The sequence below is a fragment of the Mangifera indica genome, chromosome 20, assembly GCF_011075055.1.
Source record: "Mangifera indica cultivar Alphonso chromosome 20, CATAS_Mindica_2.1, whole genome shotgun sequence".
NCBI lineage: Eukaryota > Viridiplantae > Streptophyta > Magnoliopsida > Sapindales > Anacardiaceae > Mangifera > Mangifera indica.
This window is the reverse complement of record NC_058156.1, coordinates 352523-422358: the sequence shown is the minus strand read 5'-3', so window position 1 is coordinate 422358 and position 69836 is coordinate 352523. Positions and strand designations below refer to the sequence as shown.

Below are 69836 nucleotides of genomic sequence, written 5' to 3'. Positions count from 1 at the left end.
AGTTCGATTTATTTGCTCTTCTTACTAAAGATGATAATGAGAAATGAAGGGACGGGGATGAGTATCCTTATCCTCATCCCCACATGCTGGAGCACATCCCAATAATACACTCGTTCTATTCTTGTTATATGAATTATCATAAATTCTCATCTCTTATCTATAAATATTAGTTTTCTTCTTTTCCCCACCCTTTTCTCGACTCTTTCTTATCCCCTCAACCTAAGTGTTATCATAGTAATAATATTATAGTAAATAATTAAAAGTGTAATACATATTTTTGTAATTTATAATTTAGATATACATACAGATGAATATAGTATGAGAATAAAAATTTATCTATCCTTGTAGATAAGCTATTATCACTTGTTAAAAATTGTTTTTGTCTCCATCTTTGTTTACATTAGAAAAGTTCTCTTCCTGTTTAGAATAATAACTAAATCAAGACCGTATTTTTAAGGTCAAGTTGTCATTCTAACCTTTTACAATACCTTTTGTCTTACGACAAAAGTATTTATCATATCAGACATTATTTATGCAACTAACAATTTTCTTATGATATTGCATACAAATTCTAATTCAACTTTATAAATTTAAATCAAATGCAAATTAACTTTTATTTACATTCAATTGAAATGTATCTTATATTGCTTAGTCCATGTCGCCACACCCAATTTGAAAAATTTACCCAACGTAAAACGACACACACGGGAGCACGTATAAAGTTTTATGACATGATAATTTGACAAAAAAAATTGATGACCTTATCGTATGTATCTTTCAGGACGGCAACGTTTCCACAAAATCCCAACAGACACCATTCCCAAGATCAGAGAAACGACAATGTTTCAAGATTTTGACTGAAGCATCTTCGTAAACCAACAACAACAGCTTGCCCGAATAGTAAGTAACCGTAAAATTGAGTCAGAAAAGTGAGAGGGAAAATCAAAAGATGAAGAAAATAAGACAAAGTTTTGCTTCATTTGAAAGTTTGGCTTTGGCTCCGTTTATTGCCATGTCCGTGTCAATGTCCTTCTTACTTTCTTGCTTTGTTAACCTTTAATGGCAAAGTTTTAGAGGAAAACACAAGATAAAAGAAGTAGGTTCATAGTGAATTTGTTATGTGGGGAACAGAAAGGACAAAGACTACTGTTTTTGTTCTGGGTTTTGTCTTCTGGAGATCATGAACTCAGCTCAAGTAAAAAGGTTTCTACTTTTTCTGTTTTCATTATTTCTCTCAATGCTTGACATGAGATAAGAGTAATGGTTTGCTGCAAAATTAGGTTTGATGTGTAGTTTTTTATTGTCCTTTCCAGGTTTGATGCCGTAAGCATGGAGAAGACGCTTTCGCCTAAGAGCCCTTTGATCTATGAGAAATACAAATCTGGCTGTGCATGGTGTTTGATTGGTTTGTGTGACTTTAGCCAAGGACATACCAACAAGGAACCTATTTCTAATCGAGGAAGATCCAATTCAACAAATGTTGTGGGTAAGTATTGTCAATACGATTTGAGAATAGTAAGAACTTTTATTTGTGTTGTTGACAGAGGAGTTATTGGGACTGGTTCCTCCTATTTGTGGATAATTGTAACTTTAGGAATTGGCCACCGTTTCGTTTATAAGGCATTCTGTTAACGCATAATCCTGTTGTCCAGTTAGTGGGCAGGGCGTGGTGCAGGGGTAGCACCAAGCCTGTAAGCAGTATTTAACTACCTACTACTCATTCCTTGTCATATAACGGGTAGGCTGCTATATACGGTTTGAGTTTATTGCAAATAAGTTTGATTTAGCAATCAGAGGCTTAGTTTCAGTTTAGAGATAGGAATAACAACGGGGAAAGGTGAGGAGGGGATTTCAATCTCTGTCCTATCTTCGTTCTCACATGAGATATTAATCTCTATCCCTGTTATGGGGATAATGAGGATTTTTTGTCCTTTTCCTGCAAAAAAATTCTTTTTTCATTCTTATCCTCATGAAAAAAAATCTTCTACCTGTACTCTCTAAACACAATAAAATACATTAAATAACAAAATTAACTAAAATTAACACCAACCCACTATTTTAAATATTATAAATATCATATATTGATCATAACAAAAATAATCTAAAACTATTAGGATATGTTAGTGTTTAAAGTAAATATATTAATATAAAGGGGCAGTGATAGAGATACGGACTGGGACAGGGGCAGGACAGAGGCGGAGATATTTTTTATTCTCTTTCCCGTTTCTATTAGGGAATCTCATTCCTATTAAGGTTGAGAAAGATCAAAGGTCCTAAATTCGGATCGAAATTGTCATTTTTATTTAGAGATGATAATCCTCGTGTGTGTGTGTGTGTGTGTGTGTATGTTACGAGAGTTGAAAAATTATTGAATAATATTGACTTTTTATAGGTAGCTCAATTTTCGGTGAATCAAGATAAATTATATGTATTCTTTCTTTTTCTTGCCTGACTACTTGCTTTATTGATGGATTTAATTCTGAAAACAATTCTGACAAAAGATTTTGGAAAGGCAGATTTAAGAAGGAAAGGAGAGATGGCTACCAGTGGAAAGAATGGCTTAGCAAAGAATCATAGAAGAAAGGCAAACAAGACTTTTCAGAAGCATGGTTGCAAGGACATCTCAACTGTGGTACATACACAACCTTCTTGTGAAAATTCAGTGGGCACATCTTCAGAAAGGTTTGATGGAGCAGAATTGACTGAAACATCCTGCAATCTTGTGCCTCCTAAAAGGGGAAAAGTTAGCAGTAGAAGAGGCAGTTCTCAGAAGAATAACCAGCTTAGTGAGATCAATTTGCAAGTTCAGATGAGTGAGGCAGCTCAAGCATTTATAAATCAGAAGATCATCAAAGGAAAGTCCCATGGCAGCGATTGGGCAAGCAACCAGTCTAGGCATTTCTTGGATGCATTGGAGATATTGAATTCCAATAAGGAATTGTTTATAAAGCTGCTACATGATCCCGATTCTCTGCTAGTGAAACATATCCAAGATTTGCGTGATTCTCAGGTGAAAGATCAGGAGACTAAATTGTCAGAAACTTGTGATAGATACCCTTCTAACGGAAGTGTTGATCCTCTACCTTCTAATAGAAGTTTACTTCTGAAGTCTGGCAGCTCTGGCTCAACAAACATGCAAAACAGTGCAGGTGAAATAAGAGATTTCTCTTCTCCAGGGTCGCTTTATAGCTTGGGACATAGAGCACAGAGTGGTAAACCTGCATATTTTACCTTTGAACATATGAAAAAGAAGTTGAGACATGCAATTGGGTTAAGCAGGAAAGAGAAACCCTTGTTGTCAACTGTTACATCACATAAATCATCTAGGGACAATCAGAGTTCGGGAGATGGCAATAAAGAAAATAATTTGGGGATTATAAGAAGCAACTCACCCCATAAAATCTATCTTGGTTCTGTTGACAGCAAAGAGAGTGACAAAGTGGGACCTAGCCATGAAAGCTCAAATTTGTTTATTGTCAGGCATCCTAAACAAACCGAATTGAATATACGTATGGAGTCTAGGAAACATGTCCCTGAGGTTTTAAGGAACAGAAATGAGGTTCTTTTAAGAAAACAGTTGCCAAGAACCCTGGAGAGGATTATTTCTTTGCCTGAGTACTTCTCTGCACTGAGTCCTGCAAGACATTTGGAACCTGGCTCTATTGCTGCACAAATGAGATATCCTCCTTTTAGCAATTACCAAATGGTCACTGAGAAGAGAAAGATGCTTCAGGGAGAAAATAAAAACAGCCACTTAAGTTCACTCAAGCAGATCGCGAGGGTTGAATCAAAGGCTGATAACAAGAGGCTCACCAACCAATCACAAGCCTGTGATACAAAGTCTAATCACTCTCAAAATCATTTAGCTGATATCAAATTTCATGAAAATGTATCTTCTGTAGGATACACTTTGAGTACTATAGGTAAATTTTCATCAATATTATAATATTTATTGTGCTCATGTATGCTATCTTGCCTAAGAAGTTCATCAAAATTTGCAGGTTCTATGAAGGTTGTAGAAACATATAATACTATAAGAGCAAGAGAAATTAGTTCTTTGGGAGCCTTAGAACCAAATGAGCCAAATCATACTAGTGCAAATCAGAATGCCGTTATAGCTGACACAGTTGAAGCAAGCAGTCTGCGGTGCTCAAAATTGGTACATTTTGTTTGTCTGTTCTTTAATAATTATCTATCAAGTTATTTAGGAGTGCATCAATACATCAACTCTTGTTAATGCCTTTTGTTTTACTTCCTTTATTTTGAACCAATTTGGACAATTTTCAGCCTGCAGACAGTTGTATGTCAACATCTCCGGAAGATGTTTTTAGTTCAAGTCCCTTGAGCACTAAGAGTTCAGAAAATTCTGCTGCTACGAAAGATGAAGCAGAGCTTCGAAGTCCAGTATCTGTTATTGAGAAATTTGTTGAAGATATCACTAGCCCTCCAAGCATCATATCTCAAACAGGTAGGTTTTCAGGTCAGAACTCTTTAATTAGTACTTTTTTCATTCAAATATTCAGCTGAGTTTGCTCAATTGAACAGCTGCTGAGCTAGCAGTTGAGCCAAGACATATTAATTACAAAGATCAATGTTCTGCTGCCGCCGTGATGTCTCCTGTGGATCTGAATAAACACTCAAGCAATGTGATGAATGACCATGAACCCTTGTGCAAGTATATGAGGGCAGTGTTGGAAGCTTCTCATTTAAATTGGGATAAACTTTTACTAATGTGCCATTCATCAGATCAACTTCTTGAATCTTCATTGTTTGATCAAGTGGAGGTATTGCCCAACCAATCATGTGGTCATCGTATGCTTCTCTTTGACTACATTAATGAAGTCCTTGAAGAGTTATGCCACAGTTATTTCTGTTGCTCCCCCCGGCTATCATTTGCTGAAAAAATCCAACCAGCAAAAGATATGGTTTATGAGATGATGAAACGTGTCGACTGGAACCTCCTCAGGCAGCAGTCTTCTCCAACATTGGATCAACTTTTTGAAAAGGACTTGGCAAGACCTGCAATATGGATGAATATTCAAATTGAGGCTGAAGATACGGTTAATGAAATGGTAGAAAGTCTGTTAGAAGAACTGACAATGGAAACTGCAATCCAGCTGAGCATTTGAAGCCTTACATTTTGCTCTATGAGCTTTTCATCTAACTTGCACAGAGTTCTGTGATTTAAAAAGAGCCAACTTGTATGGGGTAACACAGGTTTCCTTATACTTGAAATGCAGCAGCCTATCTCTGTCTATGAGTTAAAGGAGGCTGCTCATGGTTCATCAAAAAGTATTTGCAGCTAGAGGTTCGTGTAGTTAAAATAAATTACACCACCCATCAATTGTAGATGTTATATGGTTCTTCCAAATATTATCTTCGAAATGGAACAGCTGGCAAATCTCCAGCTGATTCTACCAGATAGAAGTGGAAGAACATGTTAGCGAGCTCTGGAAGAACATTGAAGGATAGTTGTGCAAGCTTTGCTTCCACATTACTTCTGATATTACAAGCCATCACTTTACCTCTACATGTATAACAAAAGACTGCACTTTTTGCAAGTAAAATCCATATTCTTGCCACTGATACCACTTCTGTCAATTGATGTCCATGATTTATCACCTGGTTTACAATGCGCCAGTTCTCTATTTCTGTAAAGAATCATCACAATGTAATCCGATGTGAACAAAGGGTTGATCGATAAAACAAATTTTAACATGAAGTAATTATCATAATGATCATAATCTTAGAAACCTTTGAAAGTATTCACATATTCACATATTGGTGGAGTTTATATGAGTTTTCAGGCACCTTGATGCTGGATAAGTTTTCCTAGCTTAGGATTTTATTTTATAGTCTGCAACTATTTGCGGCTTCACTTAAATATAGTTTTGTTCACATTGCATGGATGATAAATTTTGTATATAGTTGTATTCTACTTTCATTTTGGACTTGTAGAGTTATTAGGACTATATTTGTTATAAACCAAACCCGAATAAGATCTTGTTTGAGATTGATTTGAATAAAAAAGAGTTAACTTAATATTAGTTTAAGATTCATGAGTTGAGTTTGAACTCAACTCCAAAAATAATATAATTCTAGGTTCAATTTGAAGTTGAATGTTTGGATAAGTTCAAACTCGACTTATTTTAAAAATAAACTCATTTATTGGTTTGAATTCAACTAATTTGATTCAAACTCAAATTTAAGTTTGAATAACTATAATTTAATCAATCTAGTTGTATCATTGCATTCAAATTCTGAGCCAATTTGAGTTTCAGCATAAGTTTATTTGAAACCCTAAACCTTGCTGAGCTTAAACAAAGACTATTTTAAAATTAACTCAAATCCAAAAAAAACTATTTTGATACCAACTTGATATCGATGAGTAGAGACTTGAACTTAGTTAATAAATAATTTAACTTTAAAAATGATTTAAATCAGTTTGAATTTGACTTAATTTATGAAAATAAAATCAATACTTAACTCAAACTTTAACTTGTTTGATATGATCTCGAATTTACATTGAAGCACCCTAGTTGTAGCATTGCATTCCAATCCTGAGCCAATTTGGGCTTCAACATGAGCTGATCTGAAATTGACCTGGGCTTTGCGGTTCGCACATTGTCTTCTTCTATTGAGCCCTACTTGGTAGTTGGCTTATCCCACGCGTTCCCGCCAAGCAATTATAATAATTATAAAACCCTAATCCACCCAAAGCCCTCCATAGCCACAACCCACAAACAATTAAGAAAAACCCTGTCACTACACCTACATAGTACGTACAACCCACCAAAGAAAATGGAGAAAACGGAGCTGGTTTTGATTCTCGACTTCGGTTCTCAATACACCCACCTTATAACGAGGCGAATTCGTTCTCTCTCCGTCTTTTCTCTATGCATCTCCGGCACTTCTTCTCTCGAAACCATTGCTTCGCACAATCCACGTGTTGTTATTTTATCCGGGGGGCCCCACTCAGTCCACGCCCCCGAATCGCCCTCTTTTCCCGCAGGCTTCCTCGAGTGGGCGCAGTCCAATGGTATCTACGTGCTCGGTGTCTGTTACGGGCTCCAGTTGATGGTACAGAAACTTGGGGGTGTTGTCAGGGTTGGGGAGAAACAGGAGTATGGGAGGATGGATATTGTGGTGGAGGGTCGTTTGGGAATATTTGGGAATAAGAAGGTGGGTGAACAGCAGGTCGTTTGGATGAGTCACGGAGATGAGGCGGCTTCGTTGCCTGATGGGTTTGAGGTTGTGGCTAGGAGCCAGCAGGGTGCTATTGCTGCTGTTGAGAATAGAGAGAAGAGGCTTTTTGGGCTTCAATATCATCCGGAGGTATTTGGCTTTGCTTCCCTGTTTTGATTATTGAATTTGGTTTTGCTTTATTTAATTGTTTCGATTGATGGGATATTTCTTTATTCTTTTTGTGTTAATGGAGGTGAATTTTTTTTCAATGTCTGCTTGAATGCTGTTCTGAAGCAGAATTTTTTTTTGAAACGGAACTCTAGCTATATTGCTGGTAGTTTTATTGGTATTAAACTCAGTATTGTGTTAGTGTAGTTTAAGTTTTGCATAACCAACTGTGAAAAAATTGATGTATGTTATTGCTTATGTAAGATTATAGTGTGTATAGTTGGAACCATATGTTGGAGTAGAATTATTTTGCCTCTGAACCATGGATGTGTAGTATCAGTTAAGCTCATTGTGAAATGAGTCTAGGAAGGATCTTTTGCTCTTATTGAAGCATGTAACTTGTGAATGCAGTGCGATCATGGAATTATTAGAAAGAAGTTTGTATGGGCATGTAAAGGTCTATGTTGAATAATTTGATTTTTAAATTTTATGTAGGTGACACACTCACCTGAAGGGATGGAAACACTACGTTATTTTCTATTTGATGTCTGTGGAGTTAGTGCTGGCTGGAAGATGGAAAATGTATTGGATGAGGAAATTAGAATAATTAACGAAAAGGTGGGGCCTGAAGAACATGTAATTTGTGCTCTATCTGGGGGTGTAGATTCTACTGTTGCTGCTACTCTTGTTCATAAGGCAATTGGGGATAGGCTTCACTGTGTTTTTGTTGACAATGGTTTGTTAAGGTGAGTGAATGAGTTGATATTTCTTGGGCTGAGGTTGATAAAAACCAGCCAAAAATTTAACTTTCAGTTTCTCCCTCGTAAGATTTGCCAACTATTTTTATTTTTCTGTAGGTACAAAGAGAGAGAACGTGTTATGGAAACCTTTGAAAAGGATCTACATCTACTGGTAACTTGTGTCGATGCGACAGATCAGTTTCTTAGTAAGCTAAAAGGTGTGGTAGATCCTGAGATGAAAAGGAAGATAATTGGAAAGGAATTTATCTGCATCTTTGATGCTTTTGCCCTTGAGTTGGAACAGAAACTAGGAAAGAAACCTGCTTATTTGGTCCAGGGAACCTTGTATCCAGATGTAATTGAATCATGCCCGCCACCTGGTACTGGAAGAACTCATTCTCACACAATCAAAAGTCATCATAATGTTGGGGGCCTACCTAAGGACATGAAGTTGAAGCTCATTGAACCACTTAAGCTTTTATTTAAAGATGAGGTTTTGCTCTTAATTTTCCTACTTTTCCACAACATACTTGCGGAGAATATATTCTTTTTTTTTTGTTCTCGTAGTTTTCTGATACAATTTTCTCACTCATGTATTAAGGTTCGCCAACTTGGGAAAATCTTAAATGTTCCTGAACCTTTTTTAAAGCGTCACCCATTCCCTGGGCCTGGCCTTGCAGTACGAGTTCTAGGTGATGTTACTGATGGCAATGCATTAGATATCCTCCGCCTGGTATATGTTGTTTATGCATTGATATGGAATCATATTGTATCTTTCATCACTCTTTCAACAACAGTTTACATGATGTCTTTTCCTTTTTTTGTTTTAGGTGGATGAAATATTCATTCAATCAATCAAGGATGCTGGGCTTTATGATTCAATTTGGCAAGCTTTTGCAGTGTTTTTGCCCGTTAGATCAGTTGGAGTTCAAGGTGATCAAAGAACACATTCGCATGTTGTTGCCCTTAGAGCTGTTACAAGCCAAGATGGAATGACAGCAGATTGGTATGCCTTCATTTGTTTTCCGTGTTTAGTGAAATTTGGGCATGTGAAATGTTTAAAATAGTTTTTTCTACTGTTGAAAGATGAACATAGTGGCAGAACTCTTGGAATTTAGTCAGGAGCTTTAGACGATTTAAAAATTAATGACAACTGTATTTATGCCAATATTGATGATTTATTTTCAATGTGCTTATTAGGTAGCACACCATTCATATAAGCATGTCTGCATGCACTTAGTCAGGCTTCTAAAAAAATTTATATGCTCCATTGGAATGGTTTGTTTGGACGAATTTATTACCTAGTTGAATGAGTGTAAGCAATTTGCTTTTAGGCTAAATGAAACTTAGTATCCCTCATATGTCTTATTTTCTCATTCCAGGTATTATTTTGAACACAAATTTCTAGATGATGTAGCAAGAAAAATTTGTAACAATGTTCGGGGTGTAAACCGAGTTGTTCAAGACATCACATCAAAGCCTCCGTCTACAATTGAGTGGGAATGATTATATGTTGGTGGCCTTATTGATTAATGGGAAGTAGCAGACTTTATGGTCTATAGAAGTAAGGTGATGCATTTACCTTCTTTCTGCAGATATAACAGTAAGTTGGCAAGAAGGAATTGGAATCAAGCAGGATTTCATGATGCTCGATGTCTGTGCCTGTCTTGATATTGCCTCCTTATCAAAAGGTAATACAAATTGATGAGCCATTAGCTTAAATGTACGGATGGAAATTTAATGTTAGCTCATATATACTATACTTCAATCACATTGGATTTTAATTTATGGTATTTCTTTAAGTTTTTTGCTATATTATGTGAAAAATGTGTTTCTATTTTTTCAAGCCTAGTGAGAATTGTTTAGCTGATTTGAATGTGACCTGACCATCAAATTTTGTTTTAGCTAGAACTGAGTAATGTTTCATTCTTGCTTAAGCAATCTTGTGTCTCTTGATTCTGCTTGAGATTGTGGGTTCAACGGCTTCTGTGTTGTGATACTATCGTAGTTGTTGTTACTACTTAAGCGGTTCTAATTTGTTTACTTAGTAAGTTCTTCTGGTGCTTTGAAGATGAAAGGGTGATCTTCGCACCAGAAGAAAGCTTGGGGAAGGATCTTCCAGAATATAGAAGGACTTTGTTTGCTTAGATTATCTCAAGTTTAGAGAGAATAAGGAGGAAGGTAAAATCGAGAGAATTGTATGTACACTAAAAAATTTTGCAGGAATAAAATAGCAAATGTCAACAACTGTACTTATGAATCTAAGTGTTTTCATTTCCAATGGAATATTAAATGAGAATAGGAGAGAAAAAATAGATTAAGGGTGGATTCGAACTGTGCCACAGGTGCTTGAATCCATATTTAGTTTGAATGGGTTGAACTTGAACTTAAGCTCTAACTCGACTTGAGTTTTTGGGTTTGCAGATGACTTTTCATCGGAGATCTTCTTCTCAACAATTCTTCATTGGAGCTCTTCTTCTCGAATTTTTCATCCGAGCTCTTATTTTCAGACAATTCTTTTTTTCTTTCTCTAGTGACTCATTGACCTCTTTAATGTCACTGTTTACCATTCAAGTTGGACAGTTAACTCAAGCTTACCATTTTGGATTTGATTTTGCCAATCTAAATTCCATTCAAGTTCAAATTAATCTTTATTTAGGTTCCCCTCCGCCTCTTAAAGAAGCCTTGAAAGTAGTTAGTCCCTTAAGAAAGTTTTCCCTGACATCATATAGAGAGCCTGCTCTGGGGTAAGACCTGCAGTATCAATAAGTCCCCGGGCACGAAGGCCATAATAATAAAAGAATGAGTTGGGATCTTTCCTTGTGAAAAGACTTCCATTAGCTGGAGTATTGAAAGGAGGACACTAGTGGGATTGTTAATTTAAGTACCCATTTTCTAAGGTCAAGATGTGATTGATGAGCAAACAAAATTTGTCCCTTGTTAATAATAGAGTAAACACATTAAAATAAATGAGAAGTAATGAATACGAAAGCATAAACACATATTTTGTTTGTAAGTGATGGTGACAAATATACAGTAGAGTTGAAGTTCAACCTTTTTGCTTATTGTCTGAGTTGTATAAATCTTATTTAGTGGATGAATCCATCTGCCTTTTTGTTATCTTTTCATTTGTTTTCTTGTCTCTATCTACTTCATTGCTTTGACAAATGGTGTCTTATCACTTCATATTTTACTCCATTAATTCCACACCCATTTCATATCCATTTCCTGTGGTGTTTTCTAAGATAATGGGCAAAAAATGTCAAGCAATTGAATTGCTGTACTTATGAGAAACCAAAGGTACGACAAAAAGTGTATGCAGAATTTCAATTCTTAATGATTCATTAAGATTGTGAATAGGCTTTAACTTGTAAAATCAGATTCTCCGAATGAAAGGTGACCAACTGCCAAATCTTCATTATTTACTTACAAGACTACAAAAAGATCCTTCATTTGGATGACAAAAATGAAACCCACTTTCAAAGCAAACAGTTGGATGGATAGATAGAATATTTTACTCAATGATTATTTAATGAATTCTTACTGTTTATATTATATAATTAAATATTATTTTATATTTTATTTAAAATTATTTAATCATATGAAAATATATCACTATGTTTATATTTATTATTTATATGTAAAATATCACCCTATTTTAAATAGAATTTGAGTGGGATGCCTAACATTACACGGTGACCGAGAGTATAGTTTAATCCATATTATTTATATTATCAACAAGTAGTTTTGGCACATGCTGCAAATCCTCACCGTGTCACATAAAATTTAGGGTTCACATGATATCACCTCTCAAATCTCAATGGTAGTGTCTGGTACGCAGTATACTTTTTCCTGATTTTGTTGTCAGCAAAACAACCTAGCACATTTCAATGCAGATTTCTTTCTGGGAATTTGTTATTAACTTGTATAAATTAAACCATTTTCAATTTCTTTCTTATTATATTGAGAGTTGCCATGTTCAAGACACCATGGCTGCCACCAACTTGTGGCATGGCCTCTAGGTTTGTTATTTCACCTTTGACTTGCATGATGGATAACATTGGAGTTGTTGAATGAGTATACACTTTGATTTTTTTTATTTTTAAAGAAAATTAGGTGATTTTAAGTTTAGGGTATTCTCGATTGACACTATACAAAATGTGTTATGGCCAGAGGCATATGAATTATATTTATGTGATTTAAGTTTTCGAGACATATTTTGTGCCACTCGTTCATTCTCTAACTTACTTTCTTAATCCATTTTTGTTCAATGAATTGTCTTCAAGCTCATGGTGTTATTGCATGTTTTGAATGTATTTTGTGTGGATCGACTATGAAGATTTATAAGCATTTCCTCTTTGACTACATTTTCACTTCTTTTGTTGAGGGAAGGTCAAAATTAAGACTCTTACGGCCATTTGGATGAGATTTTATAAAAATTACTTTAGTAATTTATTTTTTTATTATTTATATTATTTTGTTTGATTTATAAATAATAAAATATTCTCGTAATATTTTATTTTCAGTGATAATGTGGTAGATAATATAATAGGTAATCTAATTACCACTTTTACCTTAAGTATTAAAAGATTACCCATTAATCTTAATTTTATTATAATTATATGCTTATTTATTAATTTTTTTAGGGCAAAAATAATTTTGTTTTCAATTTATATAATAAATAATATAAAAAATATTAGAATAATTATACTTAAAGACATTTAAATAAAATAATATATTAATATTTTTTTATTACTTCTAACTACATACGATAATTATTTATATCTATCTATTTTTATTAAATTTTATCAAACATAATTTAATTTATACTAAACAATTATCGAAATAATCTATCTTTAAAATAATCTTTTAATTTTGATAATAAAACATTCTTCAAACCAAACATCCCTTATAGTTTAACCAAGTTCACTAGGCATCTTTGCATATTTAGTGTAAGAGAAACTTCATGCACATTCTTTCATGTTCATTTCTAGCTATAATATATTACAATTTACTTTCTATGAATGAGCAGAATAATTGCGTATTCTATCAATAATGCAATTCCTGACATGATATTGTTACATATATTTGTAATTTAGTTCAGTCTAAAGTTTGGATTTAGAGTCAAAGTTTACAGATCTCACTTTAGCTTCATGCTGTTTGGCATTTGCCTATTTTTTTTTTTTTTTTTTTGGAGTCTATGTGCTTCTTTTACCTTTGGTTTTGAGTTTTTTTGCTTTTTTTTTTTTATTTTGACATTTACTTGAGGTATATCCCTCGTATCTTGTACTATATTTTTTTCCATTTTATTTAACCCGTAATTACTCAAATATGCCCAAGGAAAATCCCCAGGAATGTGTTTGTAAACCTCTATGATCCACATAACCTTTCCTTGTTACACTATAGAATAAAATGATGAAAGCTGCATTGCAGGATTAGACAAATTCTACAGCAGTGAGCAGAAGACAAGATTCAGCATTTCCATGCCACTCTTTGAAGTGATCTTTTTATCATCCCCATTGATGCCACTGTTGATCCCTTGTACTGCAATGCACACACAAATATAAATTTACATGAATCAGAGGTTGGTCTTTTGTAGCTAATCATCTTCTGTGAAAACAGCTTTAAAAGATGTAATCCATACCTTAGATTGAATTGTGAGTGACAGAGTTCCTTCAATGGTGGATGATTTAACAGAATGTGAATCTAAATGAAGACTGCTTAAAGCATCCAAGATCTCAAGCAAGACTCCCTCCCTCCAAGGACACTTGATTTCAATTAGAACATTCTTGTCATTGATACTGACTGTTATATCATCTGTTGAACTATCTTTTATGGCAGAATATTCCATCTCTGGCTCCATTTCATCAATGTCGCAAGCCTTTCGCTTGTTTACCTGCAGCTTCTTTCTGTTACTGATATTGTTGTTGCCATAATTATCAGATGTCCTCTCAGCTGAATGCTGGGACTTTACATTTGTTCTTGCCTCTAACTCTGGTGCTTCTCTGCGGGATTCGAGTTCTTCGACCTTTCTTTCAAGCTCTTGCAGGTATTCTATTGTGTCATCTAGTATAGATATTTTGTCAGACTGCACAGACAAGCACAAATTCAATGAAATCATGAATGTCTGATGACTAATGACTGTAATTTATCAGGTTTTAACTACCTTTTGGAAAGAAGGGACAATGGATTTGAGAATAATGAATCTTTCATTTAGCTTATCTCTTCGCGACTTCTCTGACAATGCATGGCTTGAAGCGATTTCATCGGCTTCTGGTCTCCAAAGACTGTCTTTGGTGCCGGTATCTTCTGGGGATTCAACTGATCTATTGTGATTCATTCGAGGAACTTCAAACAAAATCTTCTTCAATAATTTTTGGGGGACTGAATCTCTTTGAATCAAACCATTCATCAGTCCACCCTTCTTCCAACTAACAAAGCTGGATTCATGATTGCAGTTGTGAAATTGTGGCCCCAAAATTAACTGATGGGAGGTCTTTAGAAGGGCTGAAAGAACAGTTTGGTAATGTAGATCTTTGCTTCCAGGATCCAATGAAGTAAGTTTAGCGTGAGGGCATTCTTTAACTTCTTGCATAGCCTGGTCGATTGCGTTGCCATTTATGGAAGTGGAGACAACTTTTCCTGGATCCACAAATGTTTGAGATACACAGTCACTAGAGTTCACCGAATGGTGGACGCAGTTACTGAACTCGTCATCTAAGAACTGCCAGCTTTGTACTTGCGAAGCCACCCAATTTACGCCTTCAGCCATTAACGAATCTTCTGCTGGTTGGTTGGGTGGCTCACAACCATTTGAACCGCTGGGAGAAGCCATTTCTAACACTTCACATCCTACAACCGGAACCATTTTGCTTTGAAGTCTCTGCGGATTGACTGCTGCACAAGCAAAATTGTTATCATTTCTCACATTCCCACCAGCACCGCTAGACTTACAGGAAACTATGGGATATGGAATCTCCAAGAATGAAGTTTGAATGTGCTGAATGAAACCAGGGTCCTCCAAAACCTGGAGAAAACATAAAAGAGCAAGATGACAAAATTGCAGCAAAATTTTACTAAGAGAAAAATTCAGAATGATTACAGAGAAACAGAATTCTGATAGAAAAGTTACCAAGTCAGTTACACCCAGCTCAACCACACCTTGCAAATATGGAAAGCATACAACTGTCTGAAAGTCAAAAACAGGAGACAATGTAACTTCACATGGCTCCTCATTGCACAATAACATATATGATATGAAGTTTACCATGTTTTCATTTCTTATTCAAATGTCTTTAGATTTGGCTATAACAAGAGTATGAGCAGAAAATATATCAATTTGGATCGGATGAACATCTGAACCCCCTTTAATCTCTATGGTATGTTGCCAAGGTGCAGTTACGAGTATAGATTTGCAATAAAACTCAGGTGACTGCTTATTGTAACACCTTAGACAAATCTCACATCGATAAAGCACGAGAGAAATGTTAAGTACATATAAACATCTCATATCACTTGGGAATGATAAGAGAAAATTGATTAAATAGCTTATAAGTTTTTAAATTGTCAAGACGCGTGACAAATTAAATATTTAAAATGGACAATATAAGAAAGTGAATCAAACTATTAGACCAGGTGATGAATGACTACAATATTGAAAAGAGTAGTTTTACGTACACAAATAATATGTACAACTTTATGTACGAACAATAATATGTTACCATATGATTAGGTAATTTTAAATTAGAGATAAAACAACACTTAATCACATAGTGACATGTCATTATTTATGTGCAAAATTATGCACGTTATTTGTATACATAGTTTTATTGTATTGAAAAAAATGCAGGGGCAATCAATAATTGTACCTGAATAGATGCACTCTGAGGGAGCAGCCAGTTGGAACAAAGTCCAAACATGAAACAAAAACATACAGAGATAAGCTGTTTAGTTTCTTCCACAATTAAGAGCATATCATCAACTGATACATTAGGTGGAAATATCAAATTTGAACCAGAAAACAGCATCTTGCCTTTGCTAGAAGAGAACGACTGAACACTTTGCTATCTGCATAATGAGCATTGCATAGCCAGATAGGTTGACCATTAACCAATGCCCTTCCTGGCAACCTAATAACAATGCAAGGGGGAAGTTTAAGGACAGATAAAGATAATCTGTAAGCAATTTGATGGTTAATTATGGAGATGTAAAGGCAATTACCCTTCACCAATGTTGAATACAAATGACATGCAGACCAAAAAGTACCACTCAGTATCAGTGAGATCTTCTGGGGATAATGCTGCTGATGGTCTTCTAGCATGTGGACTGCTCTCACCAGCAGAGAGGGATTCATATAATTCTCTCAATTGCTCAGTCCTTTGCAAACCCAATTGGTCAGCATTGAGTTCAACTGCTTGAATTGTTTTTCTGGTCTTAATATCACCATTGTAGTAACCATTACGCCATTCCAAGACCCTAAAACATTCACATTGCAATCCATTAGAAGACAAAAAATTTGAACAGCAAAAGATTGGGATACAAAGTCCATGAAGCTTTAACTGTAATCAATAAAGCAAATTCAGCTGTTCAACCATTAAAATCAGTTCCTACTGAAAAATTTTCTAAACTATGACAAACTATGTAGAGCTAGAGGAGATTAATTTGACTCTGAAGCTAACATGAAGATCAATAAAGAGAAGAAGAGAGAGAGAAAATATATGACTAAAAGGTCCTCTTTTCTGCTCTCCATGCAAAATATACCTAAATTCAGAAGTACACATTGCCCATTCTACATCAAAGAACCAAAATCTTAAGCAGACCCAGTAGAGAAATTTGTAAGCCAGCCAGGACCAGAAGTAAAAAATAAATGAATAAAAATCTGTGGACTTCATAACAGAGTGATTTTTTATTTTGTCCTTTTAGAAATCAAGGAAAAAGATAACGCAAGAATTGGAATTTTCACTACCCAGGCTGTGAAGCTGAAATGGACCAGAAGATTGCATAGCTCCACTGAATACTTCTCACCGCAAGAGCAAGCTGTTTCTTCAGATTCTCAGGAACCCCCGCAGAATCCATTTTCAATCCAAAAAAAAAAAGCTCAAAAGTGATATAAAAAACCCACCAATGGATCAGCTTCAAATGAATTCTTGCTCAAGTAGCAACATATTTACTGTTACTAGAAAACATGAAGTGGAACCCCACTAAGTACTTTTGAAGCTTGAAAGATATAGATAAGAAACTGATCATTATAGATGCATACAGAACTTGATATAGTAATTAACTGTGGGTGGACTTGTAGTAATTAATATTTTTCCAGTTGAGTACAGACTTGGAATCACTCACTTTGATGAAGAAAAAGAAGAAATAATATTTTAGTTTCAATCTCAAGAATGGGCGAAAAAGCTTGAAACTTTGGCACAAAGTGCTTATTGTATTGGCAAACACAAAAAAGGAAGAAAAAAAACACTAAGAAAACAAATTCGGGGACCCTGATAAAAATCTGAGCTTTCTCTGACCATAAAAACAGAAACAATTGGTCCTCCAAAGCTGAACTCAGTACTGAAACACCACTATCTGTGAAGTGGGTACAATAATTTTTTTCACCCGTAAAAATTAAAACTATCAAAATCAGTTGAATTCAAAGAAAACACACCTCAAAGCAAAGCTACTTTAAAAGAGAAATAGAGCTTAAAACTTAATCAAGAATGATATACATTCATGTATGTACGAATGAAAGTTTTTCACTTTCTTCATGTTACTATTATATTTTTTTTCAGCTACCAAAGAAAGGACAGAGACATGGGGAGAAAGATTCGCTTGTTTTGATCCGAAGCTACAAGAGAGACAGAGAGAGAGAGACACAGGGAGCAGAGATGTGGTAAAAGAACAGCGGGTCACAAGATTATTTAAGCAGTGAGAAGCAGAGAAGGTCGTCCTGTATGGTTGATAATGGTGGGATTTGGTGAGAAATAACATACAAAAAACAAAAATAATAATTATTATGTCTTCAACAGTGAAAAAAAGAAAGGCCTAGGGACATGTTCCTCTTTCCCCAAAGTTTAGTTTTCTCTCAGTTTCTATCCAGTAATTTTTAAAAAGCTAAACACTTACCCGCCTATTAAATTTTATAGATAATATCACAGGTAAAATAATTATTTTAAAATTTTATTTAAAGAAAAAATAATTAATCCTCATTTCTTATCTTCCTTTTGAAAACCAATAATTTTTTTTCTAATTTAATTTTAAAAAGTTCATTTTTCACTCTTACCATCTAGGGTTTCAAGAGTTTTTATATTTTAAAATCAATATTATCCCTCTAAAAATTCAAAATATTACACTTATACTTCTAAAAATTTATTCTCTCTTTTTAATGATCATTTTTCTCAATGATTTACTTTGATACATCGTCAATCTTATAAACGACATGTCATCTCTCTCTAGTGGTTTCTTGATGCGAAAACCATCAAAAATCCAATTAAAATTATCAGATTTGCAATGTGATGATTTATGCAATTGCATGACAAATTTGACCATTTCAACCTGATTTTTATTGGTTTTCATATCGAAAAATCAGCGAAGAAGGAGAAGAGATGTCACTAAAGTCAATGGCCGAGAAGAATGGTTGTTAGAAAGAGAGAATAAATTTTTGGGGTGTAAATAAATATTTTGAACCTTAAAGAGGTAGTTGTTAGTTTTAAAATATGAAAACCTCAAGAATCTTACATTGTAGGGGTGAAAAAGTAACTTTTTAAAATTAAATTAGAGAAGAAATGGTTAATTTTAAAAAAAAGTGAAAAATAAAAATAAATTATTTTTTCTTTAAATAAAATATTAAAATAACGATTTTATCTTTGATAATAACAATATAATTTAATAAAATAATAAGTATTTAACTTTTTTTTAAATTAATGAGTAAAAAAAAAAAAAAAAAGAGTACACTTTTAGTGGGAATAAATCGTTTGGCCAAAAAGAAATTAACAATGGGCAGTCTGCAATGCCTTTGCTTCACCTGCATCATCATTTTACAAGGAATATACCACTGTCCTGCTGTAACACTCCTTGGGGTAAATTCAGCACCCACAAATTTCAAGATAAATTATATATTAAAAGAAGATAATATTTTAATAATAAATTAGACTATTGTTAAATAAGTAGTATTATATGTATAAATAATGATATAATATTATATGATTAAACAGTTAAAAATTAACAAATAAAATAATATCTAATCACATAATGACACATCATTATTTATGTATAAAACTATACACATAATATTATTATTGTTATATTAGAGTTACTTCAGTCTGTGATTTTGAATGATAGTTGGTCGAACCCTAAAAAGAACATTAAATCCTGGAAAAAAGTGAATGTAATACTCTTAGACAAATTACACATCCTTAAAACATAAGATAAATATTAAATATGTATGGACACTATACATAGTTTGTGAACTTTTAAGTTATCAATGTGTTCAGTGTTGCAAAACCTAAAAGTAAAATTATGACAGAGTGTATATTTGAAATGGATAACATTATTACAACAAATCAAGCTATTCGACCAGTATTTTACAATTGTTTTACAAGATTTTTTTAGATGCAATTTTACTTTATGCTAGGTTTTGAGGAGGGATCCAGTTCAGTGAACCCAAAGTTGACAATGTTACGATCAATTTAGGTCATACAATGTTACCATCAGTTCAGTGAACCTAAATTAAAACACAATGAACAAGGACCCTTTTAAAGGAGGTAGAGAAAGTTCAAGCTGATTGGAAAGGCCCTTTTCAAATTGAAACACATGTGACGGCTAAAATCTCAGTCAACATCAATGTGTGAATAGAATTGGGTTTAACGGCTTGGCTGAAAGGTAAAACTAAAGGCCATGCTAAATCACACAGTGCAGAAGAACTGCTGCTGCAGAATAAAAAGCAGTGATGATATTGCATTAAGGAATTGCAGATTCTCCAGAAACATTAATTTCGAGAGAAAATGGGAGATGGGAGTGGTCCGGGAGAAGGGTTTGTTGTGTTGTGATGAATTTGATCTAAACTCAAACCGATCATCATTCAAGCTTGTTTCAAGTTAAATCCACCACTAGCAGCTAAGCTATATATATATATATATATATAATATTTAAAGTCTGACAAAGCTAAGAATCCACATGGAGAGAATATGTGAATCTGCTTCATCATCATCATCATCTCCATCTGTTATCTAGATTCCTTTCCTATTTACACTACAGTTCAAAGATGAAGATAGGGAAAAAGAAGGAAAAAGACACTCTGAATTTAGCGATACAATCATGAAGATGAAAGACAATTATATCTCATATTGCAGCTTACTATGATTGATAATTTGTCGGCAAATAAACTAAACATTCTAATGTTGAATGATTGATTTCCAAAAGTAAGAAACACAATTACATAGCTAAATGTGGTGTTGGACAGTAAAACTTTTCTTTAGTCAAATCCACAAATTGAACACGTAAACGGCGATTAGCTATATGGTTAGTGACTTGAAGTTTTCCCTACATGTTGATCAACTTGACATGTAGGTAAAAACCCCTAATGCAAAAACAATAAGAAAAGAGAACTTGGTAGATAACTTATCATGTTCTCCTCAATTTGATAGACTCGATTTACTCTATTAACATAATATTTTGTTTATTTAATAAAATTATATATAACTATTTTGAGTATATAAATAAGTATATATTTAATATATGTTATCAAATAATCGGATGATTTTGAATTAATGATCAAGTAACGTCTCTGATAATATATCTTGTTTCTATTTATTTATGTACTCGAAAGTGGGTATGCATAATATTACTCTTTATCTATTTTATCTCGTATTTATATAAGAAATTAATGACCTCCTTCTAAATCAGTACCATGTAATTACACTATTCCATACAAAGCGAAATAGGAATGAAAGTCTAGATTTACTATACTAAAACTTAATAAGATGTAACCCTAGTTTTGATCCTATATATATATATATATATATATATATATATATATATATATATATATATATATATATATATATATATATATATATATATATAGAGGATAGGAAAGGGATATTTTTTGGGTCTTTCTTTCTCAACAAAATTGCACCCTCAATACAACTTAATTTCACTCTTTCTATGAGATCATAGCTCTGGTTTCACATACTTTTGGTTGGTGCGATTTTCAGCATTAATATTTGGTGTGGTTGATCAATCATTTTCGATGAGGGTGAAAATCCTGAAGAAAACTTGATGATAACATTTTCTTCATGAAAGTTAGGTCTAGAATTGACCTTGATTTTATAGAACAACCTTGAAAAAGGGTTACTTTTGATTGGAGTCACCAAGAAAAATTACGAAATATTTTACAGCAACTTTGAAAATAACTAAATTATAGCTAGTCACCTTGTGCTTCTTTCATAATCACGTAGCAAACCTGCCAACTTGAATTGATTGTGTGTCTTGGTGAACTACTTTCCAAATGAGAGGATATCGAATTACTGACTAGTAAACGAATCATTTAATATGGAATGACTCATCAATTGATACCCGATAAAGTGATAAACTAGAGTAATAGTGAAAAGGGACTTCATCGGTATAGTTTAGCTTACGGATAACAACCCTTTACTTGGAGGCAATGATGCTATGAATTATGTTTATCATTATCACTTGTCTATAGAGAAAAACAATTATTTATCGTAACTTCATATGAAACGGAAGAAATTAATTTTGAATTAAAAATTTGATTGTGTTAGATAGAATTGTAACATTAACTCTTCAAATTACAAATAAAACAAATTATAAATAGGTAAGGTGAGGAGAGAAATCCCTGGAGGGACATACAACTCCGTTGAAGATCTCTCGATAATTAAAACTTTTTAAAGATATTTCTGTGGTAAACACTTTTAATAGTTTATTGAAATGTTTTTCAAAGATAAATAATATAACTATAGTTATCGATATTCTACGATAAATGATATATATTCTATGATATGATATGTATCATAAGGTGTATCAAATTAATATGATACAGTGGACGTATTTGACGATACGATACATATTATCAATACGGATTGATATATTTTTCTAGAGAAAATATGATGGACAGTGGTGTATATGTAAAATTTTAAATTTTCAGCAGTGTTTGTAATAATTTTCGAAATGATAACATGTCAATTTGAATTTTTTAATCTTTTATTATTATTTTATCCTTTTAAAAATATATCTTACAATAAAATATACAGTATAGAAAATTAGGTTTTTAATACACAATTCAACTATTATGAATATGACTATGGATGTAGACTTTCAAAAAACGAATCAAACCATGTTAAAAACTTTTTCGTGTCTCATTTGTCTCATTCTTATATGTTTATGAGTTTTAATTGTTATTATCTTAATTTATTTTGTATAAAGGTTCAATATTGCATCTTTTAATTCGAGAACGATTTTAACACAGGGAAAGAAAATCTCTTAATCTTTATTCTTCGGATTCCAGTGTAAATACTTGAATATATATACGTATGTGTTTGCACCGGGAGGTGTCGTTGAATTTTGTGGCTACCATGAATGAACACATGAATCACATCAACTGGTGGCCTCCAGAAACTGTCAATGAAAAACCAAAAATAATGAAGGGAATTTGACATCCATTGCGTTCAAACATTTTGCCAGTTTAATTTGGTCTGGATATATAAATACTATCATTGATAAGATGAATAATATTACTAATAAACTAAAAAATCACCATTTAAAGGAGGATATAAGTTGAACTGCTAAATTGAAACTTTTATTTGAATTTGGTTTAAACTAAATTGAATAACAAAATGAATCAATCTAATTTGAATTTAACTTTAAATTTGAAAAGAAAGTAAATAAAAGATCAAAAGACTATTTTCCATCCAAGGTTTGATGCAAACCCAATTTTTCACTGTTATTGTCAAAGGTAAAATTGTTATTTAAAAATTTTATTTAAATACATATTTTTTATTTTGGCCCTCTAATATCATATTTTCCAAGTTTAAAAATTCACATCTCCCCCCGTCTAGGTTTTAAACTCTCATTTTTTTCTCATTATGTCACCCCCTAAAACATTTTAGTTTCACCCCTTCTCTCTCCCTCAATTTATAGATTTGATCTCTAACGACTAGGGTTGGATTCGAACCGAGCTCAGCTTGGCTCGCAGCCAGTTCGGGCTAGGCTCGGTTCATACATGGGCGGCTCGAGTTCGGCTCGTTTTTGGTTTGGCTCATTTTTCATTAGCAAAACGACATCGTTTTTAATATATATTAATCAAAACGACGTTGTTTTGTATAAAAAAATTTATACCAAGCCAACTCAAGCTCGGCTCAAGCTCGAGTTAGCCGAGTCGAGTCCAACTTGTTTCGGGCTCGATCGAGCTGAGCTCGAGCTGGCTCGGCTCGAGTCCAGCCCTACTGACGACTATCAGTTGTCTCTCTTTCTCTTGCCATTGTCCTTCCCCTCTTTAGTTGTTTTCATCTCAGATGAAAACCCTTCGTCTTTGTCGAAGACGAAGATGAAATTGTCTTCCTCTTTGACAAAGATAGCGAGAGTGGGAAGAGAGAGCAACTAGCAAGACTGGAGGGAAAAACTAACGATTGGTGGTGACAAATTATCACTAGAGAGAAAGACAAAGAAGACCAAGGTGCAACCGAAATTTTCTAAAAATTGGGGGGATGACTGTTATGGGAAAAAAGACAAGAGTTTAAAATCTTAGACTTGGGAGGTAAAAAATAAGTTTTTAAACATAAAAAATATGAGTATAGAGGGCGAAAATAAATATTTTAAAACTTTAAGATAATCTTAAAATATGAGAACAAACAAAATTTTTAAATAAAAATTTTATTTCTAATAAAAACACAGTAAAAATTAATAAATAAATAAGTATTTAGATTTTTAATAGTTAATAGGTGAAAAATTGGGTTTGTATTAAACCTTGGGTGGGATCTAGTTATTTGGCCTAAATAAAATAAATAAAATGTGGGTCACAAGTATTAATTGGTGGCACATGCTTGTACCACGTGGTCCATTAATGATGTTGCTCACGTTTTCACATTAATTATTCATTCGCAAATAACCAAATGGGGAAAGATTCCATTGCCCAAAGTAGGTGGAGGAAGTTTCAAATTTTTAAAATAATTTAAATATAACAATTATTATAAATACTTCGAATTCACGCAATTTATGGAATTTATCTTCGTTTTATGTCGGTGTTCACCAAAATTAATTAGAGAAATTATATTTTAAATTTTTAAAACTTATTAATATTTTATTTAAATTAATCCGATCCATATTAATACCAAAATACAAGCTTTTTTGGTTTTGATATATAAATAATAATATATTATTATATAATTTAATAATTTTAAATTAAAAATAAAATAATATTTAGTTATATAATAATATATTATTATTTATATATAACTTTATTATTGCATAAAATCAATGGCCGGCCTAAAAGGGATACGTATATAAAATAAAGGCCAAACGACTATTTCCCACCCAAGGTTTAGCGTTTTCTCAAAAGTCCCCCCTTTAACTATGGAAACACCAAACACCCACCCATGGCCGGTTAGATTTAACCAAACCCTAACGGCTGAAAATTTTATCTCCTTTTGCCCCCCTAAACTTTAAAAACTGAAATTTTCCCCCCGCCTAAGTTTTAAAAAATGACAGTTTCACCCTAGGGTTTGGTTTTGAAATCTCCGGCGACCTCTCCGGCTCCGTTGCCGACGGCCGCTCCCTCCGGAAGCAACTTCTCCTTCCGGCGATCTCTTTCCTCCCATTTGGAGGTCCGATCGGCGCCTAGAGACGCCGTGGGAGACGAAGACTTCGTCGGGAAGACGAAGTTCTTCGTCTTCCCAGACGAAGCCGATGCCGTCGTCCTCGTCTGGGAAGACGATCGTGGGTGTTTGGTTTTACCCCTACCACCGTTAGGGTTTGGTTAAATCTAACTGGCCATGGGTGGGTGTTTGGTGTTTCCATAGTTAAAGGGGGGACTTTTGAGAAAACGCTAAACCTTGGGTGGGAAATAGTCGTTTGGCCTAAAATAAAATAGGAAAGAGAGGATTCATTTAGTCTAGTGTGGCATGACAAGGCAATCGTTACCCCTATTTTAGTTTATTTTTAATATTATAGCTAAAATGACGATTTTACCCCTACCACCGTTAGGGTTTGGTTAAATCTAACTGGTCATGGGTGGGTGTTTGGTGTTTCCATAGTTAAAGGGGGGACTTTTGAGAAAACGCTAAACCTTGGGTGGGAAATAGTCGTTTGGCCTAAAATAAAATAGGAAAGAGAGGATTCATTTAGTCTAGTGTGGCATGACAAGGCAATCGTTACCCACCTACTAGTCAAGCTGGTTTTTCATGGCGGCTTCAATTTCAATGTCCTCCCGTGTTCATACACTTGGAGATGCAAAGTGGGGCTACAAAAACGTGTAATTTTGATGGTCCTTCGTTTAGGGCTGATTAGTTTGAATGAGTGGAGCTCAAATATTTGAGGTTATCCAATTCTGAGTTAAATCAATTTTTGAATAAATATATGTATCATTCATTGTTAATGCCAAAAATCCCATATAGAAGGGGAGTCGAAGCTCTTAGATCAATATAAATTCATTCTTCCAAGTGGATTTGAGTCAAGTATAGCTCAAACAAATGTTGACTTGAGCTCAATTTGAATCTTTAATATCTAACTCAAACTTAAGCTCATTCAAGCTAGAGTATTGTTATGTTAGAAGATTGCCAACGAGATGAACAATACTATTGGTAAAATAAATAGTGTTACCAAAGATGAACAATGTTGTTGGGAAGACAAACGAACTAAATTCAGACTAAGTTATAAATAAGAAATTCTACCAAAAATTTGAAAATGTGGATTCAAACCTGAGTCAATTTGACTCAAATCCACCCTACCCATTGTCTCTTTCTCCATTGCAAAATGCCTTTTAAGACTAATGGTGAGTTGAGTCGAACTTGAACAGGATTTGATTACAACTTAGCTCAAATCCTTAATGCTCAAATTGAGTTCGTTTGACCTAATACATAGTTTCGTTGAAAAGACTATTAACAAGATGAGTAATGTTATTTGTGAAATGAAGAATGTCATTGTAAGATAAACAATTTTAATGAAGAGATAAACATGTCAAATTTAAGTTGAGTTATCAAACTAAAACTCCAACTTAAAATTGAGACCAAATCAGCTCAACTCAAATCCATCCTACCTATTATCTCCCTCTCCATTGCAAAAGAAAAAAAAAAATTTTAAAAGAGAAAACATAAGGCCAACTAAAATCATAACAAACAATACCTCTTAAACTTTGAGTGCCTTGTATGTAAGGGCAGATGCAACATAAATGCTCATAATTCTCAATTCCCCATGAGGTGGAAACTCAATGATGTGAACTTCTCAAGAAACTGTCACCCTATTTGCAAACAGTATTTATTTCTATATTTATAAGATAAATCCAAAAGAAGGGCAGGGCAGGGGGCAAATATATTATAATGAATGCCCACATGATCGTGATAGCATATCTACAGAGTTTTGACAAAAATTTATTAAATTATGTGGTGATTTGGGTTGCCACATTGGTATTGTTATTATTTGGCATTTAAAAAATATGTATAAATGTGTAGACCATAGTGTTGGGTCCTTCACTTTCACCGGTTGAAGGAAAAGAAATAGAAATTGCATCTGCCCCTTCATCATGAAAAATGGATGCCCATATATCCACTTATCTTTCACATCACTCCTACAATACCAATAATTATAATAATAATAATATTATTATTATGACATGATGAAAACCCATTTGGTAGAAATAAGATAACTTTTGATTAAACCGTGAACAATTTTTATTCAAGTAAGATATTTATGATTAGACGTGTGTTTGATTATTATTAGTGTTGCTTCTAAACTTTAAAAGGGGTGTATTTTAATCAGTTAAGTCGAAATGAGAATTCGCTTAAACTCTGTTTGGATATAAAATAATAAACTCAACTAATTTGAATAATGACTCATAATACTAAAGAAGATGGCAAATCATAAAAAAAAAAAAAAATCATTGAAAAAAAAATGATAAATCATTAAAGAAAAAATTGAAGAATAAGAAAAATTGTTAAAGAAAAAGTCATAAAAAAAAATGAATCCTTAAAAAAGCTTAAGTGAAGAATCATTAGCAAGCCTTTGAACTTGAGTCAAGTCTGAGTTTGATTTATTCAAACCGAATATAAATTCAAACCTCTAGACATGAACATATACATAAGAAATGAGGAAGTCGTGCTTACATAGAGATTGGGAATCAATAATAATATTTGTATTTGTGTCATTAATTTGTATGTTATGGTTGTAGTACATGACATTTATATAAAATATGAGACCTTTACTTGCGAGATTCGGCTATTATCCACTAATCAGGATACATTGATTTTAATATTGGTGGTTAGGTTACCCAATTTATTTGAGTTACGATAAAAAGAAGAGAAAAAGATTAATTTTCATTCAAATTTTAACGTAATTTCAAACTCACATCTATAAGAGATGAAAAATTCAAACTCGCACTATAGTCAAATCATAGTCCAAATTTTCAGTTAAAGACAGAGGTAAAATCATTATTTTACCTATAAACTTTAAAATTTTAAAATTTTTATCATTTTCCCCCCCAAGTTTTAAAAATTAACACTTCAACCCATTCTCAAAGTTTGAAAAATTTAGATTTTACCTCTAAAGTTTACTTCCTTCTCCAACCACCACTAACAACTGACACTTTCTATGGATCTTCTATCTCCAACTACAAAGGATGACAAAAGACAACCCTTCGTCGTCTAGATTTGGACGATGAAGTGTCATCTAAATCTCGAAGAACAAATGAAAGATGACGTTTTGTCGTCTTTCATTGTCATGTCTGGACGATGTGACAAGCGATGTCTGAGTGATGCAACGAAGAGATCTTCATCTCTTCGTCACACCACCGTCGTTTACACCAGGAGAAAAAGAAGGCCAAAGACGAGGCCAGAATATGAAATTGAAGAGTGGAGGTGAAACTGTTGTTTTTTAAAGTTATGGAGGACAACTGAATTTGAAAAAAATATAGAAATCTTAGGCTTGGGGGTGAAATGTTAGTTTCTAAAACCTGGAGGGTGAACAGTAATAAATTTTATAACTTTTTAATATAAATAGTAAAATGATTATTTTACCCCTCTTTAACAGAAAAAATTAACTAAAATTTGACTATACATAGAAGTTTAGAATTTTTATCTCTCATGGGTGTGAATTTAAGATTGAACTAAAATTTGAATGAAAAATAATCCTTTTTTCCAAAAAGAATAATGATTGACGACTACCCTGAATATGGATCATCCTTATTCTAAATAAGCCAATTCTATTTGATATGATTTTAGCTAAATTAAAATTAAAATTTCAATTCAATAATTTAATTTAAAACCCTTTCAAGTGATACTTTTTATTTTGTCAATAATATAATATAATATAATAATAATATTTATTATTATAATAATATTATTTATTTTACGCATTGATGTTACTTTAACAATATTTTAATTAGAAAGAATTCAATTTTAAATTTATTATTATAATTTAAACGGGGTTCAAATCAGAACACATGCAGGCTCGTCAAATTATGCTGCTGATTTTGATCCTCGGGTTGACGCCAATCGACAAAATCCACACGTAATGCTGTACAACATTGACCTAGCGAGCAGCCCAAATAACGTTGTGATTGGATTATTCAAGTCAGGCTTCAAATACAGTAATGAATGACCATCTCAGCTTTAAAAAGTCATCCTGGGCTGGTGGGCTTGATGTGGACTTTCAAGTGTAAACCATGGTAACTTCAAGAACTGGTTTCAGCTAAGGGTGAATCCTAATTAAATCTGAACAAAAACTAATTTGAATTTAATTCAAATTCAAAATAATTAGTTCAAGCTTGAATTTGGCTCATTTGAGCTGGTAAATAATAATGTTAGAGAAGAAAGAGTCATACAAAAAAAAAAGTAACTATAATTGAAGGAAAAAAATCACCGAGACAAACTCCAATGTCGGTATTGAGCTCAAGCTCGAAGAGCTGATCCTTATTCAACTTGAGCTCTCTGGGTTGATGCCAGATAATGTATAAAATTGACCTAGCAAATTGGTTAACAATGTAACGGGATTAGTCTAGTTAGGCTTCAAATAAAATACTATCAATGAATGACCATCTCAGCTTTACCTTGTCAATGGGCTGGTGGGCTTCTTCTGGATTTTCAAGTGTGAACCATGGTAGTCACTTTAATTGCCGGTTCCAGTATTGCCCATTGTTGAAGCATCTTCACACCCATGTTCACTGGCTTTAATTTAACTGTGGATTCAAATCAACTCAAACTCAACATATTTATAAAGACAAACTCAATCTTTAACTCGAACTCAACTCATTCAACTCAATTTACGATTCAAACTCAAACAACTTAAATCGAATCTAACCTTAGTTATCATTATAATGGAAAAACTCAAGTTTGGCTTCTTAAAATGGCAATTGTCGATGCCAATGCATTTGCTTACGGACGAGCCTATTGTGGACTTTCAAACGTAACCTAAATCCATGGCAAACTTCAATAATGGGTTTCAGCATTTTCCACCGTTGAAGCATCTTCACATCCAAGTTCAGTGGCTTCTGCTTTAATTTGTACAACATTTCTGTAGATTAAAAGGGCATTTATATGACAACTGGGGTGGGAACAATGGTTTGGCAAAAACAGAAGAAAAAGGAGCATGCACGTGTATCAAGTCTGTACTAGGATTCAGCAGTCCTCAAATGCTTTCTGGACTCAGCGAGAACATTTAACCATTGGACATAAATCACAATGTTTCTAAGCATTTTCAAAGTGGCAATGGCATCTACAAACATTTACAACTTTTAACATAAAACCAATTCTAGATAGATACCAAAGAAATAAAATACAATACCTCTTGTTGATGCAACCAATTACACGAGCAGATCAACATCATGGAAAACGGATGAGCCTGTTCACAGCTGTGTCTAAAGCATCTACATTTCTCCTCAGCAATTTTCTTCACTATAATTAAGGAACCAAAATTTTGAAGTGACAAGACAAGATAAAATATAGTATGGCCAAGGTTTCTAGGTGGTGTTTATGAACTATCAATACAGGCCACTTTGGCATATTCATTCTCAGGGGAAAGTAGAATGAGCCCATGGGTCCTTAATTAGCAGCTAAAACTAGTAAGGGAAGAGCTAACCAATGTAAAACAACACAAAAACCAATGACGAAGGATACAGTTGTACAGCTAGACTGTCAATGCCTTTCATTTCCTTATTTAATCTGCAAATGAACATCGGTCAGGCCATATTCAACAAGCAAAACATATCCTTATATATAAGCATGAGTTTGGATATTGTAATTCTCCCTCCAAGATTGCAATAGAATGTGTCAAAGGTCTCTAAGACCCTTCATAGTTGTTACTAACTACTAAGCATTTCAATTTGCATCTGAATGTCAACTGTCAGCAGCTCTTCTTTGCCATAACAGTTGGCATTTGCATTTTTTACAGCAACTTCACAAGATAATTTCCTATTCAGATAGTAATACGTGGCTTAAGATATTGCAGATGTCTAAACCTGCAAAATTGCAAATTTACATTGACAAGAGAAGAAGTTAAAATAACAAACAGCATATTGTGAATTTGAGGGCCAGTAGATGGAAGTCATCTCTAAATAACCAGGTCCCAATCCAGACAGAAAAAAGTGAAAATGAAGCCATAAACAGATACACGAAGTTGCCTCTACTCAGAGCGAAAGTTAAATCCATGTTTGATATGGGAGAAATAACCAAAATTACGAAATTCAAAACTTATGACTCAACGTCTTGGTTTGAACATTTTGGATCAAAATTTCAGTACATTTCCAACTTTCAATTATAAGAACTAATTTTAATACTCACTTATTAATCAAAAGCCTTAAAGTAGAGAATGAAAGATACCTAAGACATGAATTTTGTTATGTTTTTGCTGGGTTGAATGTGTAACAAGTATTGAAGAGTCTGGGTTTAAAATATTCTGCTCACACAAAGCTCTCAATTCTTTGCTTCCCTTGGTTTTATCTCTTTTATCTATCTTGACAATAGATGAAAAGAGAATAAATAGATAAATGTTTACTTCGAGGCTAAACAAACCTCCCAAAGCCAAAGCTTAATTTCATAAATTTCATACCCCAATTACATGGACACAATACAAATAAATAACCTGCTGGTTAACTAATTTCCCTTGAGATTCTCCACAAGCCAGTAGCACGTTTTTATTATTGGACTCCAACTAACTCTTGCTTCTAAGCACTACCTGTTATCACAACTCCAACTCCATCTCCATGCACGTGGGTTACAACACATACATGAAATGGTTTAATTTAATAACTAAGGAAATAATAAAGAAAATGATATAATGGAAATGATTAATGCATATCATTCCTTCCCCCTAAATTTCACCCTTGTCCTTAAGGGTGATTGTTGGGTATCAACTTTTAAGGTCCTCCAAGTTTTCCCATGTGGCATCAGCTGGAGATAATCCCTTCCAGTGCACCAGAACCTCTTTTCTTTGTTGTATCAGTCGATGATCTTGCACTGCTTGTGGTATTGATAAGAGCGCATCCTCTTCTTCTAAAATTATTGGTAGCGTGTCCTGCACATCAACCTTCGTTCCTACCTTTTTCTTGAGGTATGACACATGAAAAACAGGATGAATTCTCGATTTCGTGGGAAGTTTGAGCTTGTAAGCCACATTGCCAATCCTCTCCACTATTTGGAATGGACCGTAAAATCGTGGAGCTAACTTGAGATTTCTTCGAAGTGATACTGAAATTTGTCGATATGGCTGGAGGCGCACATAAACATAATCTCCCACCTTAAAAATTCTTTCAATTTGGTGGGCATCATGGTATTTTTTCATCCTTACTTGGGCAACTTGCAAATGTTTAGTTAATTTCTTCAAAATATGATCCCTACTTTTCAATTCCTGCTCTACGGATTCAACTTGGGTAGTTCTTGACACATATGATAAGAGAGTTGGTGGAGCATGGCCATAGACAGCTTCGAACGGCGACATTTTAATGGCACTATAAACACTAGTATTATAACAGTAGGCTGCCCAAGTAATCCAACGAGCCCACTCCTTTGGCTTGTCACCCATGAAACAATAAAGATACATTTCGATAGTTCGGTTCACCACCTCTGATTGCCCATCTGTTTGGGGGTAATAAGCAGATGAGAAATTGAATTTGGCTCCCTGTAGACGGAATAATTCATTCCAAAAAGAACTGATAAAAACTAGATCTCGATCACAAACAATGGATTTAGGCATTCCATATCATTTGAATATATTATCAAAGAATATTTGTGCCACCGAGGTTGCCGTATATGGATGCGAGATAGGAATGAAATGGGCAAATTTAGACAAACGATCCACCACCACAAAAATTACAGTCTTACCTTTAGAGTTAGACAATCCATCAATGAAGTCCATGGAGATATCCGTCCAAGTTTGAGATGGAATTGGCAATGGTTATAGCAGTCCTGATGGCGAAGTGTTCTCCCATTTTTGTAGCTAACATGTCTCACATTAACGAATTTGTACTTTAAAATCTTCACTCATTTTGCTCCAATTAAAAACTGACTTGATTTGATGGAGAGTTTTATGATAGCCTTCATGTGTGCTAGAGTGAAACTCTTCCAGAATAATAGGAATCAAGGGAGAGTCTTTTAATAAGAAAATTTTATTCTTCCTTATAATCCTAAGGTCCCACAACCTTACCATGTTGAATATTTTGCATCATCTTTTGAAATTTACTATTGGCAGCAACTTCTTCTTGGATGGTAACTAACCATCGTGGAAGTAACTCTCCTGGTTCTTCTTTTTTACACAAAGCATCTGCTACCACATTCTCTTTCCCAGTTTTGCACTCAATCACAAAGTCATAACCCATTAGCTGAACTAACCATTTTTGTTGAGCTGAAGTGGTAATTTTTTGCTCCTATAAATACTTTAGACTTTGCTTATCTTACTTGACAACAAATTTTTGGCCCAGCAAATAATGTCTCCAACGTTGTACTCCAAGTACAAAAGCCAACATTTCTTTTTCATAAGTTGATAAAAATAAATTTTTTCCATGTAATGCTTGACTAAAGAAAGTAATCGGCCTTTTTCCTTGCATTAACACTGCTCCAATCCTTGACCCTGAGGCATCACATTCCACTATAAATTGCCTTGAAAAATCTGGTAAGGCTAAAACTGGTGTTTCAATCATGACCTTTTTGAGTTTCTCAAATGTCTCCTCTGATTTAGGTTCCTACCTAAAGTTTTCCTTTTTTAACATGCTCGTTAGTGGTGCTACAATCTTCCCATAATATTGTATGAACTTGCGGTAATAACCGGCCAATCCCAAAAAACCTCTTAAAGCTTTGATTGTCTTGGGTTTCGGCCACTCGAGCATGGTTGATATTTTTTCAGAGTCCACTACTACACCTTTGCTATTGATGACATGCCCCAAATACTTTACCTCCTCTTGGCAAAAACCGCACTTTTCTTTTTTGACATATAATTTGTGTGTTATTAGAATAGAAAATATAATATCAATACGTTTTAAATGTTCCTCTAGATTTTTACTATACACTAGAATATCATCGAAGAACAAGAAAATGAACTTATGTAGGTAATTTCTAAAAATTGAATTCATTAAGGATTGAAAAGTGGAAAGAGCATTTGTCGAACCAAAAGGCATTACCAAAAATTTATAGTGTCCTTGGTGAGTGCGAAAGACCGTTTTCTCAATATCATCAGGATTCATTCGAATCTGGTGATATCCAGATCTCAAATCAAGTTTGGTGAAGAGGGTTGCACCGTGTGGTTCATCCAACAACTCATCGATCATGGGTATTAGGAATTTGTCTTTCACGGTTAACTGGTTCAGAGCCTTATAATCAACACACATGTGCCATGATTGATCATGCTTTTTAACTAGCAGAATTGGTGATGAATAAGGGTTGTGGCTTGGCCGAATGGCTCTTGACTTTAGAAGCTCAGCAACCATTTTTTCAATCTCTGTTTTTTGATAGTGTGAATAATGGTAGAGTCGGGTTGAAACTGGTCCGTTGCCTTCTTTAAGAGGAATGCGGTGATCATGAGATCACTGAGGAGGTAGTCCTTGGGGAGCTTGAAAAAAGTCTGTGTAGGCCTGCATCAATTGATTAAATTCTTCAGTATCATCTTTAGGAATTTCAGGAGACATTGTGCCATGTTGGTTACACATGTCTAGTGAATAAATCTGCACCAAATGACCCATTTTGCTTTTTTTAGCTCCCTGTTAAATTGCACTTCATTAATAATCTTGTGTTCAGGTGCTTTCAAATCTGGCAATTCCACTTTCTTGTTATCCACTGTGAATGTCATGTTTAGCTTTGAGAAGTCCCATAAAATTGGGCCCAATGTGCTTAACCATTGAGCTCTTAAAACTGCATCATATCTTTCTAGTGGCAATAGGTAGAAATCAACTTTTGATGGGAACTTTTTGGATCACCATACATACTCCTTTGCAAAGACCCCCACTTGTTAACTTCAAACCTTCCCATACCATTAGGAGCTATTTCCATTTTCTTGGCAATTTCATTATTTAAAAAATTGTGAGTACTACCCGAGTCTATCAAGACCAAGGATGTTACCCGTTTTTCACCCATCAAGCTTTGTACTTGCATGGTTTGTGGGCTTCGTGCTCCCGAGATTGCATGATTGGATATTTCAGGTACTTTGACCTCTGTTGCCATCACCTCTTCATTACAATCTCACTCGTCTTCATCATCCGAGCAATTTGCTTCAAGGAAGAATAACTTCTTGCACTCGTGTCTTGGTCCAAATTTTTCATTACAATTGAAGCATAGACCCTTTGCTTTTCGTTCGTTAAATTCAGTTGGAGATAATCGCTTGATAGGTCTTTCAAGATTGCTAGTTGTTGTAGTTAAGGTCTCCTTTGGGTCTGCACTTGTTGCGGCTGTCTTCTTAGAATGAACAACTTTATACAAATGAGCAAGACCTATAGTAGATGATAATGTTTGGGGTTTTGCGGCTTGCACGTTCACCTTGATCCCTTCCTTGAGTCCACTAATGAAACAACCAATTTGTTGCTCCGGAAACAAGCGCCTAACATGAATTAACAATCTTTCAAATTGCGTTTGATACTCCCGAATCGAACAAGTTTGCTGTAGCTTATTTAAATCACCAAAAAAATCTTGGTATTGAGTTGGACCATACTTTGCATGAAGTTGATCTTTAAAGGCTTGCCAAGTGATCAGACCTTCATTATCCTTCATCAATTGGTACCATAATTAGGCATCACCTTCTAGATTGAAGGAAGCAAGTGGCACCCTTTCTTCTTCTGGCATTAGATGAAATTCAAAAAATCGGTCGGCTCTACAAATCCAACTAGTAGGGTCTTCATTACCGTTAAATTTCGGAAAATCCAACTTCACCATTTTAGGAAGATAAGCTCCTTTCGATTCTGCTACAATAGTTGAATTTTGCCCGCCATTCGACCTACCGCCAGATCGTCGTAACTGACTATTGGATGCTTCAGCCTGGTCATGATTAACATTGATGGCAACAAAAAGTGCCACCATGGATTCTTGAAGCTCTTTAAACTGTCTCTCTTGTTCCTCCTTTAAGCTTGCAATTTCAGACTCGAGATGTTCAAATCGCTGGTCTACCATGCCCGGCTTTGATACCAAATTGTTATGTTTTCGCTGGGCTAAACGTGTAACAAGTATTGAAGAGCCTGAGTTTAGAATATTCTGCTCACACAAAGCTCTCAATTCTCTGCTTCCCTTGGTTTTACCTCTTCTACCTATCTTGACAATAGATGAAAAGAGAATAAATAGACAAATGTTTACTTCGAGGGTAAACAAACCTCCCAAAGCCAAAGCTCATGGACACAATACAAATAAATAACCTACTGGTTAACTAATTTCCCTTGAGATTCTCCACAATCTAGTAGTATGTTTTTATTATTGGACTCCAACTAACTCCTACTTCTAAGCACTACCTGTTATCACGACTCCATCTCCATGCATATGGGTTACAACACATACATGAAATGGTTTAATTTAATAACTAAGGAAATAATAAAGAAAATGATATAATGGAAATGATAAATGCATATCAAATTTATATATCGGTTGCCCTTTGTTGTCGCATCATGTATTGAAAAGTAAGGGGATAAAAGAAAATGTGAAACTGATATCAGAAGATCATGTAACATAAAAAGTGGTTCGCTTCTATAACCAATAAAATGTGATACTTCAATACAAATAACATAAACTGGGGAAGCCTGAATCTGAAGCATTGTGCAGCATACATACAGATACAAAGTAGTTTTCCCTATTCTCAAATGTTGTGGAAATTGAAGCCAGTGACAATAAGTGAAAGCCTTGTGGCACTAAAATAGAAGAAAATGCAGGATTTTGGGACACCTTAGGGTCTTGTGAGTAAAGTAGAAGTACTTTTACCAGATTCTTGAAGATGGCCAGCAGCATCATTGAAGCATTGCATATGATCAACAGAGGTATCAGTAACCTACAATAATCACATTCCTCTCAGAGAAAGCAATCATACCAGTCTTATATTTGACAAAGAGAAAAAAATCTCACTCTTCATAATATTTATTCAATGAAAGTAATAAACTTTTATGATGTAAACTTTTTGTTTAGCTTGTGTGAAGTCCTTTAATAGTTCAAACATTACATACAAGTCAAAATTCCATACTTTACATTATCCACAGTATTCTTATAAAAAGAAATAATTTACAATGGATTTGATTTTCTTCCAATTCCTATACAATTTTCATAGCAAACAAACAAAATCTAAGACAAAAATGGTCACCCAGCGATTTATATAAAATTCAATTACAATAGTTCTTTGAAGATATTAAAAATAAACTAACCGTACTAATAAAAGTATAAAACTAAGTGTACCAGTAACAGTTAAGTTACAAATGATGTTGTGTCCGTATGTGATTGACTGATTTTGAATTCTAAATAAAATATCACCTAATCACATGCTAAAATATAATTAGTACCCAAATTGACGGATAGTCTTATCCATTGTTTGTTTTATCTCAAATTCAAAAACATTCACACATCTTCTATTAGTAATCTCCTAATCTTCCCGTTGGTGGCCATATGGTATTACATGAAGTATAACTCACAATAAACATAACCATGTCTAAGAATTCAGCTAGAAAGAATAAAAACACAATATAAGTTAAGAAATATAATTCATTTTCTTACTAAAAATTGAATTGTGAAACAAAAAGAAAGTAAAAATAAAGGGCTGACTAACCTCGGAAAGTGCCAAGCGGAAAGAAGCGAAGAGAGAAAAGAAGCTCTCGGCAATGGCCGCAGAGTCTCTCTCCACCACCTCCAGAGCTTTCACGATGTCCTTCCGGTTTAACGAAGGTTTATATTCGCTGTCTCCAGGGGAATCTTGTAGTTGGGACACGTGGACGGTGGATCTATGTCTGGTTCCAAGTTTGCGGCTTCCGGATTCTGCGCTTCGAGTGGAAGCTGTGGATCCATTTCGCGCGAATTGGTCTCGTCCTCAGTTTTGAATTAATAATAAAAAAATATTTATCTATTATGGTATAATTGAATATTTTCAATTAATAATAAAAAATATTTATGTGTTATGTCATAATTGGTTGAAGCTTTTAACTCGATTAAATATTATTTTTTTAAAAATTAAAATAATATTATTTTAATATATATAAAAATTAAAATAATATTATTTTAATATAATTGATTTGAATGTTTCAGGACTCACGCATTTTATTGACTAAATATCCAAGATCGAATTTAAGCTTGATCATATAAAATTTTTGTGCTCGTCTAAATCGAGTTTATTTTGGATCGGTTCAAATCGAATTCACAATCAAATTCAAGTGATCTCAATTTGAATCCACCCCTTCCAAGATGGAAGCTTGGGGGCGACTCTTCCAGCTTTATTAATCCACCTGTGTGTGTTCAAATGACTTTGATTTTCTTCTTCTATGGCTTTAATTTTGACTTCAGAGTCTAGTCACAGCGACTGTCTTCTTTATACTTGCAACCCTTCTGTTCTTGTACATGATCTGATGATTCCAACTCCATCTCCAAAGTCTTAGGATTCGTGATTACGAAATACAACAGCTTCAGCTCTTCCATTCGCCAGGGAAGAGCTAAAGATTCCACCCTAAAATGGCGAGCCGGTAGTTTTGTTTGTTAGTTGTTGGCAAGTTCAGATCTCTAACCAGGTTAAAAAGAAGAAAACAAAAAACCCACCTCCAAAATTAGTGGGATGGGGCCAAAAAACTACAAATACAATGAAAACTGAAATCGCTTTCTGTTATTTTCAAGTAACAGAATCCAAAACCCTCATGCACGTCCATTTCACTCTCCCCATTCCCGACCTTGACATCAATTTCGGGCTTTTATTTTGCACTAACTAAAATACTTCATTTTAATTTTGAACTGAAACCTATTTGTCATCCTTATTTGGGAAGAAATCGACTTCAAGTCTGGACGGTTTCTGGGTTTGTAAGATCTGGAACGGAGCGCATCTCTTGTTGGTATGATCTTTCGAGCTCGGACGACTAAGTACATTTTGTTCCTTCTTCTTCTATTATGTGCAAAATTAGGCGGATCTGGTGGTTAATTTAGCGTTTTTTCTCTTTCATTTCTTGAATGTTGTGTTAGAATTTGTAATTTAGCTTGTATTTGTGTGGATTCCGAGATGAGGTTCGAGTTTTTTTTATGGTTTTGTTTTGTGTTTTCTGAATTATGCTTTATTTGATAGTTGAGAATATGTAAATTATTTTTACTCAGAATTTGAAAATTTAGCTAGTCTAGTTTATTAACAATTTTCACATTTTTACTTTTTTTGATTTAATTTTTTTTCTCTCTTTTAGTTTGTGGATGAAGGGTGAGAAAAGAAAATATTATGCATACTCTAAGAGAATACATTTTTTTGCCTTAAATTCCAGTTTGAAGTTGAATTCACTAGTTGGGGGGTTGGAAATATTGTACTTATCTCTGTTCTTGGTTTTAAGCTTGTGGTTACTGGATTTGTTCTTTATTCTGTAAATTCTCTGTTGTTATTGAACTTGTAGTTGTTGCAGCAGTGTGTACATAGTCAATTCTGAGACAAAAATTTGGAAACTCTATTTATGAACATTCAGTTAGAATGGCACTCAGGCAGAATGGGAATTTTGAAAATTCAAATGGAACTCATGGCGTAAATGATGAGCAAAAAGAATATCCTAAGAGTATGGCTGAGGGTAAGGAAGTTATACTTTCTCTCTTTCATACATATAAACTTGTGTGTCCACATGTGCATGCCATAATTATAGAATTCTTCTTCACTTTGCTGTTTGTCTTATTTGCTCAACTGTATCTTAATCTAGGTAACCAGCTATCAATTTTAATGGAGTGGTTAAATGATATGACTCCTAGTTTAAGATTGCCACTGGAGCCTTCAGAGGAGGAATTTAGAGCATGCTTGACTGATGGAATTGTTTTGTGTCGCATCTTGAACAAGCTATGCCCTGGTTTAATTGATATGGTTGGTTTTGATTCTATGTTAACATGTTTTATGATCAAATATTATAATTTGATTCTCTTTAAGGTTTCTTCACCACAATATGAAGCTGGAGTTTCATTTTCCATGTTTTGTTTTTCCATTTAAAAATACACTGTCTTTTTATATTAGGGGGCCAGTTTTGAGCCGGGTCCTGCTAAAGTCAACCAGTTTCTGGCAGCTATGGATGAGTTGGGATTACCAAGTTTTGAAGCATCAGAGCTAGAGCAGGTACCAGAAGATCTTTTATGCCCATTGTAATTATTGTTTCAATGTGGTCAATTTAGTTGCGTAAATTGGACTGTTGAATTTGAATACCATGATGAACCAATTTGATCTCGGTGTGTTTGGTTGATTGTAAAGTAAGGTGCAAGTAGTTCTGATTCATTCATTGGGCATATTTATTTAGTTTATTAATGGTTTTTAAGGCTTTGATTTATTACACATGATATTGAAGATATCCCTATATGCATTATAGCTCCATATGAGACTTATATGGTGACTTGGCATGTCAGACCCTTGAAGAAAGAATTCAAATAGATAAAGAGGAGAATACATCTTCTTTTGCAAAAATTATTATGAAAGTTGCACATGCTAGCAAGTTTAACAATCATTTTAGCTTTATATTGTTCTAGAAAATTAGATGCATACAGTCATAATGTACTATATCTATTTACTCTATGTGTTAGTGGATAAAGATACCATGTGTCTGTGTGAAGATGACACTTAGTTTTGTGTCAGCATATCATAGTTTTTGGTGAAAAACTGCAACCCGGTTAGCCTCAATCCAACTCTTAATAATGGAAAAGTGATTTTTTTGGGTTTGTTTGTTTGTTGGATGATGGAAGTGGCCCTCAGGTGTGTACTGAATTACCCCCCAAGTAAATTAACTTTAGGTCTTACAATACTTTTTTCTTGGATTGTACCTCTGTTTTTTCTAGTAAATCACGATATAATTAGGTGTTACTTCATCTCTAATTCAAATCACCTAATCATATAGTAATACTTCATTATTAATACACAAATTAGTACTCATTGTTAGTATACATCGTTTTAGTTTATTTTTATGCTTATTTCATGCCATTGATGGGGATGCTGTGCAGGGATATATGAAGCCAGTTTTGCAGTGCCTTAGAACACTTAGAGCAAGTTTTAATTCCTATGACGCTGAAGACAACATCCACAATCATTCTAGAAAGAGGTGGAGTGTGGCAAGAGTAGATCTTATCAAGGAAACTGGTCACCTAAGAGGGAGTGTAAGAACATATGGTAAAAGCTCTGCCATCAAGGAAGATAGCCAATTGAATTCTCTGGATGGAAAATTCCAGATTGGTTTGCATGGTCCAATTACAGAAGGTATATTTACTGCTTTTTAAATGAGAGGGAAGTCAACCTAAATGAACCATATATGTGATTTTCTTCTTGGACCCATAGCGAAAGTATTTTCTTTATAATGAATCACATATGATTGAGAATGGAAGGTCTATATTATTTGGTTTGCCAAATTTACTATATTATGTTTTTGAGCAAGCAACAGTTATGATATTGCGTCTTTAATAATTATTTATTTATTTATTACTAGAGTCATCTGTTTCGATGCATTATGTTACTTATGAAGGATCTTTTTACAGATATTTCTGATATGAAGATTTCAGAACTCATAAATTCAAGGAGTTTAGATGTAAGATCCTAAAGTTCTTTCTGAGTTTGTGTTTGTGCTTGTTTGTGAATATCTATCATGGGATTGTAGTCTCTTATAAAAGTTCAGTTTTCCCATATAAGCATAAAGTCTAATAGTGTTTACTTTTTTGTGATTCCTCAATGCAGAATGCCTCGACTAAATCACTGTTTGGTTTTGTGAATCAAATTCTGGATGAACGCATTGAAAAAAGGAATGGGGATGTACCTCAAGTATGTCAATGATTACTAAAGCGTTTATGGATTGTACATAGTTATGTTTTCTTTTCCTTTTTTTTTTCCTGGGGCAATAGCTGCTCTGCATCTTTAATTAGTAGAATTCTTTTCTATCTGTTCCTATTTTCAGAATTTGGCATGTCTGCTGAGAGAAGTAGTGCTACTCATTGAAAGGAGAATGGCAACTCAAGCACATCATTTAAAAAATGTAAAATGCTTCAGGAAATTATTTCTTTTTTTTTTTTTTTCCTAACTGCTCATAAATACTATATATTTGTATTTGTGCTTGGCTTCAGCAAAACAATCTTTATAGGGCTTGTGAGGAGAAGTACCAATCAAGAATCAGAGTGCTTGAGACCCTAGCAAGGGGGTCTACTGAAGAGAATAAGGTATGAGCAATAGTTTGCCTTTGCTTTTATCCTTTACTTTGTTTATACACTAAATTGACTCTGCACTGTTTTTGTAACTTTTGTGTAGGTTCTTGTAAGTCAATTTGAGCGACTAAAGGTGTGATCATGTTTTATTCTCCTATTTAGTTCAGAGTTCATAATGTAGTTCTTTGTACAATTATAGCACCATGCCTAATTTTTCGCTAAAAAGTCATATTGTTTGCTTCTGCAATAAATTTTAATGATGCCTTGTATTTTATATTAATGTTGATTCAAGCTTCTTCCTTGGGGTGAATAACATCAGAGCCAGTATCAATTCTTGCAGTTCTTGACCTTATGCATATTCAATGTGTTCCCTTCATATTTTCCATATTGAAATATGAAAAAAATTACTCCATGATTATTCTTTTGAAGCATCCTTGTGAAGTGATTAATTTGTATCCTTGTATTTCTTAACATGCAATGTATATGTTTTTTTTCTTTTGTGTGTGTGTGCATATTGCAATTATATATATCTTCCATTTACGTTTGTCATGCCATTGTATTTTATGTCTGATATAGCTGTAAACTTGAATGGTTGCTCAACAACCATAAGTTTTTACTATAAAACTTTTGTTTCTCAAAGATGTATGATTTTAAATTATTTGTGGATGTGACGAAGTGCTTTTCCATTATCTCCCATTTGCTAATTTGTAAGGAGCCACATAATTGATAAAATTATGTAGATTGTTGATAAGGGATAAAATCAATCGAAACATCATATGTTATACCTGTGTTTGTAAGTGATATTCATGGATGCTTTATTGTGATTATGCTATTTCATAGCTTGGTTAAATCATTAGATTGTTCTTCGTGTTTTGCAGGCTGAGAAAACCAAACTGGAGGAGAAGGAAAAGCTCGAAGAGCAGAATGTGCTTAGATTGAAAAAAGAAAAAGATCATAGTAGTATTGAGATTTCTACATTGAAACAAGAATTAGAAATGGCCAAAAGGACACATATGATGCATTGCTTGAAACTGGAAGCACAGTTTGAGGAAACTAAAGTTGAGTCAGAAAAGAAGTTGAAGGAACTTGGTTGTCTTTTAATAGATTCAAAGAAGAAGGTGAAAGAACTAGAATCGTTTTCTGAATCTAAATCTCAAAGATGGAAAAAGAAGGAGTCTACTTATCAGAACTTTATGGATTATCAGTTTGCAGCTATACAGGTTTATCTTTACTTTTAGCTATTGATATTATAGTGTGTTAAGGATTATTCTCACAACTGCAATTGTCACATTGATTAGGATTTAAGGGTAGCTTTTCAGTTCATAAAACATGAAGTCCTGAAGACGAAAAGGAGTTATGCAGAGGAATTTAATCACTTGGGTTAGATTGATAGTTCATTGTTGTTTTGATTTTCTTTACTATCAATTTGGAATTTTACAGTGGGTTGGCCATTTTCTCATGGTGAGTACTTTTTCAATAGGGCTAAACCTAAAAGGGCTTGCAGATGCTGCTGAGAATTACCATTCAGTTCTGGCAGAAAATAGGAAATTGTACAATGAAGTTCAGGATTTGAAAGGTAGAGTGCCTTACAATAATTCCGCTTGATATACCTGTAGATTTACAACTGTTTGTTCCTCTTTCTGAAACAGGAAATATTAGAGTATATTGCCGGATAAGACCATTTCTTCCAGGTCAAAGCAAAAAGCAAACAATATTTGAATATATTGGTGAGAATGGTGAGTTGGTAGTTTCAAATCCCATAAAACAAGGGAAAGACAGTCATCGACTCTTCAAGTTTAACAAGGTTTTTGGTCCAGAAGCCACTCAAGGTAATGTTTTCTTGATCTTAAATTATTGATAGATGGTTTTATTTATCTCTGTTGTCTGGAAATATTCTGACTTTTAACTTTTAAAATTTTATGTTGGCAGAGGAGGTATTCTTAGATGCACAACCATTAATACGATCTGTACTTGATGGATATAATGTTTGTGTATTTGCTTATGGACAAACTGGATCTGGGAAGACCTATACAATGGTGTGTAACTTGTGTACATTTTCAATGTAGGAAACTGTTGTTTATAATATACTTGTCCCTTATAAATTTTTTTTTCAACCTAGAGTGGGCCTTGTATATCATCAGGAGAAGATTGGGGTGTCAATTATCGAGCACTGAATGATCTTTTCCAAATTACTCAAAGTCGGAAGAATTGCATTATATACGATGTTGGTGTTCAGATGGTTGAGATTTATAATGAACAAGTTCGTGATCTACTGTCAAGTGATGGTCCACAAAAGAGATATCCTTTAATTTCATGATTTTGTTTATTTTCATTCTCAGAGATATCACCTCCTATAGGTTTCACTCCATTCCTTCATGGTTGGTTATTATGATTATTTGTAGCATATTCATTTACCCTGTCATATAATAGTGGACTAACTTTGATGGCACCTCTTTTTTAAACAAATAGTGATACTATTATTGTAAAAAAAAGGATCAATGCACTTTCAATTTGCACATTTAAATATTCTCGTACCCAAAATTTGGGTATTGATTCTAATGCTTTAGAATTTGTGTTGCAATTTGAATCTAAAATGAGTTTCTTCATCTTTTGTGTGTGCATGTATACACACACACAAGAACGCATCTTCATGTATTAATTTATGAATTTTATTCTTGCATCTTTATTATTCCTTCTTGGTCCAGTTTGATGTTGGCATCCTTTTTATTACTTTGATCTCAGTATAAAAGATTTTTATGTTTCCTTTGACTTGCACACACTTGGGATTTGGAGTACCACCCAACCAAATGGGTTGGCCATCCCTGAGGCAAGTATGCACTCTGTTAAATCAACCACAAATGTTTTGGAATTAATGAATATTGGGTTGATGAATAGAGCTGTAGGTGCTACCGCACTTAATGAAAGAAGTAGTAGATCCCATAGGTATTATTTCTCTATTTATTTTCCATATCAAATGTTTTCTTTTTCTTACCAAAAAAAAAAAAAAATTCTTTTCTCTATAGTTGAGGTACTCAGTTGATTCTCTTCTACAGTGTTCTCACAGTTCATGTTCATGGCACTGATGTGAAATCTGGTGCCACTTTGCGTGGCAATCTACATTTGATAGACCTTGCTGGCAGTGAAAGGGTGGATCGCTCTGAAGCTACTGGTGATAGACTCAAGGAGGCACAGCATATAAACAGATCACTATCAGCTCTTGGAGATGTAATCTTTGCTCTGGCACAAAAGAGTGCTCATGTCCCATACAGAAATAGCAAATTAACTCAAGTCCTCCAGAGTTCTTTGGGTAATAATTTTACTTGGTATTTATTCTGATAGCAGGTCTTATCTGCCGGATGAAATATATTTCTGCTATTTATACCTGTATTCATGAATGGCTTGCTCTCTGCATTTATGGATTTTTACATTGCAGGTGGTCAAGCGAAGACCCTAATGTTTGTGCAGCTTAATCCTGATTCAGACTCCTATTCTGAAACCATAAGTACCTTGAAGTTTGCTGAGAGAGTTTCTGGTGTTGAATTAGGTGCTGCAAGGAGCAGCAGAGTGGGGAGGGATGTTAGAGAACTTATGGAGCAGGTTGTTGGAGAATTTTTATCTGAAAATTTAGCATGTTCACTACTTTTTTAGTATCTTACTCTCTTATCACTTTCTGCCATAACTTCCCTTCCTAAGCAAAATTATAACCCGTGATTTTTGGATTAAAGTCAAGCCCATTTGATTTCCCAATATGTAACATTAAATTTCTTAGCCAGTGTTGCCACACATTTATATTAAGCTTTATCTTATTTGTCTGGTTTGGATAATTAATTGCAATGCACTTTTGGGGGAAAGATTGGTCCTAAACTGATGAACCTTGTGTGCAGATGTTGAATCTTTTCAATGCCATTTTATTCACAATGCTCTAATTTTCTTTCGATCTTGCAGATTTCATCTCTTAAGGAGACAATTGCAAAGAAAGATGAAGATATTGAGCACATGAGGGTTAAGGCTAATATTGCCAACAGTGCAAACCAAGGTATGAGCCCACTGAGGTATTCATCGTCCTCTCCATCGCTGAGTAGAAAATCTGTAGGAATTCCTCACATAAGTCAAAGATTGTCAGTCAGGAAAGTCCTCGGAGAAACTGATAAAGCAGCTTCTGATATGGACAATTGCTCAGACTTCAGTGATAAGCATTCTGATGCTGGTTCTCATCATTCAGTGGAAGACTTTAAAAACCAGAAGATATCTCCTTCACAATCAAAGTCTGCCGTTGGGGACTCAAGTCAGAATGTTACTGAAGACTTTGAGCTCCTGGGCTTTGGGGAGGCAGATTCTGAGGAAAGATTAAGTGACATTTCTGATGGTGGCCTTTCAATGGGAACTGAAACTGATGGTTCAAGCAGTGTTGTAGAGTTCACTCTTTTCCCTGAAACTGCAAAACCGGCCGAGAGATCAGAGAACACAGAGAAGTGAGTATAACTGACAAAGCCTTTGGGTATTTATATATTGTTCTAGATTTCTGTTAATGTTGCTTGCTCACACTTAATCCAGAAGATTGATTTATTATCATTTCACCTCACCGGTTGCTACATCATCTCAGATAAATAATCTGACTGTAGTTTTCTCCTTTTTTTTTCCTTGTCTTCTTGTTTGTTGAATGCAGAGCCGGTTACCCATCCAAACTTCCAAAGCCCCTCCCAAAGGTGGTGAAAAGTAGATCTTCTCATCTGTCATTGCCGAAGGCCACAAAGGCCCCCTCCTCTAAAATCTTATCAAGTATGTTGGAACACTTTCTACTATTAAGATTCATTCAGTTCCTCACTATTGCAACAGTTACCTTAAATTATTTTCAGTGATTTAATTCTATCTTATTCAACTCCACCCCTTCTCCATTTGCATCTCATTCTTCTTTCAAATCTTTGACAGGTGCTAGGAAACCAACTCCTACCAGTTCGACCAGATTTCCGAAACGAAGGCAGTAATTTTTTGTTGTACTTAATGGTAAATGGACACCTTGTCCCACGTGGTATGTCTCTTACTAATGTATCTCATTTGTATACTTTGTACTGGAAGAGGTAATTGAAAGCCTCTCATTTGTATTATCAATCAAACGAAAAAAAAAAATATTGGTTCATATTGTAAAATTATATGTATGTTTTTACTATCTTTACCTTTGTAATCTGTTTAAATTTGTTTTTAATCCCTTTAAGCTTCTCCAACCAAAGTAGGAAGAAGAATGGAAACCTGCATTCCAGCTCCTCAGTCTTCACTGCCTCCTGTTTAAGATCAAACTGCTGATATTAAGGTACATGAATTGTTTGATAGGTCTAGTACATCATCAAACAAGTCAAGCTCATTTACTATAACTATTACTTAGTATCTAGTTTCTTTTAAGGAAATAATTTTAGTCAGTGGATTGAAGGGCATACAAGTTATCCGATAATGTGTATAATTTTGTAATTATTGAGACTTGAATTAGAATAAATCTGAATCAGCTCCTTGATTGGGCAATGCCTGGTTCTGGTTTGAAAGTACTACTGCTGCAAAGACATCACTTAGGTGGGTTCCCAAAATACACTGAAAACAAGAAGCTTGCTACTATTGAGGATTATGTATATATTTAAGTCAAATTGCATGTACTGGTTCTAATCCTCTTCTCTTTTAAGATTGAAAAACAACAAATAGGGAGAAAGTAACTTGAAGCTTCTTAGATCATACACATGATGAATTGAAAATGGAGGAGGTATTGGTAATCAATGAAGAAACAAACAGTCTCAACTTAATTCCATGGATAACAATATTATATATACTTATTTTGAGTATACAAATATGTATAAATTTATACTTGTCATTATGTAATTAAGCGTTATCTTATTTTTAAGTCAAAATCATTAAAATATATAATTATACATATCAAATATATATTGATTAATAGTTTTATTATCTATGAAGTGAATAGATGGCAAGTAAACACCTCTTGAGTTCAATTGGAACTTGGAAGTAGTGGCAAACTTAATTTCATGGGTCTAGATGAAGATATCTTAATCAAAATCTTGTGGGAACAATTTTTAGGATTCTATTAATCATAGGTCAGTAATAGGAATATGGTTTGATACGTAGATAGAAGTCCCTCGACTCTGTGTGACAACTTTTCATACCATTTTCCCTCTTTATCATGTGTTCATATAAGAAAGGAAGTAACTTATCAAATAAATATTGTAACCTTTCTTCGTCCCACAGACGTAAAGTCATGTCGAAGAGGGTGACATCAAGGACCCATATCTAAATAACAACATAAACAAGAATTTTTATCTGAGACTTCCAAAGCAAGTTGTCGTTGTAGTATAGTGGTGAGTATTCCTCCCTGTCACGCAGGTGACCCGGGTTCGATCCCCGGCAACGGCGAAATTCTTTTGCTGTTCTTTTTTGTCTTTGGTTTTCCGATAATTTTTATTTTTCTAATAATTTTTACTTCTATTTTTTTATTTCATTAAAAATGGAAGTGCAATCATTATTTTACAATTTCATTTTAACCATTATTTTTCCAGCAACATCTGAAAAGTATCATGGAATCTTCTGATGTAAAATTATTGAATAAGATCCAGTTGTTTTTGTTAAAATAGTTGAGTTTAAATTAATTTGAATCCAATCTAAAAATAAATTGTTGAATTAGAATTGGATTCAATCCAAATCCAATTTTGAAGAAGATTGAGTAATGAACTGAACGACTAAATCCAGTGCTGCTAAGATAACAAAGAAAAAAACAGAACATTGCTGGGATTTTCATTATTTTAGTGATAAATAATAATTATTTTTGCTACAACTTGTTTGAAGTTCCATGGCTCCAAACACTGTAGCAACATATTTTCTGACAATCTCCTAGGAGCTACTTCCCCTTTACCACTAAATATTCTACATATATTTAGAAATATTATATATAATAATACACAGAAGTATAATAAAATTGACCGCTATCCTCAAAAAGTACTCCCCCACCACTTCCCCCCTACCATATGGACAGTATGGTGTTTCTGTTCTACTTCTAATCCTATGTAAAACCCTCAATTTGTGGCCTGCATTGGCCAGTTCTTCCTCCAAGTCCCTTATGGAAACTTGTCAAAGCATCCATTTTAGCTTTACTGAGCTTAATGTTGAGTTTATGCCACAAGAAGTTTGATGTGAACGATTTTGTCATCGTCCTTGGATATGGCAGAAACTTACATCCTTTTATAGCCTTTCCACTACTGATGTCTTCTTCCTCCATTTTCTTCTCAGTTCTGATGCGGGAGTTGTCGAGAGAAGCCATTTTAGCTTTTTACCAATTGCGCCGGTTCTGTCTATGGACTCTATACTCTAGACATTGGAGAGAGGGGAGGGTTGATCACATAAGACGGTGGGATCTCTTCCATCCTCTTTGTGACTTTCTTCTTCTCCTCTTCAGAGACAGCTTTGATCAAGAATTTCACTTCCTCCTCAATGAGCATTTTCAGTGAATTGCAGTGGGGCAACTGCATGCTTTTCTCCTGCCCGGTGGCAAAGGAGGTTTCTGTACCATGTAATATGGCAACACAAATCGAAAATGCTTGTAAAGTGGATAACTGAGCATGGAAATCAACTGCATAACGCCCCTCTTCTAGAACCATCATGGACAGTGCTGGTGTGTTCTCTTTTGCTCCCTGCAGACGAACCAAAATCAAGTCAGGACTTCTGAGAGACTGATTGTGTGCGTATCACAGCATGAGTAGAACGTCTCCCGGCAACCTATATCTAGGTAGATACCAAAATGCCATTCACATTTGATCAAGTCTTCCTAATAGCACAAAGGTTTTTTATTAAGAAACAGTATTTGCAGATAATTGTAGTTCTACTTAATACGTATTGCTCTATATTTACAAATCATATTAATGTAGGTCATCTAATTTCTTGCGACGAGGCAGACAATTAAAGGTTATCAAAGACCCTGGGTTACACCATCAAATACTTAAATTTAACTATAGGTTTGCTTTGATCATACACTAAGTTCAACAAGAAGTATACTAAATGAACTAACAATGGGCATACAAGGGTACAACCACTGTCATGTCCTCATATGATTAGATGTTACTATATCTTTAATTCAAAATCACTCAATCACATAATGATATGCCACAGTTTGGACTCCTGTTTGTACCCACTATCAATGCATGAAGTATTATTTTTTCAACAAAATGAGCATGTTTGTACTTATTATCAGTGCATGAAGCATTACTGTTTCAACAAAATGAGCATATAAGTAAATGGACCTAGAAAAAAGCAGGCTGGCTGACTTAAACACTAATGAGATAAAACTGGACAAATTCATTCATGGGAAAAATGTAGAATTATGTTTGGACATTCTGGACATGCATATGAAGTATGCACTGAAACATATTTATTTTTTTCCCAATATATCATCATAAATAACATGCAGCTGTGTTAAACCCACCCCATCAAAATGCAAAACTGCAGGTATAGCTTCTGAATTCAACATTTCTGAAGCTTTATTTGCTTCAAGATATCTTAGGCAGAATCCTACCTTGCAGAACTCATTTGTTATTGTTATGTAAACTCCTGATATTATGTAATTCTATCAGTACAATTTTCAGTATCCAAGCTATGGTGGCATCAAAGAAAAAGCTTACCTGAACAAAAAGTTCCAAAGACTGTTGATTGTCCATGAGTAGCTTATCTTTAGCACATTGAATTTTGGGATTGCTAAAAACAGTAAGGGGGCAGGCCATATCCCAGCCACCACAGTCACAGCCTCCACCCAACCTCCATCGATTTAGCAATGTAGAAGGTCCTCGACTTTCAGAACTTGGCAAAACATGGATACCATTGGGAATGATCACATTCACGTTTTCAGAAATTTTGTTTTCAACAGAGTCTTTTTGAGTATGCTCAAATGCAGAGAAATTGAGAAGATTTACATGCATTTTATCACTGGTTTTATGCCCTCCGTTGTATTTCAAACTTTCTCTTTTCTCAAATGGCACTTGAATAACAACAGCCGCAATTTCAAGGCTTGGACCCAAATCCCAAGATGGCCATGAGCATGGATTTGTTTTATTCGAAGCATATTTTGGTTGATCTCTAAACCCCACCAAACCGGACTCATTATTTAACTCATGATTTCCCTCAACAATACATGGATTAGAACACTTACAAGGTGTAGCATTGGCGGAACACTTCTGGCATTCTTTAGAAATGACACTTTGTTTTACATGCGCAATATCGTACAATACAAACTCTGTCACCATAGAGTTATCAAAAGCACCACCATCTTTTAGTTCTGAGCATAAGTAACAGGAAACCTGCATTTGTCCAACCATTGAGCACTCTTTGTTGATATCACTTGATCCCCATCCACTAGCATTGCTCTTTTTCCTACCGTCAATGGAGTGAAAGGTATATACCCAATTAAAAGCATTATCTTCCTTCCATGTCCTGGCCACAATAACATCTTCAGGGCAATTCAAAAAGAACTCAAAAAAGGGTACTCCTTGTTTATTTTCCATCTTTAGAAGACCGTGTAAGTGTACTGGTGAATTTGCCACAATTGAATGATGTTGTTCTTTCTTGACAAACTGAGAATCAATTTTTATATTCTGGACTGTATCAGAAAAGCCATGAAATAAAGACTTTTGCAATGTCCCTTCCCTTGTTTTTTCCATCCTGCTGGTTTTGACTTCATCAGGTTGCACCACATAACCCAAAGGACTTCGAAGAGACTTGGACTTCATGAATGGGTCAAACATCTTTCTGATGGGGCCAAAACGAGACCTGGAACTGGCTCTGGAGGAGTGACTACTTTCTGACTGAGAAGGTGAATAGCGCATCTCCACTTTAGCAGAATGTGACTTCTGAAATGTCAAAACTTTATCTCTTTCACGTGTGTCACCATCATCTACAGGACCAACAACTTCATCACATCTGAAATTCAGGTCCTTAACTGTGTCTCTCCTTCCAGTTTCAGCAGAATGTTTTTCTGTGCCATCTGAATTCATACAGAATTCAATGAATCCATCTGATAAGCATGGTTCTAAAGAAGGACTGCAAACAGATAAAGCGTTCAATTTTGAGCTTACAGATGCCTCTGAGGTTCTCTTCCTTATGCTTTCCTCTTCCTCATCTGAACTACATAAAGAGTCAATAATCCTAAAGGAAAATGAGGTGTCACTACTACGTGACAATTCAATTTTTTCCCTTTCCTCAATAGCTCCCATTTTCTTCATCTTCCTCACCTCTTTGGAGCATTGATATATCGAACCACGCCTCAGCTCTGTGCTATCTTCCAGTCCAACAGGTCTGGACCAAGTATTTTTACAAAAGGCGCTGCAGTAGCGACAAAAGCTAATCTCCGAGGAACCCTCTTTTACTCCCAATATATCATCTCTATGCATAGGTTTGCCTCTTGCATTTCTCTTTTCAAGGTTTAAACATTGCCGAGGAGATGGAAGAACGGTGTTAGGACTTAGACCTGTAATGTTTTTGTCGGAATCCAATTCCATCTCTAGTCCCATCTCTAGATTCACAGTTCTACACTGAATTTAAAACAGAATAACATAGATGTTAAATGAAGTTCAGTACAAGCTAATCAACCTACAGATAAGCAATTCAATATCATAAATCCAAACAAAAATTAAAAAAATGATATGTTAGCCAGCAGTTAATATTGTCTACTAAAATCATCAGAGGAAGTGCAGAAACAATAAGAACAAGAGTAGTCATAAACCATGCATTTCACATTAACATATCAGATCTTGAAAGTCACATCCTAGTGAGGATCTGTCATGCCAATACATTCACAGGAACAAAATTGAATAAAACAGAAAGCTTAAAACCAACAAAAAAAAAGTGCAGAAAATAGAGGGCAAAATGTTGACATTAAAAGCTTTAATCTAAGCCCTAATCTTAAAGCATTGGTTCAATGAACTTCACCTTTTGAGCAACCATAGTATGATAAAGCAAGCACCCCATCAGTGATTCCAAACTTTGAGATCACAAAAACCAGAAAATAAGTGTGATCCCATAAAAAAAATATATGAAACCCCTGAACCACAAAGAATCCTGTAACCTCTATAAGCACTACCCCAACATGAGTAAAGTGACAGAGATAAAGGCTACATAAATAATGATAATACTTAATGAAACAACTATAGTCCTACTTGCATTCTAAGCCAACCAAAAAGAGAAAAAATAAGGCACAAACCGCAAGAGAAAGAAAACAAGCATACGTACCCCACTAGATCTCTCAGTTAAGTGAGTCAGTGCAAAGAAAAACCCAACAAACAGTAAGCAGAGACAATCATAATCTCCAGTCTGTTGAGCCTAGAGAGCGTATGAATGAAAGAAAGATAGAAACAAAGGAAGTAAAGAGTAAAAGCATAAAAGAACAAGAGTGAGATGGGCCAATGGGCAGAAAAGCTAAGAGGGTTGTTACGAATAAACCCAAAAAGTGAGAGTTTTAGACAGAGAGAAAGAGAAAGTGTAGCAGCATGCTTGAGGTTTAGTGTTGGTGTTTGAGTGACAGAGTGATTGAATTGAATGTCATATGTGATAATAAGTGAAGAAACAACATAAACCAAAAAACTCTCTCTCTCTCTCTCTCTCTCTCTCTCTCTCTCTTGAAAGAAAGAGAAGAAAGAGTTACAAGGACAAGAGACAAAGCAGCTGCTTAGTTGCCGTTAATGTCGAGTGAAAAAGCCATCTTCTTCCAGTCATCATATGCTGTGTTTTTTTATTTTTCACTTTTATGTCTATTGACATGGGCAGTCTAAATGAAAAGACAATAAGGGCCGCCCTGATTGCTGATTTTATATTTTTAAGTGAGGGCTATTTGGACAATTGAACGGAGAAATTAATGCTTTTTCGACTGACAAACCTGGGTGCCCGTAACAATTATTATTAATTTTCTGATTTTGGGAAGAAGCATTCAGAAAGTGTACTCTTTTCGATAATTAAACAAATTTAGTTAATAAACATCACAATATTATTATTCTGCACAAAGTTTCATACAAATCGATTTTAAATATATAAATATATATATATATATTTTTATATATTATTATATAATTAAATTTTATTTTATTTTTAATTTTAAATTATTTACGTACCTAAATAAATACATAATTTTTACTATATTTTATTTCAACTATTATTCTAATACTAAATTATAGGTCCATCCCTCTTATTGCATTTGCCATAATCTTTGCCTTCAAAACATCGAATGAGGTCAAATTCAATCCGAATTATTTAAGTTTCAATTAAACAAATCAAATTCAAACAAAAAACTGTCCTTATTTTTTCTCCTAATAAAGCAAATTTATCCTCGCTTGACTTGAGTCATGTTCTTCCTTTTAACTATAACTGTGATAAGTAGTTGTTAAAGGTCAATACATAGCAAGTTAATAATGCAAAAGTGCAGGGATGGATTGGCAAAAAAATGCTAAAAGAGAAAATGGTAATTAAGAAAACAAATTGGACATAAGTGTGATTGAGTAAGGCGGGAGGTAGCCAAAATTGAGGAGGAAGGCAAAATATCCAACTCAGGAATCTCCGGCTTATTATTTTTTTACTTCATCAGAATTCTAAATCAAATTGATTCCGAGGGGAATCTAACTTGTTTGGACCTTGACCGACATCACAATCAGTCCACGATGTAATTTTGTAACATTAGTTATTCTATTCATTTTATGCCTTTTACTGACATTAATTATACAAAATTATTCTCAGTCGTTGCACCAATCCCAATCAAGAACTCTTTCAAGCTCAACTCAAGTTTAGAATGTCCAACTCAAACTCATTTGAATTGGTAAACAATATCACTGAACAGATAAGTAATATTGTTAGAGAAATAACTCACCACCGAGTCTTCAATCTCAAACCGAATTGTCAAAACTGCTAATCCAACTCAAGTTCGGCTTGTTTGAGCAGAGCATGGATTCAAGCTTGAATTAACTAGGCTCGAGTCCACTCCTAATGTTAAGGCTTATAATTAGGCCCATATTTACTTTCTTTGTAGATTCAAGATTTTCTTCTTTCATCATCTTCCCAGACGGTTTCTGGGCTTCAAAAACTGGCATGTTATGCTTCACTTGACTTCTTAAGAATATCAATACCTGACTTATTGTCATGGGGACTCAATAGCTTCTTCTCAAGACTTTCAAATTTGGTTGTGGCTAAGGGTGCTGTGCCCACAATCTTTGCTGAACTTGGTCCATCGATTGTCAGTGTAGCTGCCTCATCCCTTGATGCATACCAGTTATGACCGCACCCAATACACTCCAACTGGAACCCAGACTTAAAGGTTAATGCCCAATAATAACATATAGACTATATATTTTCAAGACTGGTATAAAAATGTAAACTCATGCCAATTGAAGACATGCAGGTTGGTTTAGTTTGATATGTCTGCTTTTGATACAATTATGAAACATAAGCTTCTGATTATGAACAGATTCAGGAAACACAAGTTCAGTTGCTCAATCTCGAAGTTCTCTGCAAAAACTAAAAATTTGAAAAAGTGTTTTGAGCATTCAATTATAAACAGAATCAAGAACCATAGGTTCAACCTCTACGAAAATCAAAGCCTAGAATTAGATTTAAAATGTCTGATCTTAATCATGCATACGCATGAGTTCAACAGATCCCAGCTCAATGGAAATCTCGGACATACAGTAAACATGGAAATTAGTTTTATGAGCTCAGAAGATAAAATGCATGAACCTGATAGCGGTCTCCACGTCCTGCTTGGATAATGTCCCTCACACCCACTTTAAGCTCATTGCACCTTGTACACCGAGCATCTGTCATCTGTTTCGCAAGCAATAATACAAGTGAGGACATAACAAAAACGCAACAAAGAAGCTCATTCAAATATTAAGATTTGAAACATTGAGGTAAAATTTAGCGACCTGCATTCCATCCATTTCATTAGGCTCCTTCAGTGCTCTCTCCTCTGCGGTTAGACCATCCTATAAGAATAAGATAGTTAAGATATCTCACAATTCACACCAAAATGAATCCCACAAACATTTACAAATGAATGCAACATGGAAGATGACAGATTATCTAAAATAAGTTCATAAAAGATCAAGATAAGTTAGTTCACAAGTAGCCGAATAAGCAACCAATGATCTATAGTTTTGCAATTATAGTGTTTTAGCAAACAGCAAATGCCACAGAGCCAATGCAGTGACCAAGTGTTAGCTCCTAAGAATATAAATTTTTGAAATAAAATGCATTACATCGTGTTGAACCAAAGTTCAAATTAAATTAAGCAAAAACTCAAGCATATTCAAGGAATTTGACAACCAGCATAGTAATGGCAATAGCATTAACCTAGTTCCAACAGTGTGCATGGATAGCAGAAAACCAATTTAAAGGAATCTCTGCATAGACAATACATAGCTCGAAATTCTAATGGATGCATAAGCATTGCTTGGCCATTAATAGATTGAGCACGTTTATGCCTTACAAACAGTGAAAGTTTCTTTCCTAATATGTAGCCCTTTCAATATGAGAACTTTACAATGAAAAAAATGTAGTCAATACAGGACAATAACAGCATGTATTTCATCTATTTTAATTGTTTCACCAATTACATGTGCTAATGTGCAAGCAGAAGAAGAGGCATCAATGCGAAATTGCAAAAGAGATGTTACTTTTCCATAACGGCACCAGGATGATTCCTCAGCCTTACGAAACCAAATAACACCCCTAATACAATGCAAACAAAAAACTATCAAATAGTCTCTCTCCACTGCACTAACAAGTACTCAATTAAAATAGTAGCACAATCAAGATCTTCATTATCAGCCAACCAAATCAAGATAATGACTTAGTGGCCAAGGGTCCTTTTAGAACCGTTTCATGTCTAATATATTACCTTTAACTCACTAGGTGACATGTTGATCATTTTTGAATGTTCCAACTCCCCATTTAGTAGACGCCAGGCTAGGACAGCTGTAGCCTGCCAACAGTATAACAAATTTGCAAAAAGAAAGGGGAAAAAAACAATTTCATTAATAAATTTGACATAAAAATGGTGCCATTCACAGCAAACAGTATCTAAATGCAACATTTACAATCATTGGAAACAATCTGCATCTCTCATAATCATAATTAGATAAAGACTGTAGTGCAATTCTATCATTTCTTCTTTTGACATATTCGACATGAAAATGTTATGAGATTGGCGGGTGCATCACTCATTGCCTTATAATCATAAAAAGGAAAAATAAAAAAGAAACAGTTCACACATTCATGTAAGATTTCAAGAGTGCATAGATGGGCATATATTAAATGGTTTATACTCATCCATGCACGCAAGTGTGCATGTACTTGTTTGTACACAAGCTAAAAGACAACTTTCTAACCTTGAGATTGAACACTAATTGTCGCATTTTTTGGTTATACTTCTGAAAATCTGAGTAAAGAGCATCATGTGAAGCCTTCTCAAGAGCAGTCACTGCTGCTACAGCAGAATCTGGCCAGATAAAGGACTTATTGTTCTGTAAAAAACCAAAATAAATAACATCTCAATCAGTGTCTTTTTGATCCTCCAATTCTGATTCACAATGACTTACACATAAATCAGACAAAGAAAAAGATATTCCTATAAGAAATGAGAAAATTGTGTACAAGCAATCATACAGATACTTTCTGACTCTTTTCCTGGGAACCATTAGCAGTTCCCAGTCGCTTATCATCTCTTTCATTGTCAAGCCCATCAACACCACCTTCTACTTTGTCATCCCCATTCACACTATCATGACCATCGCACATGTATTGGATTCCTTGAAGTAGCCTCTCCAACCATTTGTCACGATGTGTTTCTCCAGTTAATGCCTTAAACTTTGTTAAAATGGCATAATACTCAGAGGCATTGCTTGTACAGCTTCCAGGTGTTTCAGCTTTATGATGTTGATCTGACCTGGCTGTTACTTCCTCCTCCCTTGTAACATCAAGAGGTGATATGTTCTTTTTCTGCAGGAATCTCTTAGTCTTTGACTGATCTTCTTGTTGGACCTGATTCTGAACAACAGTCTCTTCGGGCTCAACATCTGGAAGCTCTCCCAAACGTGCTCGAGTTTTTTGAACAAGAAGATCAATCTCATGTTGCTTAGTATCCTCATAGTCCTTATCAGTTAGTCTCCAAAGTTTCTTTTCCACCGTGTCATACACCTTCTGCACAATAAAACCAGGATGCTGTTTACGATTGGGAACCTGCTTATTTATGTGGACAAAATGCACCACACATTTGTGCATCACGGATTCAGCTGGAATTTCATCACGATGAAAACTGTAAAACAGCTCTCGTGTATCACAGGATTGCCAATTTCCACCACCTTTTCTATCAGCCTCTTCAGGGCGATAAAACCATTGTCCAGTAACTGTCATGCTGCCAGCTTTGATATTCTGAGAAATGTCCTATAAGAAGAACAACAATTTCACTATCCATGTAAGCTATGACAAAACCACATTCACATACAAACAGGAAAAGAGAACTGAATTAATACAACACTAGTTCAACAGAACAAAAGTCGACCAAAAAAATTGGTTTGGGGCAATGTCGACCAAGCTAATATCAATAGCAAAAACAATTCTATTCTTGTAACTAATTTATTTCATTGATTAACATAAGACATAAATATTCCCGTTAAGTAAAACAACAGAACTTTCTAATACCAGCAAGAAGTTGCATATGCTCACACTGAGTAGTTGAGTCTACCACCACCACCAAAACGAAACATAAAAGATAGCTTCACAAGACATTTACCTTGAGGATTGCCACATAAGGCTTCTGCTTCTTATCTTCAGGAACTAAAAGCACAGGATCCTCCTGCAAAAAAAGCAGAAGAGAAATAACAACCCTAAATCTCCGAATTACACTGCTATTTAACTAAAGTATATAGATATTTGATAATTATTTGTCAATTTCACTAAGAAAACACAAAACAAAACCCTAAAATTATCCAATACAAGCCAAACACTCCTGAATTGACCATAAAAACTATATATTCAGTTAAAAAGAATACTCACAAGTTCGTATCTATTTCCGTCAAACTCAAACGCTTCGTAATGGTTCCGCCGACCTCTTCCTTTACCAGTAACTCGGACGGGCTCACCAACCGGCTTGGCATCTTCCTGCGGGTGCTCCTCCTCCTCCTCATCCTCTTCTTCTTCCTCTTTAGCGTTTTTGTTTCGGTTCTTCTCAGCTCCTTTCTCCATATCATTTCCTTTCCTCTCCCTCTTCGACTCTCTTATTACCCTATCATCTTCTTCTTCTTCCTCTTGAAGCTTTATTCTCTTCCTTTTATTTTGCTTCGTGTCTTCTGACCTGCGTATTCGCGTGGTTACAACTGGAACGTTGTCGTCTTCGTCGCTAGTCGAGACCTGAGCGAACCGACGGTTCCCTTTGCCCATTTTCCCTTGCCTCTCGTTTCTACACATTCTGAAACGTCATCTGAGCCCGCCAAGTTACGCTTTATAGTAAGTCCCAGGCTTTGTCAAAATGGTCTCTTTCTTTAAGTAAACTACCCTTTTGCCATTGCTTTTTTTTTTTTTTTTTTTTTGGGTTAATAAATCAGTTGCAAAACCTTTCAGTCTCTAAACATTTTATACCGCAGAACAGAGGAGACAAAAAACGCCCGCAAACGCCTTCTTGAAGCCTCAGATAAAGGAGACAGATTCACATAACCTTCCTCGAAGAGTCTAGCGCCATATCACCTTCTATTTCATTATTCAATCACTGCCGTTCGCTCTTTCATTAACAGTCTTTCCTTTCTTCTCAGGTTCTTCATTCCTTCTTTGTATATATATTTAGATTTTCTGTTTCTATATATGTATGTTTGGTCGTGTTAATTGGCTTCTGAACAATAATTTACAACTCTGGAGTCTTTTGTTTAGGGCTGCAGATATAAATATTTCCTGTTTTGATTTCATTTCGTGTTATTGAAATTTGACTTTCTGGGGTTGACTTTTTCAGATTTTGTTTTTGTAGTTGTTAGAAAAAATATATATATTAATTTGAGGATTTAGATTGTTGGGGTCAATTGGGTTGCGCTTAGTTTGGCTTCTTGATGATATTGTTGGAATCTTTATTGTCAGAAGGTTGGTTTGTTCTTTACCCTTTTGTGGTTACAGGAGGACAAATTTAGGACTTGATTCAGCTTTCTCACTAAAGACGGGTCTTTCAGTATCTTGTTGGTCATATGTTGATTGGATGTGTTAATTGAAGTGGATCTTGAGAAAATTTGAAATGTGGTAGTGAATCATCTGTTGGGCAGTTTTACACGTGTTTAGGCAAAATTTGGGTTGATATTATGTTCGGTTGGGCAGGAATTTGAAGCGATTTGTGGCATTAGGGGTATTTCTTATAGTGGAACTCCGATTGTTTGGTGGAGTTTTTGTTGCTTGGTAAATATGGTGGTAGATTCCATTTCAGCACTATCTTTTCTAGGGCATTGGCCGATGTGCCCACGAATACCTCTCAAGGATGTCTCTGGCAAAAGGAAACTTTCTGATAACTTCCGGTTCTCTGTTACAGAATTTATTGGTGGAAGGGTTGTTAGTTTCCCGATATTAAAAGCTGATAGGTCCATTAGTTTGCCAATTAGTGCTCTTGCAGTGGAGCTGGCAAAAGAGACTTATTCATTTAGAGAGGAAGATAGAATACGTTGTGATTGGAACTACCGTGTAGACACTGGTGTTGACTGGAAATCAGGTTTGTGGCCACCAGAGAATAAAGCAGATAACCCTTCACTGCATAATCCCTTGCTTCGACATGAAAGAATGGGTTGTGGTTGGTTAGGTGCTATATTTGAGTGGGAAGGAGTTATAATTGAAGATAATCCTGATATTGAGAAGCAGGCTTGGCTCACTCTTGCCCAAGAAGAAGGAAAATCTCCTCCTCCAGCTTTCATTCTTAGAAGAGTTGAAGGGATGAAGAATGAACAGGCCACATCAGAAGTTCTGTGCTGGTCAAGAGACCCAACAGAATTGAGGAGAATGGCTTTGCGGTGGGAAGAAATTTACCAGGCTCTGCAAGGTGGGATAAATAGATTACGAAATGGGTCTAAAGAGTTTGTGAATGTATTGATGAATTACAAGATTCCGATGGCTTTGGTTTCAACTTGTCCAAGAAAAATCCTGGAGACTGCAATTGTAACCGAAGGGATTGAAGAGTACTTCACTGCAATTATAGCAGCAGAGGATGTTCATAGAGGAAAGCCTGATCCAGAGATGTTTGTGTATGCAGCTCAACTTCTAAAGTTTATACCTGAGCGGTGTATTGTATTTGGGAACTCTAATCAGACAGTGGAGGCTGCTCATGACGCACGTATGAAGTGTGTGGCTGTTGCTAGCAAGCATCCAGTGTATGAGCTTGGAGCTGCTGACTTGGTGGTTAGGCAATTAGATGAGCTTTCAGTGGTTGATCTGAAGAACCTTGGCGATATTGAATCACCTGAATCTGAATCGTTAGAGCCAGAGTTGGAGTTGGAGGAGGAAGAAGATTACCCTTCCTCTTCAACTGCAGTTGATGATATTTTCTGGTAAATCCCTTATAAATTGTACAGATTACTTTCTGCTTCATCCAATTCTTGAAGATAATAATCCTACAGTGCCCTTGTTGTGTATATCTGAAAAGCAGGGGAAAAAGGGAGAAAAAAATAGTAAAAGAAAATGGTAATCCACATTGGGTTGCCTTTATGGTATCATGTATGTAATATACAAACATTGTATATGTTTGTCCAGTTCAATCACTATGTGATGCATCTTTTTCTATTCAACTTTCTGAAATGGTATATTCTGTCTGTGTTGGAATTGGATAGGCTACTTGCATGTCTAGATATAACATAGTATTCTTCTTGAGCTTTCCTAATGTGGCAGCCTTCCCCTTTCGTTCTTGATCGAGAGGTTATGCTAAACCTCTGGTTTGCCAAATTTGTGGTTGGCTATCGACTTTGTATGTAGAGGTGGATTCAAGTTGTGAATAAGGGTCAGTTCAAACTTTGACTTGAATGATTTGTAATATCCAGTTCAAGCTAATGAACAATGTTGTGGGAGAGTTGGCGGTGTGGTAAACAGTGTCATTAGAGGACAAATGAGTTGAACAGGATTTGAGCTTAAGTCGGTTTGGCTCGAATTCACCTGTACTCAAAGTGTAGTGTACTTTTAGGGGTTGAGTTGGTTGTGCTCTAAACGAACCCTTTGGAATCGACGGATAAAGTATAATTTGTATGCACATATTCCTCTTGCTGAGGTGAGGTTGAAGAAAAAACAAACCATTGCATCACTTTCTTTTGCTCTTGAAATTGGAGGGCAATGTCTCAAACTTTTAACCCTTTCATGATCCATTGGATTGGTTAATTTATAAAAACAAATTCAATTTTTAACTTAAATTTAGTTTATTCAATCTAAACTCTAAATCCAAATATCTCTGATTGAATCTATTCCTAATTTTCCGTAAACAATAACAAACAAATAGTTAATCTTCATCTTTCATAAAATACGTAATATTTTTTATAAGTAATATTATGTGTATCTATATTTGATACATAAATTAGTACATATTTATGTGTATCATTATATGATTGGTTGTTACTTTATTTTTAATTCAAAATTGTTCAATTACATATAACATACATAAGTATATATTTAAAATAGATATGCATAATTTTATTATATTATATAATCCATAAAGAGATATTAATTAAAATAGACAAAAAAATCTTTTGTCTAAACATTTTTAGACCAATTTTTGATGCATTTATTTTTTTAAGCAAATTACATATGATTTGCCAATTTTACCCCAATTGTGAAAATCTAAGTAAACTTAAGTCGAAGACAGCAAATCGGGAACACATTGTTGACGACTCCATTCTTGTAGTGTGAACATCTAACAAACACATTACACTTCATAAATGACATCTAAGGTAAGTTTGATCGTTTCCTTACCTTTTTAATAGTCGATCGAAATGTTAGTTTATTTTTGTTATCTATGCAATGAACCCCGATTTTGTGTAATATTATTAAGGTCAATAATAGTGATTAGATAAAAATGGGGTTGGTTGTAGTGTTTTTTGCGACAATTAAGGATTTTAGGGTTTAGCATAATTTGACCAATTTAGTGTTTGTTTGGTTAGTATATTTTGGGTAAAATATCATATTTGGTATTGTGATAATTAAAGTTGGATTTGAATCACGTTCGAACTCAGTTTGAACAAGCCCAAAACGAGTCATACATAAACGAGCTTAAGCTTGAGTTTTATACACTTGAAAAAACAAACTTGAGCTCAAGCTTGAGCTTTGAGCCAAATGGCTCAGTTCAGCTCGCAAGCCAAGGCAGCTCACCCATGGTTGAAGTGTTTCCATTATAAATCGTAGTTCAAAAATAAGTTGAAACCCTAGATAAATCAGATTGTTGAATTGATTACTTTAGACTAGAGGCATGGCGGAGGACTTAGCATCAATCTTCGGAACATAGAAGGATAAAGTTAGCTGCCCCTTTTATTTCAAGATTGGAGCATGTTGTCACTAGAGATGACAATTTGGACTCGATTTTAGGGGTCCCGACCCTAACGAGGAGGGGATTCCCCGATAAAAATGGGAAAAGGGGTGGGGATGGGGATGGGGATGAAAAAATCCCCGTAGTCGGGGACGGGGATACATATTTCCCCGCCCCGCCCCGCCCCTCCCCTCCCCTCCCCTCCCCTCCCCGCCCCGCCCTGCCCCGCCCCTCCCCTCCTCGGCCCGGCTCGGCCCGACCCATCCCCTCGCCTCCCCACCCCACCCCTTAAATCTAATATATTAATATAATAATTTCTAAACTATTAAGTTCTAGAAATTTTTACATTATGATTTATTAAAACTATAACTTTAATTTTACTAATTTTTGAATTATCAATTATTAACTTTTACTAATTTTTGAACTATTAATCTAATATATTAAAAAGACCCCAGAATCTCATTATCATAAAATGCAAATGCACCAAATTAATTTTATTTCAACTTCAAAACTTAGTTAGTCAATCCACCAAGTTTTACACAAAAAAAAAAAATTATAAACTTGATAAAATCAATTGAAGTGAATGAAAAGTGTTAAATTTAATGTTATTATAAAATTACCCTAAATCACATACATGAAGAGTTACTAATGAAGAAATTGATTATTGCATATTGTTAGATTTTATGAAAACTTTGTATTTGAACTAAAATAATAATAAATATTTTGTAGCTCTTGTAACAAGTGATATTTTGGGAGAATGTGATTTATTTTATTTATTGAAATACATAAAGGAATTAAAATTTATATTTACGGGTATTGAGAGGGGATTTTTCCCCGCGGGGACGGGGCGGGGATGGGGAGGGGATTTTTCTCCATGGGGACGGGGCGGAGATGAGGAGGGGATTTTTCCCCGTAGGGACGGGGAGGGGATGGAGAGGAGATTTTCCTTCTCGGGGAGGAGACAGGGATTATTTTTTATCCCAGTAACAGGGATGGGGCGGGGACGGGGATTGATATCCCCTCCCCGCCCCTCCCCATTGCCATCCCTAGTTGTCACGGTGATTGGTGCTCCTAACTTCACACTAAACCCAGTGACAGATTTTCAAGAAGCCACATGTCGGCAGTATGAGGAAAATGTATGCAATCGAGGTGGCTATTGTAACTTCATGCATTTGAAAAAGATTAGCAAGTCGGTTTCTACTTATTTTTCCCTTTTTTTTTTTTAGATTTGACATATATATTCCCTCTGCTTGGTGATATGGTTGTATTTAAATGCTTTTTTTGAATCAATTTAGGGACTTGAGAAGGCAATTGTTTGGGAGAAATAGGAGAAGACGCAACCACAGTCGAAGTAAGAGTCGTAGTCCACATAATGTAATATTCCTAAATTAATAAAAGGGCATTTTGGCCATTTAGTTTAATATTGGAATAAATATATATATGTATATATATACAAGCCACTTGTTTAGGTAAATGATTATATATGGGAAACGAAGATTCGATTTCCCACCAATTGTGCGCAGGCGTAACGCACTCTTCCTGTCATTTATGTTTGACTGAGCAATGCCTGCTAGACATAACTCTCCTGGAAGACGTTTTGGAGGGATAATGGTATAAAAAAAAAAGAGACCATTTTTTGAATGTCTCTCTGTTGGGTTTTCTTGTTTGTTTCCTTTGCACAAAGAAAAGAATTCTCATCTTCGCTACATATTTGTTACATTGCTAGCAACCTTTTCTTACATAGCCAAAGAGAAAGAAGAATCTTCCGTTCGCCGGTTAGAGAAAGAGGTCATCGAGGAGACTACTGCCACGCGAAGACGGTCGTGATCGCTAGAGGAGAGGTAGGCTTTTGAACCACCCTTCCCTACTGCATCTATGTTCTGTGAAAGCAGTTGATATTTGTTCTGTCGGTATATATACATATATATGAGTGTTTCCAAATGTTTAGTTATTATGATTTTATATGTATATATATATATATATATATATATATATATATATATATATATATATATATATATATGAGAAGATTGAGTGTACGAATACATACGTGAATTCGAAATTAATTAAGCGGTGATGATAGGGTGCAATATAATTGTTGAAGTAATCGTTGTATGAATTAGGGATGGCAACGGGGAGGGGATCTCAATCCCCACCCCCGTCCCCATCCCCGTAGGAGATGAAAATGATTTCCCGTCCCCTCCCCGCAAAGAAAAATCCCCTCTTCATCCCCTCCCCGTCCCCGTAGGGGATGAAAATGATTTCCCGTCCCCTCCCCGCAAAGAAAAATCCTCTCTCCATCCCCTCCCTGTCCTTGCGGGGAAAAATCCTCTTCCCGTACCCGCAAAAAAAATATATTATTTTTATCTTGTAAATATAATATAAATATATTAAATAACAAAATTAAGCAAAATTAAAATTAATCTACTATTTCAAATATCATAAATATAATATATTAATTTCTTTAATATGCACAACAAAAATATAAATAAATTTGAAAAACATAAATAATTTAAAACTATAAAAATATATTAGTATTTTAAATAAATATATTAATATAAATAGACGGGGATAGGGGCGGGGAGGGGAAGGGTCAAGGCAGGGAGGGGACACATGTATCCCCATCCCCGGCCCGTCCTCGATTGTAGAGATTTTTTTCGTCCCATTTCCCGTTTCTATTGAAGAATCTTCTCTCCGTTAGGGTCAGGACCCCTAAAGTAAGACCCAAATTGTCATCCTTAGTATGAATTGATGAAGTGTGATTCGGTGGTTAGACATGCAAAGAAAGAAAAAAACTATGAATGGTTTTCAAAAAAAAAAACATAGGCTGTCTATATCTCGTATTGCGATAATTTTCTATGATTATGATTGTTGTATGTATGTGTATGATTACGCTGTATAGGTTTTTTTTTATTTGCATGAGGATTGAAAATGAGGATTTTAGGATAGACACTTAAAAAAAAAAAAAAAAGAGAGAGAAGAGAAGGAAGGATTCTGCAAACATGGTTATCTTTCCAAATCGAAACTTTTTTTTAGAGTTTATCGTCAGAATTGATGCACCATCTAGAAATGGATCTTGTATGTCAAATGTATGGTATACATACCTGGTAAAGGCAAAAACTTTCGTCGTTTGGCATAAAGGCAGAATCACTGTCACTGTTTACAAATGAAATATTACAGCATGCATTGGATTTTTCAGCTGCAGTGGCATGTGTGTATCTACACGTGTTATGTTGTGCATGTATAAAATTCCAATAACACTCCACATGTCTGGTTTGTCATGAAATTGTGGAAAAATTTTGAGTGGCTAAGTGTGCTAGATTTTTTTGTAAGTATTAAACGTATGACTTATCTCTTTGGATGAATCATCATTATGAGCTGGATTGCATGATTAAGATCGGCATGTGCTAAGATTTGGATTTTTGAATTTATAAAGTAATAATATGTTACGTGCGCTTCATCATGTAGAGTTTGGCTTGTTGCATTTATTAAGTAAACAACATGGCTTAATATGTGTGTTTTTTTAATGGTTGAATGAATGAGTTGAAATTCAATGCTTTGGATGATGCTTTCGTGGGTTGATCCTTGAAATTTAGTGTATAAAATTTCATAGATTAAGATAGCTATAAACAGAGGTATAACCAATTGATGAGACATCTCGATTCCGTAAAAGAGAAAACAGAATTAATTTGATATGTGATGTTAACGTCAACGACACCTGAGACAGGTATTCTAATTTGGTGAAAACGGATATATAATGTATCTAAAATGGATGCCTTCCAATATGATGATGTAAGAGGTACCTGAGACGGATGTCCAGTCGGATATGTCAGGGACGGGTGTGACGGTGAGACTCCGTCGAAAATATCTATATGAAATATCAAATTTATTAAAAGGTCTATTGAGTTTTACAATTTATATATTTATTTTGGATGTTACAGGTAGGAAAAACAACGGGACAGACAGGGAGACAAGTGGATCAGCACGTTGAACTGCACTTTGGTTACAATTATTTTATTTCTTTCAGAATAATTTACTCTATAAAATCCATACATTCTGGAACTAACAGTTTGTCTATAATCATTGAACTTTACATTGAGATATTTCGTCACATTTTATTTTATTTTTTTATTCTAATAAGTATTATGTGATGATTTCTCATAACCATCAAATTATTATTTAAAAATAAAATAAAATTAATAACCACTAAAGGGTTCGTTTCCGGAATGAAATGTTACACATAAACATCGCGGTTATGAAGAGCACTCACATGGAGATCATGGTTCAAGTAGACGTGATGATGAAAGAGATCATCGCTACCATGATAGGGGCATGAGGCCTAGAAGCCGAAGTCTTGAACGTAAAGGGGATGAAGCAGAACCCTAGGAGGAATAGTAGCCTATTAGAGAAAGTAGTGTTGAAAGAAGGGCTAAGATTGAGCAATGGAACAGGGAAAAGGAGGAGACAGAATCTGGTCATAAGATTGATAATAGTAACAATGACAATGACAAGAACAATAATCGCTTTGCACATGATGATGATCAATATGGTGATCCCAAGCAGCAGTGACAAAGTTCTAGATTATTAGATGGGTTATTATAATTTAATTTAGTTTCAGATTATAAAAAAAGACAAAGAAGTATATGGGTTTTGAATAGGTTTGTTTAAGCTCACCAAACTCAGCTCATGATTAAGCTCATTGAATGTACTCGAATAGAGCTCATAAACAGCTCGGCAAGTGAGCAAACCAAGTTTGAATATTGGATTGTTTGGCTTGTCGAGTTCGAATTTAATTCGACTCAAATCTAAGTGATGATTTATTTGGCAATATTTAGTTGCATTTTGATCAAATTTTACTTGACTGTGTTATCGTTGACAAAGAAGAAAGTCGTACACAAGGCGCACATATTCACACAAAGCACAAGCACAGGCGCACATGCACTTGCATGCGCACTGGCATGTGCCACAACAAAAGTATTTAGAGTAGGCCAAAAACTTATTCCCACCCAAATTTTAGTCCACTTTCCACACTCATTTATAGGGTTTCAAAAATTCAAATAGCCACCTATCATCTACCTTCAATTAAATTTTTTGTTAGTTGAAATGGTAAAATAGTTATTTTATCATTAATATTAAAATAAATAAAATTACATTTTATTTCCCCCTTTTAAGTTTAAAAAACTAAAATTCTCTCACTCAAAGTTAGAAAACTTGTATTTCCCCCTTTAAGGTTTTATTTTTTTATTTGGGCTTTCAAGCAACCAATCGATTATGCCTGTTGGCCTATCTTTTGTGCATCTCCCTCCTCGACCCAAAATCTAATTGAAATAACCGAACGACGTCGCATATATTTGTGCGATGTCACACAAATTTATGCATTGTCCGACCATTTGTGCATTAGTCAGACAATGTACAGATGATGACACACATGTTTGTGCGTCGTTTTGATTGGATTTTGGATAGTTTACATATCAAAAAATCACCAGGGAGGGAAATGCACAAAAGACTGGTTGACAATCAAAACCGATTGATCTTTGGAAAGCTCTAATGAAAAAATAAAACCCTAACAAGGGGAAAAATGTAACTTTTCAAACTTTTGACTGAGAAAAAATTGTTAATTTTTTAAACTTACAATTAACAGAAAATTTTAACTAAAATTAAATGATGGGTGAGTACTTAAGTTTTTAAAACCCATAGGTGAGTGTTTGGGTGTGGACTAAAACTTGAGTGGGAATTAGTGTTTTGGCCATTCGGAATGATAATGCCTTTTGAACTTGCATCTTCATGCCTTTAGCTCGCCTCAGTCTATCCAAAATTTAATCTAAAAAGTGTGTATTTAACTAGGATTTAATTATATTATAATATAATATAATTAAATAAATTAATATAATAATCAAAATTAATAATTATGCATTTAACAATATAAAAGATTTTGTATATATTTTTAATAAATGTAATATTAGTCGTATAAAAAACTCGGTGCAATATTCTTCAAAAATGTTATACAGCAAGTGCACAAAGTTATAATATAATTGAATAAATTAATATAATAATGAAATAAGTAATATGTTTGCAAATGTGAAAGAAATGCACGTGTAAAGGCATTTATATTTAGGGAGCGTTTGATTGAATAATGTTTTATTATCAAAATAGAAATATTACCTTGAAGATAAATTACTTAGAAGATTACTGGGTATAAATGATTACTATGTTTGATAAAATTTGGTATGT

General features: G+C 34.6%; 7 protein-coding genes, 1 long non-coding RNA gene, 1 other non-coding gene and 1 pseudogene across 22 annotated transcripts; 6 read left to right on the top strand and 4 right to left on the bottom strand.

Moving 5' to 3' along the window:
* Positions 1-779: 779 nt before the first annotated feature.
* Positions 780-5586, top strand: LOC123204114. Its single transcript, XM_044620673.1, has 6 exons — positions 780-1203; positions 1314-1486; positions 2517-3923; positions 4002-4159; positions 4288-4468; positions 4546-5586. Exons 1-6 carry the CDS (start codon positions 1181-1183, stop codon positions 5127-5129), a joined length of 2526 nt encoding a protein of 841 aa, XP_044476608.1. The 5' UTR covers positions 780-1180; the 3' UTR covers positions 5130-5586.
* Positions 5587-6705: 1119 nt separating this feature from the next.
* On the top strand, positions 6706-14147 carry LOC123204431 (GMP synthase [glutamine-hydrolyzing]). 4 transcript variants are annotated; one of them, XR_006499547.1, is made up of 7 exons: positions 6706-7335; positions 7849-8099; positions 8211-8586; positions 8695-8826; positions 8924-9099; positions 9476-9784; positions 14037-14147. XR_006499547.1 is itself a non-coding variant. In XM_044621080.1 (6 exons), the coding sequence occupies exons 1-6, from the start codon at positions 6802-6804 to the stop codon at positions 9597-9599; spliced, it is 1593 nt and encodes a 530-aa protein (XP_044477015.1). In that variant the 5' UTR covers positions 6706-6801; the 3' UTR covers positions 9600-9906. The 4 variants fall into 4 exon arrangements, 1 of the variants encoding a protein (XP_044477015.1); XR_006499548.1 differs by lacking the exon at positions 14037-14147 and adding an exon at positions 10518-11221; XR_006499549.1 differs by lacking the exon at positions 14037-14147 and adding an exon at positions 10165-10340.
* Positions 13376-18020, bottom strand: LOC123204430 (transcription factor EGL1-like). 2 transcript variants are annotated; one of them, XM_044621079.1, is made up of 8 exons: positions 17059-18020; positions 16314-16568; positions 16126-16222; positions 15962-15976; positions 15226-15282; positions 14260-15120; positions 13738-14181; positions 13376-13637 (listed from the first exon to the last, which is right to left on the bottom strand). In XM_044621079.1, exons 1-8 carry the CDS (start codon positions 17166-17168, stop codon positions 13566-13568), a joined length of 1911 nt encoding a protein of 636 aa, XP_044477014.1. In that variant the 5' UTR covers positions 17169-18020; the 3' UTR covers positions 13376-13565. The 2 variants fall into 2 exon arrangements, with proteins under 2 accessions (XP_044477014.1, XP_044477012.1); XM_044621077.1 differs by having other exon boundaries at positions 14260-15282.
* An 11051-nt stretch (positions 18021-29071) lies between these two features.
* On the bottom strand, positions 29072-37859 carry LOC123204218. Of its 2 annotated transcripts, XR_006499471.1 has the most exons (7): positions 37512-37859; positions 36680-36746; positions 30416-30756; positions 30084-30188; positions 29601-29813; positions 29350-29478; positions 29072-29263 (listed from the first exon to the last, which is right to left on the bottom strand). It is a non-coding gene; the product is annotated as an uncharacterized LOC123204218 (long non-coding RNA). The 2 variants fall into 2 exon arrangements; XR_006499470.1 differs by having other exon boundaries at positions 30416-36746.
* Positions 37860-37990: 131 nt separating this feature from the next.
* Positions 37991-47237, top strand: LOC123204488 (kinesin-like protein KIN-14J). 5 transcript variants are annotated; one of them, XR_006499565.1, is made up of 23 exons: positions 37991-38775; positions 39316-39483; positions 39610-39767; positions 39915-40013; positions 40886-41138; positions 41414-41463; positions 41610-41693; positions 41827-41904; positions 41993-42085; positions 42174-42203; positions 42949-43290; positions 43369-43450; positions 43551-43646; positions 43720-43899; positions 44000-44106; positions 44190-44368; positions 44849-45013; positions 45124-45377; positions 45504-45667; positions 46016-46106; positions 46186-46542; positions 46737-46849; positions 47000-47237. XR_006499565.1 is itself a non-coding variant. In XM_044621165.1 (23 exons), exons 2-23 carry the CDS (start codon positions 39390-39392, stop codon positions 47053-47055), a joined length of 3117 nt encoding a protein of 1038 aa, XP_044477100.1. In that variant the 5' UTR covers positions 37993-38775; positions 39316-39389; the 3' UTR covers positions 47056-47237. The 5 variants fall into 5 exon arrangements, 4 of the variants coding, with proteins under 4 accessions (XP_044477100.1, XP_044477099.1, XP_044477097.1 ...); XM_044621165.1 differs by having other exon boundaries at positions 37993-38775; positions 46194-46542; XM_044621164.1 differs by having other exon boundaries at positions 37993-38775; positions 39385-39483; positions 46016-46542.
* A 1169-nt stretch (positions 47238-48406) lies between these two features.
* On the top strand, positions 48407-48478 carry TRNAD-GUC. Its single transcript has one exon. It is a non-coding gene; the product is annotated as a tRNA-Asp (tRNA).
* Positions 48479-48827: 349 nt separating this feature from the next.
* Positions 48828-53776, bottom strand: LOC123204030. Of its 4 annotated transcripts, none has more exons than XM_044620561.1 (3): positions 53333-53776; positions 50734-52635; positions 48828-49749 (listed from the first exon to the last, which is right to left on the bottom strand). In XM_044620561.1, exons 2-3 carry the CDS (start codon positions 52612-52614, stop codon positions 49420-49422), a joined length of 2211 nt encoding a protein of 736 aa, XP_044476496.1. In that variant the 5' UTR covers positions 52615-52635; positions 53333-53776; the 3' UTR covers positions 48828-49419. The 4 variants fall into 4 exon arrangements, with proteins under 4 accessions (XP_044476496.1, XP_044476499.1, XP_044476495.1 ...); XM_044620564.1 differs by having other exon boundaries at positions 50734-52630; XM_044620560.1 differs by lacking the exon at positions 53333-53776 and adding an exon at positions 53033-53281.
* A 977-nt stretch (positions 53777-54753) lies between these two features.
* Positions 54754-59584, bottom strand: LOC123204405 (annotated as a pseudogene).
* Positions 59585-59700: 116 nt separating this feature from the next.
* Positions 59701-61887, top strand: LOC123204406 (5-amino-6-(5-phospho-D-ribitylamino)uracil phosphatase, chloroplastic-like). Of its 2 annotated transcripts, none has more exons than XM_044621033.1 (2): positions 59701-59889; positions 60437-61887. In XM_044621033.1, exon 2 carries the CDS (start codon positions 60521-60523, stop codon positions 61652-61654), a length of 1134 nt encoding a protein of 377 aa, XP_044476968.1. In that variant the 5' UTR covers positions 59701-59889; positions 60437-60520; the 3' UTR covers positions 61655-61887. The 2 variants fall into 2 exon arrangements, with proteins under 2 accessions (XP_044476968.1, XP_044476966.1); XM_044621031.1 differs by having other exon boundaries at positions 60242-61887.
* A 91-nt stretch (positions 61888-61978) lies between these two features.
* LOC123204744 (splicing factor U2af small subunit A-like) lies at positions 61979-68174 on the top strand. The gene is given in 4 exon segments (XM_044621546.1): positions 61979-62063; positions 64656-64794; positions 64901-64974; positions 67846-68174. Coding segments are annotated over 4 exon segments (627 nt in total).
* Positions 68175-69836: the final 1662 nt, after the last annotated feature.

Coding starts and splice junctions, on each gene's coding strand:
- LOC123204114 (XM_044620673.1), top strand. CDS start 1,181: ATGAACTCAGCTCAAGTAAAAAG. Junction 1,204..1,313: donor AACTCAGCTCAAGTAAAAAG/GTTTCTACTTTT, acceptor TGTCCTTTCCAG/GTTTGATGCCGTAAGCATGG. Junction 4,160..4,287: donor GTCTGCGGTGCTCAAAATTG/GTACATTTTGTT, acceptor GACAATTTTCAG/CCTGCAGACAGTTGTATGTC.
- LOC123204431 (XM_044621080.1), top strand. CDS start 6,802: ATGGAGAAAACGGAGCTGGTTTTGATTCTCGACTTCGGTTCTCAATAC. Junction 7,336..7,848: donor GGCTTCAATATCATCCGGAG/GTATTTGGCTTT, acceptor AATTTTATGTAG/GTGACACACTCACCTGAAGG. Junction 8,100..8,210: donor GTTGACAATGGTTTGTTAAG/GTGAGTGAATGA, acceptor ATTTTTCTGTAG/GTACAAAGAGAGAGAACGTG.
- LOC123204430 (XM_044621077.1), bottom strand. CDS start 17,168: ATGGATTCTGCGGGGGTTCCTGAGAATCTGAAGAAACAGCTTGCTCTT. Junction 14,182..14,259: donor TTGTCCCTTCTTTCCAAAAG/GTAGTTAAAACC, acceptor TTGTCTGTGCAG/TCTGACAAAATATCTATACT. Junction 13,638..13,737: donor CACTCACAATTCAATCTAAG/GTATGGATTACA, acceptor TGTGCATTGCAG/TACAAGGGATCAACAGTGGC.
- LOC123204488 (XM_044621164.1), top strand. CDS start 39,390: ATGGCACTCAGGCAGAATGGGAATTTTGAAAATTCAAATGGAACTCAT. Junction 42,204..42,948: donor GTCAATTTGAGCGACTAAAG/GTGTGATCATGT, acceptor CGTGTTTTGCAG/GCTGAGAAAACCAAACTGGA. Junction 44,369..44,848: donor AGTGATGGTCCACAAAAGAG/ATATCCTTTAAT, acceptor TGACTTGCACAC/ACTTGGGATTTGGAGTACCA.
- LOC123204030 (XM_044620560.1), bottom strand. CDS start 53,071: ATGGGGTGCTTGCTTTATCATACTATGGTTGCTCAAAAG. Junction 52,636..53,032: donor ATACTATGGTTGCTCAAAAG/GTGAAGTTCATT, acceptor TTTTAAATTCAG/TGTAGAACTGTGAATCTAGA. Junction 49,750..50,733: donor CTTTGGAACTTTTTGTTCAG/GTAAGCTTTTTC, acceptor GTTCGTCTGCAG/GGAGCAAAAGAGAACACACC.
- LOC123204406 (XM_044621033.1), top strand. CDS start 60,521: ATGGTGGTAGATTCCATTTCAGCACTATCTTTTCTAGGGCATTGGCCG.